At 44.3% G+C, this 70,037-nt stretch overlaps 1 protein-coding gene across 1 annotated transcript; it reads right to left on the reverse strand.

The window, feature by feature from the left end:
• Positions 1-25,685: 25,685 nt before the first annotated feature.
• Positions 25,686-56,842, reverse strand: LOC119180666 (adaptor protein complex 1, mu subunit). Its single transcript, XM_037431785.2, has 10 exons — positions 56,656-56,842; positions 56,341-56,395; positions 53,161-53,317; positions 50,017-50,084; positions 49,340-49,742; positions 37,935-38,077; positions 36,441-36,512; positions 33,451-33,609; positions 31,157-31,282; positions 25,686-25,823 (listed from the first exon to the last, which is right to left on the reverse strand). Exons 2-10 carry the CDS (start codon positions 56,380-56,382, stop codon positions 25,725-25,727), a joined length of 1,269 nt encoding a protein of 422 aa, XP_037287682.1. The 5' UTR covers positions 56,383-56,395; positions 56,656-56,842; the 3' UTR covers positions 25,686-25,724.
• Positions 56,843-70,037: the final 13,195 nt, after the last annotated feature.

A 70,037-nucleotide genomic window follows, 5' to 3' on the forward strand; every position in this document is an offset into this window, starting at 1 on the left:
TAGTTATGCTGCACCCTTCCCTTCGGTGAATAGGTCGGCAAAACTTGCGGGGCTCACTCATACTCACTCAGGCAACATATTGCGAACTCCCCGCTCACTCGGACTGATACTCACCGAAATTTTCCATTGCCGAACTCACTCGGACTCACAGTGACGAAAATGTTCTTCAGGGCTAACTCTGACCAATACTCACAAAAGTATTACTCGCCCGGACTCACTCAGACTCAAGTCTCAATCTGAGTCTGAGTGAGTCCCAGTGAGTCGACTCATGAGTGATTTAGCCGACATAAGTTCTTTGTAACCCACACCTTCACATCAGCTCTCCTCACTTTTGCTTTTCTCAATATACTATACAACGCTATGCAGCAGTTTACCATTTCCCTTCCTACTTTCCTTTCTCCTCACCTTTCCCATCTTCCTGATGTGCTGTACTGTACAAAGCTGTGCAAGTTTTTACCCTCTCGCATCCTCTTTTAATTTCCCCTCACCTATATTTGCCCTCTCCCTGATTAACCAAACTATGCAAAGTTAAGCAACCATTTACCGTCTCCCTTCCTGTTTCCTTTTTTTTCTCACCCTCACTTCCATTTGCCGTCTCCCTAGTATTACTATATTACACAAAGCTATGCGATTATCTACCCCCTCCCCTCCTCATTCCTTTTATCCTCACTCCCCCTTCCCTTTCCATCTACTTGATACACTTACTACACAAAGCTAAGCAATGATTTGCACTCTCCCCTCCTCGCCTCTTCACTGTGCACCCCCACTTCCCTTTGCCATGCGACACTATGCATGTATATGCGATTCACGGCCATTGGCATACTTGAGCATCGTGAGGCCACCGCGGGCCTGCGATCGTCGTCACGCTGGAAGTAAGGCACGCGTTCTGAAAAGAAAAATGGCGCAAGGACTCATCACACGCGCGTCACGTAACTTATTCCCCCGTGCTGTTTCTCCCTGCTTAACTTATAATGTGCTCGTCGGGTCCACAGAAACAACAGCTACAGCGTACGGCAAATCTCCAATTTCGCTCGACCTTAAAGGACCCCGAAAGTTGTTGCGGAGGTCAATTTGTGAGAAAATTAAATGTTTTAATGAAATCATTCGATAGTTAAACGAAAAAAAGAAAACGTTCCAGGGGCCCTTTAGGAATCTATTTTTTTGGGAATCACTTCCTGCATGCAGTTGCCATGTGTTGATACATGACCATGAAAGAAGACTAGAGATAAGCGTCCACATTTTAGCCATTTTAGAGATCAATATCGGTATCGATATGTTATGCAGTCCTGTTGCAAAATTTTCTTCAATAGTGACTCATATATTGTATATGTCAAGGGAACTTCAAATACAGCTGCTGACATACTGTGCGACCAATCCTCCCACCACCTTTGCCCTGGTGCACCTATACCTCTTTTACTGGCCTGGTACTTGCAGGAGTAGTTTTTCGTGAATTCGGCCCGCTAGCGGAGATGAGTTCAAGAACTCTAGCATGAGCGAAACATGAGCGAAACTCTTCTATTCACTAATCTCTAAGTATTAGTATACTTCGAACTTAAACCTTATCATACCTTGTTCGCGCAGTTAATACGCCGCGTCGCTTCGTGCGACTCGACTGGCAGACCTCGTGCGACCAGCCCAAGGCCATCAGAGGCGTGGTTCTGTGCGGCGTCGCCTTCGATCGTATGCTACTGTCGTCGCTGAACGGTTCCGCTGTTGCAATCGACAAGCCGGCACGACTCGCTACCGTGTGCCCGTGAGTTCCTCCAACGGTGTTTTTTTTTTTTGCAAAAACAGCATTGAATAAAAGTATCCATGGTCTCGAATATCCAACCATCACTTAATATATACAGTGCCGGATAAGAACTCATCTAGCTTACACTGGAGCGTTAATAGTAAAAAAAAAATTATGGCATATTCACGGGGTGAATGATGATGAATGGGCGAAGCTCCGGAGGGATTCATCGGTAAACTGTGAATCTTCCGTGTAATTCGCCCAGTCGATCATCATGTAAAGACGTGAGAAACGCTGTGTGTGTATATACACAAATCAACTTTTATTTGTTCTTAGACGATGGATGGCTTGCGATGTCCCTTGCCTCGCGCGCTCGCACATCGGGATTCTGTCTGCGAGCGCGCGCTGCTGCCGCCTTGCGCTCTCTCCGCTGTGCAGCCTTATCCATCCGGCGACTCCGAGCGCGCGCCAACAGCGAACAGATTTTATTACAACGCTCTCCCTAGCGTACGTCGCCGCACTAAATCGAACGATTGCCTTCAACCAATGACACGCGCCATATGTGACATCATTCCTATTTTATAAGATCTCGCGTCTTTCATCAACTACAAGTACCGCTTTCTAGTTTATAACATCTTGCATCTTTTCATCATCAGCTACAAGTACCACCATCTAGTACACACTACAAGAACTAAACGAGAGGTGGCTACATACAAGAGACGGTACCGCCATCTAGTGAACACTGCAATAACTAAACTAGAGGTGGCTACATGGATGGATGGATGGATGCTATGAGCGTCCCCTTTATAACGGGGTGGTGACAAGTATACCACCAGGCTCGACAAAAAAAAAAAAAAACCTTTTTTCCTTTTTTTATGTTGGCCTAATGCCTCTACTTCGATAAATTCTATCTTAATGGAAAAAAGGTAAATTTTCAGCTTAAGTTCTCTGCCATTTACGGCACACTGTCCATATTTTATTTTTCCAATATTTATTTTTGTCCTTTCTCTCTAATTTTCTGCCACCAATACTCTAACCGTCTCTTACTTATTTCAATCGCGGGTGTGTTCAGCTTTCCATTGTTGTCCCTAAAACCCAAGGCTTCCTGTAGGCTCGTGCCCAAACGTACACCTGGGTGGATATCTCCACATTCAATCAGAACATGCTCCGCCGTTTCCTTATCTTTCCCGCAGCATGTGCATTGTTCTTCTTCTTTACTGAATCTTGCTTTATAACTACGCGTTCTAAGGCAACCCGATCTCGCTTCAAACAGTAAAGCGCTTCCCCTTGAATTATCGTAAAATGCCTCCCTCCTTATTTCATTTTTGCCCTTTCGGTAGTTACTCAAAGCCGGTTTTTTCTCCATAGCTGCCATCCAGTAAATCCTCTCCGCCTCCCTGACTTTTCCCTTAACGCTCTTTGTTGACATATGGCTTACAATACCAGCCGTATACTTACTAGTGAGTCTTCTAGTTCTTTTTCTCCACTGTGTGTCCACGCTCTTCCTATACAAATAACGGAACACCTTCTCTGCCCATCTACTCTCCTTCATATTTCTTAGCCTTTCTTCGAACCTTATTTTGCTCTGCGCTTCCCTCGCCTCAAAACCTGCCCACCCCATATCGCCCTTTACAGCCTCGTTTGTCGTCTTCCCGTGAGCACCCAACGCGAGGCGTCCCACAGTCCTTTGATTTACATCCATTCCCGATTGCACCTCTGCCCTCATGCACACCACTGAGTTCCCAAAAGTAAGCCCTGGAACCATTACACCCTTCCACAGACCTCGAAGCACCTCATACCTATTGTATCCCCACAACGCTCTGTGCTTCATTATTGCCGCATTCCTCTTTCCTTTTGCTGTCGAGGCTTTTTCCTGTACCTCCATGTATCTATCACTCTCATTTACCCATACTCCAGGGTACTTGTATTCACTTACCCTCGGTATTTCTTGGCCTTGTATGGACACCGTCTGATCACAGGGATCATTGAATACCATCAATCCACACTTCGTTACACTGAATCCTAGTCCAAGAGCTTCACCTTCCCTTCCGCATATATTCGCCAGCTGCTGTATATCATCTCGACTGTCCGCAAATAAGACGATATCGTCCGCATAAAATAAACCTGGAAGCTTCTGCTCAATCATCATGCCGCCCTGTTTGTGTGACAGATTAAAACCAATGTTGCTACCTTCTAGCGCTTTTTCCATACTCACCATGTACAGCATGAATAACAGCGGGGACAAAGGACATCCCTGTCTCAGACCCCTGCTAACCTCAACGTTCTCTTTGCTACGCATTCCTTCCCACTCTATGCAAACTGTATTTTCTCGGTATATCTCCCTCAAAAGCTGTCTACAGTCGTCGCCCATGCCCATTCCTTTCAATATATCCCACAAAATTTCCTGATTAACGTTGTCGTATGCCCCAGTGATGTCTAGAAAAGCCACGTACAAGGGCCTATTCTCTATTTTAGATATTTCTATACACTGAGTGAGAACAAACAGGTTATCGTCTAACCGCCTGTCGACTCGAAATCCGTTCTGAAGTTCTCCCAAAATATCGTTATGTTCGGCCCATGTTTCTATTTTCATTTTTACTGCTTGCATCGCCATCCTGTATAGTACCGATGTAATGGTTAGTGGTCTATACGAGCGAATCTTGTCCTTTTCTCCCTTGCCTTTATAGATTAGGTTCATTCTACTTTGTCGACAACTGTCCGGTATTTGTCCGTCCTTTAAGCTTTTTTCTACTGCTTTTAACAATGCTTCTTTAGTGTTATGTCCTAGTTCGTTAATGAGGCTAACGGGAATTCCATCTAAACCCGCGGCAGTGCGCTTTGGAATTTTTCCTTCGGCCTTTTTCCAGTTGAAATTATCAAGTACTAGCTCTTCCTCTGTTGCTTTCTCCGCCACACTTTTACTCACCGGGGAGATCCCCTGGACGCTCTTTTGAAACGAATCGGCTGTTACCTTTTGGATGTAACCTAGCGCTTCATACCCTTCCAATTGATTTCCTCCTTCATCTAGAATATGTTGTTGCGTTGTGACAGACTTCCTACCTAGCGCCTTTATGTGGCTCCAAAAAATCCTAGGCGCGGCCTCCTTTTTTTCGTGTATCTCTGTCATCCAGCGTTCACTTTCACCTTTAATTTTTGCCTCTACCAATTTCTGTACAAGTGATTTTTTCTCTAAATATATTTCCCATATTTTTTTGACTTCGTCCTGCGGCCGCTTCTCCTTTTTTGCCTTTCTATGCTCCCGTGATGCTTCGCGTCGCTTCTCGATCGCCTCCCGGATTTCCTTGTTCCACCAACTTTTTGGCTTCCTTTTTCCTTTCCAGCAAACAGTTTTCTTCTCTTTCCCTATCTCCTTCGTCATTAGATGTAACAGCTCACTATACTCCCAGTCCTTGCCTGGTATTTCGCCTACTTCTTCCTCGACTCTTGCGGCTATATTTATTATTTGTTTGTCATTTAAATACGAGCTGCCAGACTTTGATTCTATGCTCATATTTTCAGTTTCGTATCCCATTTGTAATGTTATTCGTTTATGATCACTACCCAAGCTGTTGATGCCTTCCTCGTCTATCCTCATTTCTGTCAGTTTGTGGTAAATTCCTTCAGTCATGAGACAATAATCAATACTTGATTGCTTGTTTCCGACTTCCCATGTGATCTGGCCGTCACATTTAGGCCCCGTGTTAACTATCTCCAGACTATGTTGCTCGCAAAGATCTAGTAATAACTTCCCATTGGTGTCTGAATATCCGTCAAGGTCATGTATGTGGGCATTCATGTCCCCTAGAAGAATGATTTCGGCCCCATTACCAAATTCCTTAATATCCGCACTCATGCAATCCACTATCTCCTGATTCTTTTCTCTGCAGTTATTCCCCGTCCACAAGTAGGCTACCCCTAGCCACGTTTCCTTTCCACCTACTGTGCCCAGAACCCAGAGGTGCTCTGAACACGTCTGTTTCACTCTAACCCATTTGGCTCCGCGGTGAATTAGCATTCCTACACCCCCACCTTTCCTTTCCGATATGGTCCTGTTACACCCTTCCCAAACATAATTTTTAATATGTGGTGGCTCTTCCAAGTCTCTAAGGTGTGTTTCTGTAACCGCATACACGCCTATCTGTTCTTTGTTTAACTGCTCCTCAATCTCTAACCATTTTGCCTTCTTTCTGCCACCCTGCATGTTTATGTAACTAATTGCAACACGCGCCTTTTTCCTTTTTCTTTTACCTTTTTTCTGGTTTTTCGCAATTCTACCTGTCAAAGCGTCCTCCTGGTTGTTTTCCCTGTTACGAGCTACCCCGGACTCCGAAGGGCCCGTGAGCCCCCCAAAAAAGCTACTGCGCGTCCTGCCAGTCGCCAGCCCACCTCGTGTCCAAGCCTCTTATCGAAATGAATCTTGTCTCTTTGGAATCCACCCCACCTGTGCACTTCCCTGTTTAAATCCACTACCTCGAAACCCTTCTCTCGACTACATACAGGGGACGGTACCGCCATCTAGTGAACACTGCAATAACTAAACTAGAGGTGGCTACATACAAGCTACAGGGGACGCACAGCCCACGCCCTAAGGAGCTTCGCCCCTAAAAGGCAGCGCAGCGGCTCGACATCTACAGACATATTTGATGTTTCTAAACAGCGGTAGACACCGTCGACATACAGAGCCGCTTGTAGCAACGTCCAACCTAAAGCTCGCCACCGCCCTTTATGATCACGTGACAAGTGGCACATCAGCTGCAAAGCTGCCTTCGAGCACAGCGCAACGGGAGCCTCCCGGGCTGGTGGCGAGGGTGTCAACGCCTCACCCAGCGGTATTCACACGACAAGGAATAGCCACGTTGGTGCCACTTTGCAGTGCGGTGGCCACGCCCCATAGTGCATGCCTACCTGGGCGGTTGTGGACGTCACCCTCGCAAGTTGCATGTGACATGTGATTGGACAGTGCAGTCTGCATCCATTCCCTGATCTAGGGATCTTGGGAGAACGTACCCTTCATAATGAGCCACAGAGCTCATTCGAGAGGGCTCGCCATGCTCAGATTGGGAATAGATTCTCTGTTAAGTTCAACTTCCTCCAGTCACTACAGCCTTCCTCTGGAGTCGACGGAGCCCCGTGAGGCCGGTCGCAACAGGGGTGTCAGGAAACTTCGACGGCTGCGATGAAAGCTTTATGCAAATTCAACCCTCCTCTTTCCTCACCGTCCTCTCCCCTTGGGGAGATAGCGAAAGCGGAGTATGAAAGTCCGCTCATGACAATCCTGGCACCAGAGTAGACCACCAAATAACCTTTTCTTCTTATTTACATGTGCTAAATAATGAATATGGCTTAACTGTGATAGAAATTTAGTGGATACTTAAGGCAGACTTTTTGTTCCTGCACTGCCGGCGTCGCCATCATGCCCAGCACCAACTCTAGGTACGTGACATCGCTTCAAACATCGTATGTTCCATGTATGAGTGCAGGTCTGCGGGAGGCGTCCACGGTCGTGGCTCAAGCAGAGATGAAAAGTGACGGCCGTCTCCATGGCCGGAAGGGGGCATGATCGGGTGCCCGAAAGCAGTTGCCTGGCCAAGTCATGAAAATGCGTACTTCAACCAGCTGGGCATTGTCGTGCTCTTCGTGTCTTCAAAAAAGCACAAAAGAAGAACACAATTTTTCGCGCATTAGTAAAGCCTAATTTCACTATCCTGAAAACACCACTCTCACCACGACCCGATGCTCTGTAAGCGAGAAACCGCAGGAAAAGAAAGGCAGGACGGGCCGCCACCTTGAGGTTCCCACACCAAACACCATTACGTCTCAAATTTTGAAAGCGTCTTCTGCGTCCTAGGTACCTTTCATCGATGAAATCGAAGAACATTGTTATCTGCGGTGCCATAGCCATAGTGTACGAAACTTCCAAAATTTCATCCAGTGATTGCCGCGAAAGTACGAAAAGAAGATTTTTAAATTTTTGACGTCACGCGTGCAGATCTAGGCGGAAAATTTAAAAGTTAAACTTCAACCTTGATTTTCTCCGCTAATAATGATCTCATAATTATGAAACATACGATATTAAAGTTCTCAATGCACAGTTTTTCAATCCTAACCGAGGGATTGTTTTCACGTAGTGTCAGTAGAAGGGTACACCTTTCTAGTTGTTGTGCCCTCATCACAAAGTATGTGTTGAAGCAAAACACTGTTCGAATTTCAGCGTTCTGCTGAACTACGTCAGGTTTGGAAAGGCGCGAGCTGTGTGCTAGCCTTGCTTGGTAGAACACTTCAGTTGATTGCTACTGCATTGACGGTTTTACCTTCAACGCGAAGCAATCACTTATTAACAGAATTTCGCAACCAAATAGCAAACGCTATTTAGATTCTCTGGCGGCAGCAAATGCATATGTCCAAGTGCATTGTATATATTTTAACATGAAAAATTAGTATCGAAGCTATTTCGCATTCTCTTCCTTTACCATTTGTGATCGATCGTTTCTGCACAATGGTAACATTCTTTCTTTCTATTTTTCTAGGCTAGAGCAAGAAATGACCCACTGTCTACGTTCGGCTGCCGAGGACGACGGCTGCTCGGATGACCGTGTCCTCAAGTTCGAGATATCGGGGCTTCGAAAACACCTGCTATCGGAGTTTGCTGGAAAGTGCGGCGCCGAGGCTTCTGTTGCTAATGTGTCCCAGGGGTACCCTGCAGGTAAGTATGAACGAAGCAGTGGCATTACTGGTGGTATGAATAATAATAATAATAATAATAATAATAATAATCACTTGAACTATAACAAGAAACCCGCTTCTTTTATACACATACAAAGAGAAAAGAAAAAAAGGCTTGTCTTTATATACAAACTTCTCTGTTACTACGTAAGCGAGAGGCGGTTACAGCGATGGGGTAACATCGTTCGAAAATCTTTTTTACGCAATATTTAAATGAGTGCCTATACTAATTCTTCAAATGTTGGTTCGCCGTCCATGAAAGTATAAAAGCAGAAATAGGCAAAGGTGTGAATTACGTGATTAATGAACATCGCTAGCACGGGACGAAGAAATAAATCTACACTTTCGCCGCCAGGGGGAGGCAGCGCCATGTTGCTGCTCTGCAATAAAGCACCTCCTGAATCGTGTTATTTTCATGGCAACAGCTTGTGACGTCAAGCGAAGAAGGGCAAGCAGATGGAAAGGACGGACGAAAATAACATCCACAGGACGAGCGCGAACTAACAACGTTCACAACTCGACACTTAACGCGCTGCACAAATACAAAGGACGTGCGAGAAATACGCACAGGTATCCCAGGACGAGGGCAAACAAGTGTCACTGTTGTAGCTCACTGTGCTTGAACAGCGCGCTTCTTTCGCGAAGGGTGCTGCTACAGCGGGTGAAGTGACCTTGGTGTGCTCTGTAACCTAAACGCAATCTTTCCGATGAAAGCACACGACGAACAAATTGCCCCATGACAAAAGAATCGACAGTGCCCCGTATGGCAAGAAACAGGTTGACGCGCCTCCGTTAGGGTGGCTAGAATAGCCACCCTACCTCCGTGCCAACCGGTTGTGCCCTCACGATCTCCGACGTCAGCGCTTGACGCCGACAAGAGCTCTCGCAAGTGGTGCCCCATCCTCGGACTCCTGTGACCGTGTTTCAATCTTTCCTATTTCTCCTATCCCCTTGATATGTCCTCGCTCGCTGGCTTAGCGCATTTCATTTTCTCTATACCTTTACTTCAATCCTTTTCCTCCCTCCTCACCCCCTCCTTTGTGAGCTACTGTTGAGGTGTCGCCCCGTGATGCAGACAGTTACGGGGCTCACTTTTCTCTTCTTTGCCCTCTCTCGGAATCACTTCAGCCAACGCATCGGAACGAGTGGGGCGTCGCTGGTAAGGCAAGGGATACGCTGTCATTCTCCCGATACAGCCGTACCGCCAGCGGTCAATGGTGTATGTACACAGCTCACAGTTGGTACACTGAAAGACGTGCATCTTTGCAGGCTGAACGGTCAGTGCTGCGGAGTGAAAAGTCGCCCGTTCGATTCTGCGTGTCGTAAAATATTCTCATCAATTTTTCTTCGCGACGGGCGCGCGCGCGTGGGGGGGGGGGGAGGGGGAGTGTGAGTGTATATACACACACACGCATATACACTGGTCATGATGGCGAAGCCGATGGCAAAACGTAGCCGAGGATGTATATATGTTGCTATGGCAATAAAACATGCATGGGGACTCCGTCCATTCTCGTCTTTCTTTTTTTCGTCCCCTGTTCGCGCTGGTGCTTCCCTTTTCGGGATTGACCCAGTTTCGAAAGCGTAAAAGTGTCTATAAATCTAGAGATTTCTTCGCGTAAATAGCTAAGAATATGGGCTATTTTTCCTTGACATCTATTTGTGCTACGAACAGAGATATTTGTAATAATATTTAATTTGCGTCACCGTCAACATGATCGCGAATGCACAAAAATACCCTCTTTGCGAAAAGCCTGTCGTCATCCGGTGACGCTTGTCGAGTTTTGTTTTGTTAAAAAAATATTCGAAAATAAACCGTCATTTCATGATATGTCATTGGCCGGGTCGTGATGTATAAAAACTATCAGGACGATCGGAGGTTTCAAATTTACCACGTTTTCTTATCTTTTGTGAAATCGACCAATAGTAGCAGTAGTTTGTAGTAATAGTAGTGTTAGTGTTATACTTTAGTGTCTCATCACTTCCACACCTCCAGGTCACTCTCCCCCGCCCTCACTTTCCACCTCCACGAAGTGAATCATGATGAGAGAGAGAGACAAAACTTCATTTTTTCCCTTGCTGGGATCAAGGGAGGTGGGGGCCTGGAGACTATCCCCACCAGAGCCCCCTTCCTCATGTGCCAGTTGCTCAGGCAAGACCTTAGGTCCTGGCGGCGCCTTCGGTCAGCCGGACTGCCCACAGTTTGTCATCCGGGCAGCCGCCGTGCAGCAGTCTCCCACTACTCTGGTGTAGTTATCCTAAATGTAGGATTAGCGCTTTCGACAGCGTGTGTCGCTGTGGGGCATGCCGAGATAATGAGGCCGACAGTTGGCGCGAGCCACCCTGCAAGATTTTCATTGGTGTATATAAACTTTTGGGTATATGTGACTACAAGGCGTGGACGTCGGGAATAATTCTTGCTTGTAATAGTCGTCATGCCGACGAATGGTGCTTGTTTAACGACTTGTCAGGTGGTGAATACTTCAATCTTGCCCTAGGCTATAAGAATTTCTCCTTACGCGACCATTATGTATTTTGTGTGTTCGCACCACGACTCGACTTCTTTGTCCTCAGCGTCCTGAGCTTGTAGGGACGGTAGCTTCCCTGATTATGGGCGTCGCGCCCGATGTGTTATTTCTCGGGCAGCGTCGTGTCTCCGTTGCCGGCAAGGCCCGAATCACCCGGAGCCCAGAATGAACTGACTTGGCGGCGAGAATGTGTAGGCGTGCTTTCTTGTCGGCGGTTCGCTTGAGATGAGATTAGGCCCCTGGTGAAGTTGCGGATAGTTGTCTTGCTGTCACTAACGATTCAAGAGGCGGTAGTCGTCGCGTAGACTAAACTGGTGGCAGCTTCTTCGACCCCTTTGGGTTATGGGGTAAGGAACTGCTGGGGCAGTAAGCGTCCCCTTTCAGATGGTTGGGGGGGGGGGGGTACGACCACCCCACTCCCCCCTTAGCGCAAGGCTACGGCCTATGTCCACTGGTGTCGCTTGATTCGCCATACACATAAACCCCGAACAATCTAATCATCATCACCTGACCCATGGCCGTGTGTCGCAAACACTCGGCTGGAATCGCTCAGGGAGGCAGTGGGTGTCAAAACCTGCTTTCGGTGGGCAGGGAGGCCCCTTAGTGTACCTGTGCACTCAAAATCGGTGCACAGGTCGGGTCAGAAACCCAATCTGCAGTGAGGTTATACTCAGTGTGGATTTGGTGGCTTTGAGCCTTCCATCGCTGCCCACTTTATTTTCTTTAGTGCAACTGCATAGAATGCGTTGGAAACTTCCCGCTGTTTGTGACATGTCTGTCATACTTTTCTCGACCTTCACACCAACTCGGTTCACGGGTATGTCCATGGGATGGTAGGTAATCGAAATGCGTCGACCGACGTATCATTAGAAGTAAAAATAAAGAAACGAGTCATTCGATTTCTCTGGCTTTTCTGATAATTTTCTACGTTATGACTCAATGAACAGCAAAAGAGTGGATATTTGGGGTGGTTGTATTCCATTTTTGAAAGAAATATACTTTCTTAGTGCGCAAAAAACTTTGCCAGAAACGTTTATTTCTGAAAGGTTTCCTACGCACACGGATATCACACTTCTTACAAAAATGCAAAACCGAATAGCCCTAAATGACATTCTATTTCCAAGTATAAAATTTCTTTTAAAAAAATCGATAGGTGTCGTGGGGTGACGACAGCCATTTTGAATCAAAGGAGTGTGTTTCTGTAAATTCACAACTACGCTAACATGATGCAAGCTGAATATTACAAACGTCTTTCTTGCTATGACAAAGTAGTAGGAAAACAGTGAATTTCATGCTCTCGAATTCCGTGCTATATATGTATTCCAAAAAAAATTGCCCGCAGCTTCCCTCGGGGGAACACTGAGGAGGATGCGGAGCATATAATTGGTTGGGAACGTTCACGATCTGGCCCTTGATTCCGTACTGTCCGTTGCCGTGAGTTAAGCGTCGTATACTCATGAACGGGAGTCGAGGAGCGATGAGTCGTTCTTCAACCGCGTTCAACTCGGGTAGATGTTCGGGTCGGGGTGGGTAGCGGTAGCCGTAACTCACGCTAGCCGAGGGAACTCGACCGGCAATCAACGACTGCTTGCACGTAGCACACACGACGTAGTCGGCATAGTCGGTGCCCTTTCCAAACGTATCGCAAAGAACCGACAACGCTTTGGAGTTGTTCTGAATGTTGCCAATCCGAGTTAAGTTGTTATCGAACCAACGACGATCACACACCTTGCAGGTGTGGCCGAAGCTTCAGTCGAGGAAGCCGCGCTTGAAGCGAGCGCTGGGCGTGGCATACTGCTTGGCGCGCCACGCCGCTACCTCGGCGCGCTTGCGCTCGCGGGCAGCATCGGGATCGGCCTCTCGTCGCCGACGCTTGCACTCGGCTTCCCGTTTTCGAAAGTCTGGGTCCTCTTGTCGACGCTTACGTTTCAAAGCGGCCGAATCCGGTGCTGCTGCTCGACGCTGACGTCTCTCAGCGGCTTCACGTTCTCTAAGTTGAGCATCTTCCGCTCGACGCCGACGTTTACGTTCGGCGTCGCGAGCTCTTCTCCGCGCTGCCTTGTCTTCGGACGACGACTTGGTTGTGGTTCCGCCAACACTTTGGCCGGCGCTGGTCGAAGGGACGTCGATCATTGCGACCTCGGACGTCGACGCGCCGTACAAACCAACCGACGAGCGGCAACTGAGCGAGCGAGCACCGACCTTGAGTATATATACAGCGCGACGGCGCATGCACTGTCAGCTGTCGAATGTTCGAGAAGGGGGAGAAGCGCAACGGCGCATGCGCGCGCGTCAGCTGCCGATGTTCTCGAAGCGCGACGGCGCATGCGCGCGCGTCAGCTGCCGATGTTCTCGAAGCGTGACGGCGCATGCGCGCTACATTATACAGCTAGCGAATGTTCGTGAAGAGGAGAAGCGCACGCGGTGTGTAGAGGAGGAAGGGTGCACAGATGGCGAAAGAAGGAGGAGGAAGCTTGCGGACGGCGCCGCACTACAAGCCTCGAGTATTAGATGCTCCGCATCTAAAAAAATCCAAAAATGCCGCGTTTTTGCAACTTACTAGGTTTCAGGACGCCATTGCTGCTTCTCTCCACGTGTTACTTAGTTCATAATTACAGCTCTTCTGGTCCTTTATGTGGGCCATTCATGTGGGCCATAATTATCCGACTCGATCTCACCGGACTACAAAGACAAACATTCAATTATTTTTATCAGATAAAAAATAAAATTTTCCAACTTTGTGTTTTCTGATTGTTGTCGTTACTCTATATATGTACCTTAATGACATCTCTTGTTATAAGAAAATAAACAACATGCCTTTTTCTTTCTTCTCTCAGGCTTTTAAATAACAACAATGATCTATTTTCGGTGAGAATTGTTTTGCAAAGAAAAGGAATGCACGGATGAACTCTGCTTAAGTTTAGTTTGCTGACTTCGCATCCATGTTTGATATCCCTCAGTCCAATAGCAGCTCCTCCCGTTGTACCCTCCTTTTCTTTCATCTGCATCGATGGAAGGAAATTTATATGCTAGATGTTCATGACCGCATTTTGTCAATACATATGTCATTCACGCTGTACCGAAATTGAAAGGTTGGTATGGACGTCTCGTCAGGAAAGACAACAAACTTCTAGGGAGGAATGACCAAAATGTCTGGTTTTGTTGGCCCAATATTCCATATTCTCAAACCATATGTAGTTATCCGATTTTAAAACGTGAGGATCACGCGTAGCCAAGTAGCAATCACGTCTTGTTTTAATTGCATTTGGTCTGCATTGGCAAACACGTCAAGAACGGATGTTTTCCACAGGCACATGAGTCTCCACTAATTTCTCTTCTATCTCCAAAAGCACTCGGTTGCACATGAATGTTCATGAATCAGCTGAATATTCTTTTTACATGCCTAGTAACTGTGAGAGCAGTCCGATTGCTCACTGTATTGAGCCGCCGTGTGCGGTACCAACCCACACAACAGACGTTACTCGAATTGCACTATGGTGCGGATGTCGGGCCACTCGATCAGCCACAGAACCCTTGTGGCGGTATACGGAGTGAGCGTCGGACAGAGACAGGCGAGGTAAGGTGTGTCAAGTAACCCATGTAATCTACGCCCCAGATATTTGTTGCAGAATGGAAAATTTGAGCAATGCTTTGCGTGGCGGTTGTCCTCAGATTGCATTGTGATGCTCGCGATTCCGCACTTTCCTCATTTCTAGTCTTCGTTTGCACATGCTTGGTATATATCAAGCCAAGCAAGGAGTCTGGTATAGTGTAGCAAGGGGGTGGGGAAGGAAGAGAGGGTAAAGCGTAGCATATTGTAGTGTGTACAATAGGAATGGGGACGAAATAAGATGAAGGTCAAGGAGGACGGGATGGAGAGGAAAAGTTCCAGCTCCGCTGTTTCGCCGTCCTCTCAAGACTAATTCGTAGCAGTCTCAGTTATATCTAATGATTTTCATGAATCTTCGAAAAGTCAGTTCTATACCGTATGTTCTTGGAAAAGAAAAAGGAATTTCACCTGGTTTTCATGGCACAACAAAAGTAACAATTAAGCTCCTTGAGACTTCGTATAACATCTTTGGTAGTGCCCCAACATGCAGGCTTCTTTTAGTGTAAAAATAACATTTGACAATAAAATTCCAGAGTTTGATGGTGTGTGAAGAATATGCAAGACATTATAAGCTCAGTAAAATAACATTGTTCCAAGCGTTGTCCCTAAATGATTAGTAGTGTGGAAAGAAAGAGGTTGAAAATTGTTATTGCGTTCAATTGTCAAGAAAGCACTCACTTGTAAGCGTCGCTGCATATTCACTGCTTCTGCCTTGACCATAACCTCACATTTATCCAAATGTAACGTGGAACGTTCAAGCTGCAGTGCAGTCCTCCAAAAACGTTAAGGGCTGACCACACGCAGCCATTGCAGTGTGGGGCTTTTTGAAGCGGCGTCATGCCCTCTCCATATAAAGAGAGTGAGCGTGCAGCTTCGCGTAGCTACACGCCCTCTATCTATATAGGGAGAGGGCACGATGCCCGCTCACTCTCTTCATATAGAAAGGGCACGACGCCGCATCAAGAAGCCACATACTGCAATGGCTGCGTGTGGTCAGGTCTTTATGTTTACGAGAGGAACAGCAAGATGGACGCGTTTCCAAAATATCACTTGCGAACAACTCCTCGGTCCAGTATTCGTATGCGTTTCCGTAGAAGTAACATGACTACTGCACTCCTATCGCCACTTTCATTATTCTGAATTTAATTTTACAGCCTGCAAGCTCAAGGAATTCACCAGGGAATGGGAATCTTGCGACGAGAAGATGCAAGATTACTACGCTATTCCTTCGTACCGAGCCATCAATATGACAGCGCGTATCGGTGACAAATCGCGGAACAGATTGTGCGAGTGAGTGTCCTTTGTTGTTGTTGTTGTTTTTGTTACAAAACCGCTTCGCTCCCGGCTCCTTACGATGTCTATGCAGGATTACGTATATTACGTAGTCGCTGTGCACGGACCAACATGAGCATTGAAGAACGATCTTACAAGCATGCTGATCTGTTTGGCCTGTTGAAAAAGTTTCCCAACAATGAACGAATATACATAGTTATTCTCTCCAACCTGTCGGTATTAGCAAGTTTCATCGTCTAAAGGGGGCGCACTGGGTGGTTCATAATGGCTCCCACAGAGAGTATCGGGGTCACGGTCGGAGTGGCTGAGCACATGTGCGGCCTGCACTGCAGTGCTTTTTTTTTTTATTCTTCGCGATGACTTTACCCTATTTGCAGTCGCATATTATGTGCCACTTAGACACTTCAGAAACTCGGATACGATGCCTCGTTGAAGGCGAAGAGGTCCTGAATGCCAAACACACCACTTGTTGTGGCATGAAGGCCTGTAGGTGAAATTTCTGATGCATTTTTATTTTAAATTACAGCTTCGCCGCAAAAGCAACACAATGAACGCAATAGCAACAAATGGGAAGGTCACGTGCTGAATGGCAAGCAGATCAAAACGTGCCCGGCATTTCTCATGCACAAATGATGCACGAAATGTATTCACAGGTATAGATGCATGCTAATAAGCGTCTCAGTTATTGTTACTTCAATGTGTCTGAAAAGCGCGCCCTTTTTGCAAACAGAGGCTGTGCAACGACTGCAGTAGCCTTTGTGCACCCGGTAACTACAACAGAAACGGTCTAGTGAAAGCCCAACGACAGCCAAGACATACATGCACATGTTATGAGCGCCGCTATCCCACCGCTACTCCAGTACTCTTTGAAAAAATTACGCTGGCGGCCACGGGGTGGCATGACAGTCTACGGAACTTGCGAATAGATTAACTAAGTCGTTTTAACAACTCAGTTCATTGTATATCTACTCCTGACTAGAAAGATGCAGTTTCGATCCTGACCACGACGGTCGTATTTCGATAGAGATGAAATGCTTAGTGCCCGTATGGTACTGCGTGGTGTTCGTATAGTGTCGGTGCAGTTTAAGAATCCCATGTGGTCAAAATTGCATAGACCGTTTCACTGCGGCGTGCCTGATAGACCAGGTCACTTAGGGTGGTAAAAACCCGTAACCCAAACAACCATTTGGTGTGCCACAGTATAGTATAGCGCATTGTTATGGGACTATAGGCTGATTACCCAAAGGGCATGGGCTTGATCCTGGCCGTCGCGGTCGCATTTATATGGAGGCGACATATGCCGAGGCTCGTGTTTTGTTCAATGTCAATGCACCTCAAGAAGCACCAGACGGTGGAAATATTCCGAGCCCTCTACCACGGCGTCTTTAATACTAATCATATCTTCGTTTCATTTGGAACGTAATATAATATTGCAATAGCAATTATATAAACACACTAGGCTGGATTTTGCCGCCAGCGTCACCGTCATTCATTGTATAAATATATGTATCTATTGTTCTGCGGAAAACACGCTGCCGCCAAAGATGGAAACACTGGCGTGGCGCCGAGGGCGATTTTGGTACCGGCGCAGAGGTCTAGCCCTACCCTTCATCTGGAGCGTCCATGCCTAGAGGCTTGTTACAGCCTCAAAATTGGATAGCACTACCACTTTCATTGAAATGATAGTCAAAAAAACAAACCAATCGCGTTCTTGCTATTGGTCCGTAGGTTGCATCCGAATTGCACTTTTAGAACATGATTCAGTGGAACAAGCATGTGAAAAAAAGCCAGATCGTCTATGAAGGTCGCGTCACCTTTAGTGGTGCGCTAAATTCTAGTGGCCCAGTGTACTGTGCATCTAATGTTTCTCATAGGCTTTTCTGTATGCTTCTTGCTTTTAGCAAGACAACTCAGTGCTCTCCCATAGTTGAATACAAAGTACTGGAAATTGTTAAACATTTTTCTAAACACACAGGACAAGCAGTGTACACCCCGACGGGTAGGCTTTAAGCTTTCCCATAGTGGAGTACCTATAGTACTCTAAATCGTTACCCACTTTTTCTAAACACACAGGACGGCTTTCAGCTCTTTCATAGTAGAGTACCAAATACTCTAAATCGTTAATCATTTCTTCTAAACACCAATCTTGGTTCAGTACTTCATCGAAGACCCACTTTTTCTAAACGCACCTTACCGAAGAGATAGTATCGCACGGTGATGAAGCTTTTATAAGAAGGTGGCATACATGTTTTTTTTATTTTTTTAAATGCGGAATCATTGATTTGATTGATATGTGGGGTTTAACGTCCCAAAACCACTATATGATTATGAGAGACGCCGTAGTGGAGGGCTCCGGAAATTTAGACCACCTGGGGTTCTTTAACCTGCACCCAAATCTGAGCACACGGGCCTACAACATTTCCGCCTCCATCGGAAATGCAGCCGCCGCAGCCGGGATTCGAACCCGCGCCCTGCGGGTCAGAGCCCGAGTGCCTTAGCCACTAGACCACCGCGGCGGGGCTAAATGCGGAATCAAATCAACTGGCAAGGAAAAAATATCTCGTATCTCGTCGCAAATATGTGATTTTGTTCAAACTTGCATTTATTGTGTTTCCTTTTCTCTTAGTTTCCATTAGTGATCCGTAATCTGAAAGTATTACAGTGTTGTAAGTGGCATCATGTCTATGTTCTCTTATTTGTACGTGCCAATTAAGTGACTTTGATACACCAGACATTTGTGCCCACACGTAGTGCTCTCACTAGTATGCAATAAGCACCCCCTTTCCGTTGCGTGGTACTTCGCTTTAATGTCCGTTAACCAGTAAATCGGGACGGCCACTGCTCTCCCATCGTTCGAGTACAAAGTGCTAAAATCACCAAATCCTTTTTTTATAACACGTTGTCATCTATCTGAAATACTCAATATCGCCAAAAATTTTTTTTTTTCTAAACACGTTCTTGTCTATCTGGAACTGCGGCAGCTTTTGCTCTCCCATAGTAGAGTACGAATCACTCTAAAGCGTTAAACACTTTTTAAATCTGGAGCACTTCTTATTCGTGCGATATCGCGCTTCGGCGGCGGCAGAGGCACCGTTCACACCCTTACTGCGCATGCTCGTGTCTCGTGTCGGCTCAGGAAGACACCCGCAGAACTGGCGCTCCCCTCCCCCTCTCTCGCCTCGCAAGGCCGACGCAGGCAGCGTCTTTTAGTAAAAAAAAAATCACAGCATATCCACGGCGTTAGTTGTGATGAGTGGGGCGAAGTGTCAGTCTGTACTTTCGTCTCTATGTGTGTCTGTCTGTCTATGCTGTTAGTCTGTCCGTCCATCTGTCCGTCATTCCGGCCGGCCATCCAGCTGTCTGTCTGTCAGCCCGGCCGTTCTTACATCCAATCCATCTGTCTATCTGTTGGTGTGTCTGTGGATTCGTCCGCCCATCCGTCGTGCGTCTATTCGTGTGCCGTCTATCCATCCGTGCATTCGTGTCTCAGAGTCTCACATAACTCATCAACCCATCATCATCCATACGACTGTCCCGGCATGTCCTACCCCCCTGGGTCGTGTGAGGGGGAAGTTTTGTTCATGCCCCACCAACGATTCACCACGTACGGCGATGATCCAGGAGACTGAGAAAGGCACTCCTTCCTCGCGCACCTAGGCATAACCCACGCAGCAGCCAATCGATGAGTAGCGGTACGGCGCCATCAAAAATATCCTCATCAAGTGCAGTTTGTGTGTACTTCCATGAGACAGCGCGGTCTATTATACTGTTCGAGAGATACTGCCTTCCTTCTTCAATGCAGAGCATTTATTGGTGAACCTCGGCGACTTTGAGCGTGTCTATCTGTCTGGCCGCTTATGTTTGGGTGCACTCGAGGTCACCCCCTTAACTTGGTGTGAAAGAAATTTAGCATGGGAGGGTAAGATGGTTGACGAATATGATGCACTGGTCAAGACATAAATAATGTCCCAATCCCTTTGCGTACGCCGTCAAATATTTCTGACCTGACAGTGGCACATACCCATGGGCGGGTAGATGACGCTGGTATGCGGGTATGTGCCACAGGTGATAGACACTAAGTATCTACCCAGGAATGACGAGAACACACATGGACAATCTTAACGCACGAGCGTTAAAAAATACTCCACATCGGCAACGTCGACCCGTCAAATGCAAAGAATAAATGTCAGGGTCCCAGCTGGAATTGAACCCAAGAATTCTGCTTGACAATACCCCGCTGTTGTGGTCTAGGGGCTAAGGTACTCGGCTGCCGACCCGCAGGTCGTGGGATCAAATTTTGGCTGCGGCGTCTGCATTTTCAATGAAGGCAAAAATGTTGTAGGCCCGTGTGCTCAGATTTGGGCGCACGTTAAGAACCTCAGGTGGTCGAAACTTCCGGAGCCATTCACTACGACGTCTCTCGTAATCGTATGGTGGTTTTCAGATGTCAAACCTCACATATCGATCAATCAATCTGCGTGGCAATGAAACATTTTACCACAGAGCTACGCCAGGTCTTGGAACTACTTTTCAAATAGACTCTAATCTTTGTGAAATGTCACTAATAATTGCAGTACAGCCTACCCAATTTTATAAACATTACACACGTACTCCTTTAACACCCGCCATGTTAAGTTAACGTCATTTGTGGTTAGTTGCCATGCGCAGAAATCGATTTATGTAGCAGTGTCCAGGCCCAGCATCCTCACAAGCATCAGCGCTTCATATCAGCTTGTGGTGCCGCTAATACGCATGTTGCAGTTGTCATTGTTGCGCAAGTGTAAACAACTGGTTATATAAATATCTGCAACTCTTTAACACATCTCTGTGCGTCCAACATTTGTACATATATTTCGCATCATTTTGCGACATGTAGCTCAATAAAAAAAATTGCAACATGGTCCCCTTCCCTTCTGCCTTCCCTATGCATCAACTCTCTAAGCATGCTTCGCATAACGTCGATACCATGCTACGTGGGATCTGCCGAATATTTTTTCTCGTCTCTTCTTCTCTTCGTTACGCCTGACGCAGGAGAAGGTTAAACTGAGGGGAGCTTCGCCCCCCCAAAACAACTGCTCGCGCTGCACAACCCCCCGTATATGTAGGCACTGGATCACGTGTTTGTAATTCAGTCAAGCGCATCCTTACTTGGCTTTCACTTGACATTGAAAGTAGCGCTTCTCCTTCATTAAATAAGTAAGAATAATAGAGACCAAATAGCAATTAATTATTCCCAAACCATATCCAATTACGCAACAAGCATGCGATACCCCCACCACTCTGCAACGCATTTACTCAAGTAAATGCACTGCAAAGTGGTGGGGGTATTTACGAACCACCATAGCATTTGCCACATTGTGCTGTCTCGGCAGGACCCCATCGATGATGGTGGCTTTATGATGAACATGTTTTGCTATCGGCCACAAAACCGATAACCGCTGTGAGTGCTTATGGCTGTGAGAACCGGTGCGAGGGAAGCGTGTCGTTCGTATGCGAAACGTCAGGAAGCACTAGAAACATTGTGCGCACAGACATGCGAGCGGGTTTTGTCACGTGGTATTTTTTGTATTTCTCGGGCATTTGCAATTAGCAGAAAAACACTAATACATAACAGATATAAAGTTAAAAACTGTCTAATCGGGAATTTTACAAATCGATCTACAACTTTCTCATTGAAATTTTTATTTATCTTTGTTTCTTGAAAAGTTAGTCAATTAAACATATTTAATTAAACAATATTTGAGAATACAAAATATAGTCTGGCTTCAGGCAACGGTGAGTAACATGCATTTGGTCGCGTCGTAATTATGTGTTCCGGCATATTTTTAAACTCTGGCTGAAATTACTTGGGACATCCTGAATAAAAATCACAGCACATCCACAAAGTGAATGATAATGAGTGGGGTCAAGCATCCATCCGTCTGTACGTCCGCCTGTTCGTGCATGCGTCCATCCATGCGTACCCTGTGCGAACGTCCGTCCATCCATCCGCCCAAAATGCTGGTGAACAGTTGTACAAATAAATCTGTGAATACACTTCCTATGAAAAGAAATTGACTTTAGTTGATATAATGTCTCCACAGTGAGCTTGCCAGTCACCGGTCGTGCCTTGCCCGTTCGGCCACCAGGCATCACTGCCCAGGTCTGGAGCACCAGGCGGCAACCATCGGCAACAGGCTGTTCGACCGGCTTGAAGTCACCTTCTGCTCAGGTTACGGACGACGCAAGCTGCGGTTCGTCACAGTTCTTGCCATCGCATTAGTCTGGATGGCTCAACGATTCGTATAGATTGACGATAGGCCTCCTAGCCATTGATTGCTGCTCCTTGTGGAATAGAAAAAAAATTTCACGACGAGCAGAGGTAACGATTTTGTTTGATTTACGTGATAAGATGTCGTATTCATTGTGCTTGTACAAAGAATTACAATGACTTGAAATTACTTTTTGAAACTGTAGTTATGCCTCAACTGTATTGTGAACGACAGCATAGAAATTTTAAAATATTAACAAGCATTTTATGAAGACACTGGCCAAACAAAAGGATGATATACAAGTGTTATATGCTCTGTATTGTACGAAGAATCTTCAAGCAATATACTGCTTCTAATCTACTATATATGTAACTTGTATAAGTTACCCTAATTATATTGTTTGCTAATGTATATTATTTGCTCTTTATCAGTGTACACAAATATATATAAACTGTACATTTGCAGTATAGAATTACTGTATGTTGATCTTCTCTTCTTTTCATTTTAAGTGGATCCACCCCAATAAAAACCCCATTTGGGAACGACAGTATAGAAACAAAATAAATAAGTAGTACTACATTAAAGTGAAAGAAGTGATAGAAATTATCTCCAATATATAACACAGTAAATAGGGTACACTTAATAGGGTTTTATCAAATAAATAACTTTAATAGGCACAGTAATTAACAAATATAACCAACAACCTGCTCGGTGTGACTTATTACGAAAATAAAGCTTTTTGTCATTTGCATCATTGCCTTGTCAAAATATTCTCTGTATTTTATTGTGTTTGAAATTCATTCACAACGTCAGCTTCAGTGCATTATCTGTAGGCTTGTGTGAATATATGAATACTTTCAATATTGGAATGAATATTATGGTATTCAAAATTACTTCGATTCGGATTCAGATTGTTGAAAATTTCAGAGTATTCGGAATGAACGAATAGATGCATATTATTCCGCATGTAACCCTCTGCAAACATGGTTTCACTGCAGTAGAGTGGTGCAAAGCTGTGAAAGTATCTATCAAAATGTGCAAAAAAATTCGCATGCGACTCTTGTAAAGGTAGTTTCATCAGATTGAAGAGGTGCTTATGAACATATTACGCTCGCATCGATTCGCCGTTTTTTTTAGTTGAAGAGCTTGTTATACGAGCTTTTATGCTTAATTTTAAAAACATACCCGCAGGCAGAAGTAGCTTGTGAGCACGCAATCAGTCCACCCGACTGACGCCACAACACCGGCCTAGATTTAAAACAACTTATTTTGCAGGTTATCCCTTGCACTTTACAGAAAGTCAAATTTTGCTACTATTTGATGTTATGTTTCCAAAGTAGCTTGTGAGCACGCAATCAGTCCACCCGACTGACGCCACAACACCGGCCTAATTTTAAAACAACATATTTTACAGGTTATCCCTTGCACTCTACCGAGAGTCAAATTCTGCTACTATTTGAAGTTATGTTTTTATTTTTAAACAAAAAGAACAAGTTATGGAAGTGCCTTTTTACTTTCTGGAAGACACTTTGCAGCAGGACAAGTGCTGCTTTGGAGCAGCCATAGGTGTTTTCAAAGCAGAAAAAATGCTGGTATAGAAGCTACTGGTGCTTTAGGAGCAGATATAAAATTTTCCACACATTAGTTGGAGTTCAGAGCACTGTTGAAGCATATCATAAATATTGATATTTCTTATAGAAAGTATTTAACAGACAACAATCAATGTGAACATTGTGCAGCAAACAATGACAGGTTATCAAAAAGGTGCTGTGAAAGGAACTACAATTTAATATACTAGTATTTGTGGCAGAAATTGAATGAACCTGGAAAAGCTGAGCACCACATTTTAGAATCACAGTCCTATATAAGTATTACCAAAGAAGCAGTAGATAATTGGTATGAGATAAAAGCAATCCTGCTCATTTTCATATTTCAACATGTTTAGCTGAGAAAAAAATAGCCAAGTGAGCTGTATGCTTAATAAGCCAATTCTTGTCACACATATGAGATCAGAGCTGATAATACAGCACACTATTTGCTAAGTGAGATGATAGTACACAGATTATTTTAGTTTTTTAGGACTTTTCAGTTAGTCAGACAGTAAAAGTTCGATATTCTCATTCGCTCAGTGTCATGTCATAGCAGGCTTGGAGCATTACTAACATATATCGCTGTTCGGAGCAGCATGAAGCAGCAATTATCTTATAGAGCAGTATGGAGCACTTGGAGCAGCACTTCAATCCCTGAGAATCGCACTTGCACAGACCTTGTATTAATATTTAAAATGAAATGTGCAGGTTAATGGGTCATGACAAATCTGCTCCTTCTCCTTCATAATATTTGACGTATACTATTAAAACTCGATTTGGAATTACCTGACCAAAATTACTATTTGCTTCGAACCCGAATTTCACTATTCACACAAGCCTAATCACCTGTGCTCAAAGTGAGTTTTGGCTACTTGTACTTCTACACTGAAACCTCGATATAATGAGCCCAGGTGTAAAACCAAATATTGGTTTTAATGAAGTAAATGAAAAATATTCTTGCTCTAAATATAGTGCTAGGAATAAACCTCTACAACAAATTTTCGGATGTAACAAACTTATTTTAGTGTAAGATGCGACTTTGTTATAATGAGGCTAGAGAGAATGTGGAATGAGAAGCGCAGCTTTAGACTACCTTTCAAACATTTATCTGACATCAAGGGTAATGTGCGTCTCAACAGTGAACATTCACAGCCCTTCCACCACGGTGATAAAAGCTAACGAAGCAGTGGTTATGGTTCGTCGAGTAGTATAGTAAAGACTGCTACAGTGAACTTAGTCATTGTCATTGTTGGTCATATTGAGCAAATAAAGACATACAATCCGACTGTTTCTGTTTTGCATGATGCAATTTGTCTAGTCTACAGCAATTTCAAAATGAAATCCTGTAGCACATGGGAAACTCATTTGTTTCAAAAGTACCACAACGGCGTGACACTCAGTCTTTGAGGATCACTCACAGCACGTTACTGTCAGTCGTGGCTCAACGACTTCAGTCCTGATTTGACTTCACCTAATGCGACAAAAGGGGTGTTCAGAATAGAAATTCAACTTTTAACCTATTGTGCACAACACAATTCGGCTGAGGAACATTTATGAGTTCATATAGCCTGCTATATATCATCGAGATAGTAATGACTGTATTAGATAAACATACGAAGGTAGATTTTAAGTGCTTCAATTACACGCTGTTGAACAGAAGTGAGTGAAATTCGCAAAGATTTCATGGGAGCAATACATGTTTCCATGCAGAGCTTATCTGCCAGAATGCTCAGATGAGTTACTGCAACAAGCAACAAGTTTTATCGGTGAACTCTTCATTGCTTAAATGAATTACAGATGGAACGTTTGGGATGGAATGACCCGTATTTATACTGCAATAGATAAAGTAAAAAGATGAAATGTAATGATGTCATCTCAAAAATACAAGTTGCACACCACAAGGGCACTTGCGAACGTACGTGAATAAGTGAGTTATAGATTACACCTCATAGAACACTGTGCAAGGTACACTGACTGCCATTTATTGTCTACCAATGTTCAGTTTGTGCGAAGCTGGTAGTCTCCATTTTGCGTGATGTAGCGGACCCAGGGCAGCGCCTGGTAGCCACTCTTCTCGATAATCTTCAGGTAGCGGACCTGCATGAAAGACGAGAAGTGGTCATGTTCCTGCATTTTATCCAGTCTGAGGCGTAACACATATAGAATGTGGAACATGGGTTTCACCATGCGAAACATTTCCTAGGACGACACATTCAGTGAGTGAAGAGGCAAAACCAGAAGCACAGAACAGGTATTGGACTATATGAGAACTTCCAATTAGAAATTAAACATGAGCCATGGTGAAGCATAGCAATATAATTAAACGACGAGCCATGGTAGAACTCTACAACTATAAACACCTTCATCCTGATTTGTGTCCTTGCAAGTACAGTGGAACCCCGATTATACAACTTTTAGGGGGGCCACGCAAAACCGTCGTATAACCCAGGTGTCGTATAATCGAAAAACTGAGATTATAGACCGCGACACTCAGCCTTGCCCGAAAAATGGGTACAGGCTGCTTGACTACCCACGGCACGACCTTCTACCTTTGTAATGAGGGTAGATTCAATTAGAGTTTCCCGTGGTAGCTAATGGCAGCAATAATTAGTTGAAGGAGGTCTGAGCAAATATTTATTCTCAGCATTAAAAACAAATCCAACGCGCTTCTTTCTACCGACAAACAGAGCCCGAAAATTGCCTGCGTGTGAAAATGAAAGCAAAACCGTGCTGCCGTGATCCTGCCATCAGAAGAGTCAGATGCAGTGCCGTCGCTATGGCATAATGGGGACGGACAATGAGTTTATGTATGATGTGTTCGTGCATGACTGAGCTGTGCATGTTGTAATTTGTTTCCTCGTGAAGTGCAACTAGTGGTGTCCCGCTGTTGTTATGAACATTGACGTCAAGTGAACGTAATTTTGCATGCCAAACGCAGCTGCGTCGTCTCTTTATGCGTGCGCAAACCAGCAACTGCAAGTGTGACAGAGGCAGGAGATCAGCCGTATGTCGACCTGGAAATGTTTACACGGACCGAAAATGTGAAAATGTCAGCTTTTTGGTCAGCTGAACCTACTCTATCTGGATGGAGCTTGACTAAGTAAGGAGCCCGGATACATATGCACGCGATTCAGGCATATGTAGACGTGCATGAACTTCCGGGAGAATAAATTTTTCATTCGATGAAGATGACTCTACTTTTCCTGTAGTCCTCCTTGGGGTACACAAGCTTATATTTTGTACTCGTGAATATTTACATGTGATTCCAGTAAAAGTGGTATTTTCTTTCTGTTGGAATCTGAAAGTTTTAAGATGCGGAGTCGCCGTAAAAATGCATCGTATAACCAAGCTTTTTATTACATTGTTTCTATGGGATTTTGCCGGGACCAAAAACCAATTCATCGTAAAATGCGGGTCATCGCGAAACCTCAGGAGGTATAATCGAAGTTCCACTGTAGTGTTTTTTCACTGTGTAGGTTCACCGATGAAAAATTGAAAGTTGAAAAATTGAATCACACCTAGCATTTATAAATAACAATAAAAGCACCAATGAAATACAAGGTACCTTGCATACACAAAACACACTTACTTCTAGGTACTTCACCTCTTAATGGTCATTTGAGGACACATTCAAACCTCCGTATATTGTTTCGAAATATGATAATCTACTGGTTATAATGACCACATTCTAGTGCATTTCCTATGCAGTGAATAAGAAAAATGCAGCAGCAAGCATGAAGCTTCGTGGCTGGCTTTCACATGGCAACATATTCTGATGCCTCGGAAGTCGAAGTCGAAACGACCCGCAGCTGTGGAGGAGGTGAAATCAGCGAGGTCAGAACATCTAGGATTGCCTCATTGCATTGCCAAGGCAAAATTCTACCAAAGCTAGCTAAATGTGCGTCGATTAAAGCATACCACAGCCTAACAACACATCTATAACAATTTTACAGTTCCTAAAGCATTGCTTGGAGCAACTACTAAAGCACAGCCGTTAGATCTGCGCTTAAAATTCAGAAGGCAACTGGCTATTCATAAATAAGAGGGTTCACTCATTGCGAAGGTCAAGTGACTACTGAAAGAATCTCTCCATACATGTTCCTTTTTTTCAAGACAGTTGTATTCTGTTTCATATTTTTTAAAGGCCACATGAATGAGTCTGAGTGGCCCGAGTTGTGTTTGTATCAATTAACTTTATTTTTATTGTGATAGCGAAATAGCAAATATAAGGACACGGTCGACTGATTTTTGACATCGCCGTCATGTCCCGCATATGTTTAAGTGTACACACGCACACGCACGCACACACACGCGTACACACACACACACACAGAGAGAAGGGACAAAGAAAAATAAAGCAGAAGAAAAATTTCATGCACCCACTGGAGATTTGAACCAGCAACTTGTCACTTTCGCTCTGCAGCACACTACATCTAGGCCACGCCGCTCATGCTGTCCTTCTCACTAACGGCGACCTATATTTATACACCATTTGCCCCTGGCTTTCTGTCTATGGGATTAAAGAAGCAATGTTGAACGAAGCATGCACTTTGTTTGGACAAGCCATACATGCTTTCCCTAAACATTTACGTGTCCGATGGCTTAATCAGTGGAGGGATGGGTTAACTGAAGCACACACAGTTGGATGAAAGGGGCATCCCAAAGTATCTCTGGCTCCACTTTCACTCCGAAGCAACAGAAAAAATTATTCACATCAAGTTCAAGACGATTCGGGAACTTGCTGGTCCTATCGTGCCTGTGAATTCGATTCCCATCCAAATGTGCAATGCCACTATAATAAAAACCATAGAAAATAAAACAGAAATAAAACAGAAATAATGTAATAAAAACCATAGAAAGAGAAAGGAAGAAACAAAAGAGAAATTCTGAGATAACCAGATAGCTGCGTTTCCGTCATCAAACCACTGGAAACTATGACTTGAAGCACTCTTTGCTGTACACAACAGTACTTGTTCTTGTTCACCTATTGTCCGCGGCGCATACCACTATGGGGGATTGGTCAGGAATTGAGTGGTGTTAAAAATTATTGTTCAGATTCAGAATAATGGAGATATTTTAATAGAAAGATTACTGATGACCTAGAAATTTGTGGTGCGATATTAAACAATGCCATTCTTCGTCATTCTTCAAGATGCGTGGCATTCGCAACACACTTTCAAAGAGTTTCGTGCAATTTTTTGATGCTGTGATTTCTTTGTTTCATTTTGTTCATTTTTTTTCTTATTCCACATAATAGCGGTTATGAATACCGGTTGTGGGGGCGGGCAGCTAAGGCGCCAAAAAACAGCTGTGGTGATCTCGGAACAGCTTCGGCTGTAAAATCTTCGGCCAGGTAATGTAGCTGGGGCAGACATATCGACAAGTTGTCTTCTCTCCTGCATTTGCTGCCTTGAGGAAGGCAAGATGCCTTATTAAAACTGGTTCCAGTGACCGCGCCTGTATAAGAATTTGTCCTCTCAGCAAAAAATGCCATGCCTGCGTGGAAGGTACAGCACAGTCACAGCAAAAGCTAGAAGAGCAACCTTTAAAAGTCTTTTCGAAACACTCATAGGGTAGTTACTGCAAGCACACTTGCTTGGTACCCACTAGGGCATTATCAATAAATTTATTTGGGTAGTAGGCTGTGATTCACTATGCTATTTTTCGTCATTCTTCTGAGGAGCATGGTATCCGCTGAACACTTGCTGCGAATTTTGTGCCAATTGTTCATGCAGTGGCTGATGACGATGAGGAATTATGCCTAAAGTGGGTATGTGCCACAGTTAATAGGTGATCAAAAACAAGTTTTTGTAATGGGTTGGAGCATTGATCGACCACCTCATTATTCTATTCGCATTGTGCGACGACTGGTTGTTCTTTCGCTGTTTTAAAACACTTTGTAAGTCGTATTAACACAATTTCTCTCCCGACATCAAGCCTGCCTAAGGCAAGTTTAGTGGTAGAATATGTGCTTAAGTGGTAGAATACCTAAGGCAAGCTCAGTGATAATATATGTGGGGGTGCTGACACCCCCTGTAAAGTTGTTTGCCCTGCGTGGCGCACGTGTCTCGCCCTAAAGCCGCATTTCAGGTTACAACTGCCGGGCAATACGTGGTGTTTCGTACGCGAGCAGTGAGCACCACAATCATCATCATGGTTGGTAGAGTGGTAGCGCCGGCAGTGACACCTGGCAGGAGGCAAGCCTTGGTGGCGAGTGAGAGTTGAGCCAGTCAATTCTGCGTGTGGCGGTTGCCGTGGAAGGTCGTCTATAGCGTGGGTCTCCGGTGCTCGCCACCGTGGGCTGCGCGCGTAGGGGGCCCTCGTGGTAAGTCAAGCGTTGGCAATGCCGCCTCGGGTGTTATTGTGTTTGTCACGTTATTGTGTGTTTGTCATTTTATTGTGTCTGTCATGAAATGTATGGTAATATGGTGTAAGGATGTATCGATTCGGCAGATGATATCGTCGTGTAAATTAGTTAAATAAATGTGTGTGGTTTGGTTTGAACCAACCGTGTCTACTGTGTTCGTTCACTCCAAGAGCATGACGTGGCGCTGGCCAATTCGAGACCCCACAAATACTGGGCTGGAACCCAGCAGACCTGGGTTCGAGCCCCGCTGTGTCATTGGTGCTAGGTCAAGCCAGCCTAAGGCAAGTTTGACAACAATTTACAAGCACCGGTGTAAAGGCCATTTCACATGACACAAAAAGTAGCGATTTTCAGTGCGCGAATTCGCTCGCAGCGAAAAACAAAAGGCAGTTCGCCCACGCCGCAGCGAGCTCTCACCATGTTGGAAATTTTCGCCCTGGTCGCAACGGCGGGAGCGATTTTCGGTCGGGACCCCGAGAAATAGGGCCGGGCCGGCTAAGCCGTCGAAATAGCGTCGACATTTTTAGTAATGGCCAATGCTGTGCATTTAAAAATTAATTTAGAATAAAAAGTGTTCTTAAACATCGAAACACGCGGGCCCTTCGTTACCATTTACAGAAACTAAATGATATAATAATGCACGTGTGATGCACAAATCATTACATAACGTTCGAAAAATTCTGCGGTGTCTGCCAGAAAGAAGGGTGGCAAGAACTCGCCGCTCCAGTCGCAGAGCAAAAATCACGGACCGTTCGTGGTCCATGTGAAACGAAACCGCCATTAGCAGCGGCTGCAAACAGAGCGAATGGAGCGAACAGAAAGATTTTTTTTGCTGCAATCGCGGCATGTGAAACAGCCTTAACGAAGTGATAGAATAATGGGTTGGCACCCCGCGGACCCTGGTTTACGCCCCACTGTGCCATTGATGCAAATTTTTTTTCTAATTTCCCGCGATGTGGTTACGGACACCGGCGGCGGCAGTGGCGGACAACTGCGCGTGACCCAAGTTGTGATCTCATAACAGCTTTCACTGTACAAATTGACGAAAACGGTGCATGCTAACCTGTATACCGGAAGTTGTGAAGTAGGGTATCTCGAACTTGACTTGGATTGGCGCTCGTCCTTCCGTCTCTTCGCTCTCAACGCTGGGCAGGCCAAAATGCGCCCGCATGAGGTACTCCTTGCCACCCTGCGCAAAAGCAGCGAGGCCATCTGCTTTAGTGGTGCTGTCATCCCTTCGAGTAGATTTTCAGCTGCAGTGATCAACTTATCCTATTTACTCACAAAAAGAAAGCACTTTTTTCCCCGAAATTTCGGAGCAAAGTTGCGGTGCCTTTATTATGTGGGGCAAATTATACTAAAACTTTTTGAGGATTAAAAAAATAAAATGCGGTAATGAGAAAAAAAAAAGTTAGGTCGCTTAGCTTTTAGCAATTGACAAACGTGTACTCTGTTTGGAAACAGCTTCTTTGTTGCACATCATTCATCTTCGATGGTTGATGATGCTATCTACTCCAAGCTATCCCCGTGCCGCCGGCGCACTAAATAAAACCGTTTTTTCTCACAATCAATTAACTGTAACAGTGGCATCTAGTGTTATCTGGAGGGCGCCCATAAGCATGCACTACGACGCACTTTGCCAACTTCGTGGCAACATCGCTCGACAACCACACCACTGCCGTTGACATTGCACCAAGCTACCACCGAAGCATCCAAAATAAGCCGTTTATGACAAGATTAATGACAATATACGGCTGCCGTCTAGCTGTCCATATGGGAAGTTACTGTAGAAAAGGTAGCTTATATCTTGCATTCCTTGAAGTATGCACGCATAACAGGCATGAAGAGCAAATTGCAACCAAGACGAGAATCTGGTGGGGCGGGGGGAGGGGGTGTGCTACTATGTTGCGAAATCATCACGATCTTTTTTGGGCGACAAGCAATTTTTTCTGGTTTTCCAGAAACCTTAGAAACGATGGCGGCGAATGGTCCTTCGAAACAGTCATGGCGACCTCAAATCCTGCCATCATCGCTCGAAAATCACATGCATGTGGGTGGGCCTTAAAGTGCAGTATTTGTAGGAAGTGACCGTAGGTTAGCGCGGACAGTTTCGTGACATTCGCTTGCTGTGTGCTTTCCCCTGCGATGTCTTTACACTCACACCCTCTTTGGCACACGCTTTGGTGAACCCAGCTTTAGCACATGCATAATAAAAAAAGGCAGGGGACAAGCTGCGTGCAGATAGAAAGAACAATACAGCGCACGGCAGGGGGCAAAGAAAGGGAGAAAACGAGCCATGGGGGCCAAATGGAGTCGGCATAATTATAAAAAAGTCAAAAAAGGTCCAATAGGCAAAGAGGTGCCAGGAGTCAATTAGCGGGACTGCAGCGGACGAATGTAGAGGGTGCGTTAATTATGCGGGAGAAAAAAAATACAGATTTTGGCTGTAATTGGGAGTTGGCGTTTATTACGGGAGTGCGTTCATTCAGTGATATTAATAAACTTTGCTCCGCCCTGCCTTCGTTTGTATAACTTATTCGCTAATCTATTCCAGGAAAAGTGGTAATGATAAAGTTAGAAAATAACATTGCTATGGGCTAAATTATTCTATGATTATTTTTTTGGTGAGTGCATTTTCACAGCCCACTCTTGAATACAGTCGAGTAAACATCTTCTCATAAATTTTGTCAGTGCACTATGCTGTTTTTCCAACGGTCAGTGTTAACCTGAAACATTAGTGTTTGACCAACCAAGACACTATAAAGCAAAGGGCAAGTTCATAATATTTCAAAAATAATCCACACAAAACATACAAAGTATTCAAAGCTGTGAATTATACACAAGTCTTGCCCTGCAAGTTGGCCTCCTAGCACTATCTCTCGGGAAATGCAAGAAACAATCTTATGGCAATACACGGAGTTATTTATTTAAATTTTTTTTCTATGTGGGGAGGTGTGAATTAAGGGTGGGGGCGGGTTATACAAGCAAAAATACAACATATAAACATACTCAAGTATGTTTGCGTTGTTTCTATAGATATGCATCATTACTTAACGTTGTTGCCATTTTTATTTTATGTTTGCATTGTTTCCACAACTAAGAATAATTACTTAACAGTGACTTATTGCCATTTTTGCAGTCATTTTTACTATACATCTGCATTGTTTTTGTAACAATGAATGATTATTAAATGCTGCTTTGTTGCCATTTTTTGAACTGCACATATAGTTTTCTGACACGAGGCCCCTTTTTGCATTGTGCTATGAGACCTTCTCCTGTATACCCTGGTATCAATTAGTTAAACCCATGGTACGAAAAAAATTTTTTTCATTGAGTGATTAAAAAATGGGTGCATACGGGAAAGGACTTGATGCTCCAGACGACAGCATTCTGCTCGGGTGCATATTTTACATTGCCGACGGTTGTCTTGAACTTGGGCGTGTCTGCGTCGTGCGGCACCGGGATCACGATCTCCACGTTGTTGGCAGTGGACCGGCGCTTGAACTGACTCTTGGCCTGCACAGCCATCGCAAGCACAGTTGTCAGCGACAGCTGCCGCAAACAGCGCAAAAATACCCACTTCATTGTGAAGCAAGAACAAATTCAGGCAGAACTAAATCAGGTTGCTGTCTGTGTGTACTCTGTATAGGGGAGAGTAGCTATCGCTGCATTCAGATTCAATTAGGACAGTCTTGCTGCAGTGATGGATACATGAGCTTGGGAACTGTCCCGGGAGCATAAAAAAGTGCCTTTTGTAGCAGGTTTGGAGCATCAAAAAAGACATTTCTAAACAGCCTTGGAGCAAGTTTTCGAGTAAGTTTAGAGCAGTCACAAAGAGCGCTCAATGTACATGTAGCACCACTTCGCCGCCCTTGTGAAGAGATGTTTGTCCAATGCTAGTTTTTGCAAGTATTAAGCTGATTTGTTCAATACCCTTATTCAGCTACGCAACCACATTTGTTCAGTGATTTCTGTTCCTTTTTATATAGTTATATGGCTGCATTCGTGCGATGCCTGGCAAAATAATGCTTTATTAGATGCGAAGCGGCTCTTTTACTACACTGCGTAACGCTGCCCCTTCAAATGAATGCGCCGTATGCCGCAGGTGTTGGCACGGTGCCAAGTAGGTCACGCCACTGCTGTGTGTTAATGTTATGCTCTCCTTGCAATGCGCCGACGTCACTTTATCTCTCGCCTGCCGCACGCTCGCCGCGGCACCTGCAGCTGCCGCCTCCTTTGTTCGTTCGCTACACTGCCGACTCATCAGTTCACACACAATAAACCTGACGCGCGTTTAATGTACACATTGAAACATGTCTGTATGTGTCACCTACTAGACCTACGCCAGCCATCGCTTCAAACGAATCTTGCAGCACTCACCGCAGCACCCGCGTTAGCACGGTTGAACCTGTGATGCCACCCGTGAGCAACGCTGCTGCTTTGCATCCCATCCGGGTTTGCTTCAAAGAGATGGTCTGATGTTTCTTACTTTCAATTTTAGGCGATTTACCTACAACAAACTAGGAAAGAAGTTCTTGTGCTATATTCTGACCTTTGGAATAAGTAGAGTTTTGTACCATCAGCTCTAGCGGGTACATTACGGGGTCGCCATTCATATGCCAAACTTGAACCAATTTGTTGTGTGACAGAATAACAGGCCCCTCAAAATGGCAATAATTAGGCGATCTAATGGTGGCATTCAGCAAAACACGGCAGGCGCTTAGCTGATTTTCTTTATCATACGCCAGTTTCAGTACGTGTTAAGCTAAACATAGTTTTGTGTTTGCTAGTCACGGGGTCGTGAGCATCGAAATAAACGCACCCCATTATGCAGCACTAATGCAGACAATGTATACAGTGTGTATTGAAAGGTATGACTAGTTAAGCCTACCTTCTCATAAGCAACGATTAATTGAAAGATCCCAAGTGAAAATGCAAAATTACAATTCAAAAGCAAAATAAATAAACAGGCACGTGAAATGTTCAAAATGCTTTGTTCAATACACGTGCCTATGAGAGGTTGACTTCACATGCTATCCTCCACAGCTGATCGCAAAATTTATTAAAGCAAAACCATAGCTGTTTCAATGAAAGCAAGAACAGGATATTTCAGACATGTTCTTGGGTATAGGACTTGATGGCTGTCAAACCTTGCAGCTTAATTCGGGTACAGGGGTGCATTATGGCGCTGATAAATGAGTTTGGTGCAACAAGGTGGTTCTTAGCAGGGCAGCGCAGGTAAACAAGTTTTGCACACAATAGTGCAAGTGGCACATCAGTTCTACCCCTGTTGCCGTTGTAACAACAAAGTGCCAACATTAGGCAACGTTTACCAATATTCAATAGTCGAGATACAACATTAACCAACACTAGACAATTATAGTGAAATTTTACTAGCAATAGCTACAGCAGGTAGTAAATGGGTGAATATTGTAGGTGAATACACCACTGCTCGCTGTTCCCTGCTCATCATTCGCAAATCGTGGATGGTACGCAAAGATCTGCTCTCACATGCTTATCGAAATGCTCTGTGCATGCATTTCAATAATTTCACATGTCTGTACATAGTTGCATAAATTCTAGAGAATTTATAGCAATCTGCACATACTTTGTCAAACTATATGGACATGATACAGACCTGATGGTATGGCATATGGAACATTTCAATAGAGATCTTAAAGTTGTGAGCTTTGTAGAGTGCTACTTAATGGATACCACTAGGCTCACAACAATTACGAATGATGGCATCTGGTTGGTATGTTATTAATACAAAAATGCAAGGCATCTACACATCTTATAGATTGCTGAGTGTGGCATTGTGTCTAAGGTGCATTTCACAAGAGTGTGTTCGATTCGCCCCAATTCACACCACTCACACAAAACAGCAAAACAAGCACATTCCTGCAACTGGTGACTGTGCAGTCCATTAAATATTCACCTGCTATGTCATCACGACAGGAAACATAGCAAGAAGAATAAAGAAAACTAAGGGTCCTTGTAGAAGCACTGCACAATAGAATTTTTCAGTGTGGCAGCAGTGCCAAAACACACAGCCTAGCGAATAAAAAAAAGGCAATGTTAGGACAGGTCAATACAAAATGAGTGGGCCTACTACGGTCGCACCAGAGGAGGGTAGAGTGTGCTGCTGTTTTCTGCGTGCCCTTAACGGCCAGTCTCGGCTACCTCGAGACAGGCCAGTGTGAGCAACGCAGCTCCCTCTGGTCAGTGGACAGTGCCTGTGGCTGCAACCGCAGTGAGCCAATAGAGAATACGGTCAAGAAAAACTTAAACTTTATCTTCTGCATGAGCAAAAAAATATCAGAAGGCGAAAGAAATGCCGTACCAACCTTGACCATGTACTCCACTCTGCTATGGGCATGGCGTTCGATGACAGACTCGATCCAGATGAGGGGTTTCACCTGCGCGTTGATACGGAAGAACAAGGAAGGCAGGCTTGGCATCTGGCAAACTGATATCGTGCGAAGAAATGACAAACGCAAGCAATGAATCGCTTTAGAGGATATAATTCAGCACTATTAGATTACGCACCTTGTTTCTTGATTTGTTTTTTTTTGCACACGCACAATTTCATATCAGAGAAGCTGACACTGTACAATTCAGTTGCAATTTATATTAAAGCAATTTTTTTTATGAGGGCAACACTGCGCCCCAAGAGAGGAACTGCCTAAATACGTGCCACAGCAGCATAGAATCGACAAGCAAAAGTTGGCATTGCTTGTCATTTCTCGCATCCTTTTCCCTTCTGGCTTACCAAGCATGTTCTTTTAAAACGACAATGAATTAAGCAAAATATTTTAATACCGTGCAGTGAGCCACAAGCCACACTTCAGTGGAGGACTCTTGATTACATATTTGAGCCCAAGAGGGTTTTTGTTCATGTGCAGTCGTGAGGGTTTTTTCACCACGGCATTTCCATAAAACTTATTGGGGATAATTTCAGCGCCACTGGCAATTGCAATATTGGATGTTGGAAGATCGCAGTTCAGCCAACATGGGAATGACGGTGATCGCAAGAATTTGTCCTAATTTCGTCCACTTGGTTTCAAACAACCCCGTGTATGAGCAGACTCATCTTTTTCAAAAAGATATGGCATTATCTACAAAACAATTTTGAGACAGTGCACATTTGTGAACAGACTAATTAGGTGCCTATCTATGTTTGGGAGCGGAGCTGAATGGAGGCGAAACGCTTGAGGTTCGTGTACCTAGATTCAGGCACACATTGAAGAAAACCAAATGGCCGAAAATTTTAGAGCCCTCTACTACGGTATCCCTCATAATCTCATCATTATTTTGGGACATAAAACACCATCAATCATTATTACCTTTTTATGTTCAGGTACCCACATATCTATGAAAGCTTAAAAAAGAAAATTTGGTAAAACCCACATGCCTATGGAAGCTTAAAACTGAAAAAGTGCGCTAAAATGTTGAAAAACGGCTGTAGCCGCAAGCATGATTGGACAAATTAAAAAGGTAACCATAATTCCTACAGCCACCTGAATGATCGCGGCACCAGATGTCTCTGTAGTAACTTATGCAGTAAACTTCGAGGCATAAGCATTCCACTCCAGTAAAAAAAGAATTTGCTATGGCAAGGAATTGAACCACTGACCTGTTCCTCAGCAACCGAAACCAACAGCCACAGAGCTTTTACAATGAGTGAGGTAACACTTGTATACCCTACTAAACAGACAATCTACCAATCTGTATAAACTTGATGATCTATGAACTTGATCTCTATGGCTTGATAATCTATGAAGCTTGATCCTTTGATCTCCTGCTGAAGGCCCATTGAAGGAATAGCCAAAATGACTTACATGGGTGTTGAGCCGGTACGACATGAGCTCGAACTCGCCGTCTGGTGGAATGAAGGAGATGGTGCGGTCGTTCTCAAAGCGGGACAGTCGCACACACTGGTGGAACTTGACGTCCTCCAGCTCTACCGACTTGCTTTTGCCCCCTGCGTGCAGGACAGTAATACCGTCATTAGCGGTCTCACCAATTATTAGCCACATGCAAGTAAGGGTGAGCGCTCATCTGAGTTATCAGCACCAATCGACGATTCTTCTGTTATGATGTGGACAGCATGACGTTCAATGAGTTAGGTGAGTATTGCCGACGTCAGAGAAGATTTGTGGGGCACGCACGATACCCCGACTGTCACCCTGCAAGACTAGTCTTCATCACACCTCTCGCTCTGTTGCTGGGCTGCTCTAAAGATGGATTTGACTGATTACACCAGGAGTGCTTTTTTTCTTTTTTTTGAGAGGGACAGCTCAAAGCACCCCCATCGTTTATTTCTTCACTGCCCTCAGGTCCCCCTATTTTAAAAGAGCATTTTCAGCGTCGCTGAAGCTTGAGCGTAGAAAGTCCCAAGCGCTGCCCTTAGATAGGCACTTCGGTACTTAGGTAGGCACTTGGAACTAACGCGAAATCGTTCTGAATAAACAATGCTGGCATTAATTATAAGATGCATTGGAGCACTTATGATTGAATTTTTGCATTACCAGGGGCAAAGCTACAAATTACTGAAAAAAAAAATGGCAGATCCCACGTACAGTGAGAATCGATGATATGCGAAGCACAAATGAGGAAAGTTGATATGTCACTTTAATATCAGCACAACGTTACGAGGTGGAGGTAAATTGTGCCGTACATGACTTCCGTGTCATGATTATCATGTTTGGATGTTTATTTACGTCTCGTGATACCAAATTTAGTATATGTCAAGCTACTTCGTCAACCATTGATGTCACGTAACACCAAATTTGGTATATGTGGAGCTAGCGAAACTGCCGCGAGCGCATCATGAGGGGCCCAATATACTCCAACGTAACGTTGACACACACGCATGCTGGGCACAGCGACGCTATGTGAGCAAAACGCAAGCACTCTATAGTCTGACGCCAGACGTGAGCAGCATACGTCGACGTGACCCGACGGCAACAGGCACGAAATGCAACATGCTGCATTTCGCACCAATGCATTAGCCAGACAGCACTGCGTCTGCCTCTTTTCATGACGAAGGGACGCCAGACGCACTGAAATGCGCATGCATCAAAGCAACACAGTGGGGCGTGCACCTGCGAGTATATGGCAGGACCGGCGCCTGGCGTGGCAACGCCGGCGTGACGCGACAAAACGAACCCCGGAGCGCACGTGCGCTGGGTCACAATGAAATGTATTGGCGCCTTGACTGTGGCATGTAGTCATGTTCTTACATGACATGCATCTCATGATTATCATGCTTGCACCAGTTACATATCTTGGTCATCCACTGATGTCACTAGTACCAAATTTGGCATATGTGAAGCTAGCAAAACAGCCCCTAGCCCATAATGAGTGTGGCGTGTAGTCATGTTGTTACATGACACGCATGTAATGAATATCATGTTTCGATGTGTCATTAACCTATGTCGTCCGTTCGCATCATGTAATACCGAATTTGGCACATGTGAAGTTATGGAAATGGCCGCGAGCGCATCATGATTGAGGCATCTAGTCATGTTACATGACACGCATGTCATGATTTTTATTTTAGGGTTTGTCGCTTGTGTTCACCGTGCTATCATGTCATACCATACCAGTTTTGCAACATTTCATGAGAACAAAACCAGTGCAAAAGCAGCAGGACCATGAAATGTAAACCAGTGCAAAAGCAGCAGGACCATGAAATGTAAATCATGACAAGTAAATCAGGCGCACAGCCAGCTTTGCAAGCTAGTTCCGGCGCCGGAGTTTGGACGTGCTTGCATGATCTGCGATGGGCTGTGGCTTGACTCTACTTCGTCTAATCGAAGAGACGATATAGAATCATCCAAGCAGGCCACGTTAAGCCCCTAAGATTGACCAGTTTCACTGTTTCCCTTTAACACAACTAGTGTGGGCTAGGCAGCTGTGCCAGGTGGGCTAGGCAGCTGTGCCACGTCGCAGCACACTTACCGCTTCGCCCTGGTCATGCAGGTATCCCTGGCAATGGTCCTGCACGTACTGCCTCCCGCCCTGGTGAATCCTTCGTTGGATTTTTCTTGGAATGGAACGCTGCCACCTTGCGAAAGCGAGGCAGGTGCTCGCCAATACGCAATCATCGCGGCTGCACCACTGCTGGCAACAACACTACCGGACCCCCAACCCTCACTTCAACCTGGACAGCACCATCGCAGCCAACATCATCGCTCCCCCAGCTATAAAAGAGCAACGCCCGTCGGCAGCACTTCATGGGCTAGGCAGCTGTGCCACGTCGCAGCACACTTACCGCTTCGCCCTGGTCATGCAGGTTAGTGGGTACAATAGCCTATTTGCTAAAAAGACAAGTAACTACTACTTGGTGCAGCTGCCGAGCCCACAGTGCCTTTGTGAAATCATCCTTGAGTGCGCCCATACCACCTCCTCTCTACTGTTATTATTGTCCGGTGATGTCGAGACTAGTCCTGGCCCAGAAATGCAAGAAATCCTCACCGAACTACAAAAAATTTCCGCTGGGCAAGCTACACTTCTCACTGAGGTGCAAGAACTTAAAAACCAGCTATCGACAACCAACCAAACCGTAACTGACCTAAGTAAACGCATGACTGAAGTAGAAAACCAATACCAGAACCTGTCACCTCTACATGCAGATCTTGAAGTGATTCGTACGGACGCAACTGAAACGAACCATTTGGTCTCCAAACTGGAGGCTAAATTAGACGACGCAGAAAACCGCTCACGACGTAATAACTTAATATTCTACAACCTTCCCGATCCTAACCCAGCCGAAACAAATGCAGAAGCAGAAGGGCTTATTATCAGACACTGCCGTGAACACCTCCAAGTAGTCATCGACCCAAAAGAAATAGATCACGCACATCGCCTCGGACGCCATGCCACTAATCGCAACCGCCCTATTATAGCAAAGTTCACCTTCCATAAAACCAAAGAGGCCGTACTTACAAATGCACCCATGCTGAGAGAAACCGACTTCAGCATCGGCGAAGACTTCTCCCAGTCTGTCCGAACCGCTCGCAGACACTTAGTTAATTTCGCGAAAGCAAAATCAGCAAAGTTTCAGATACGTTATAAAACCTTTTATATGGGCTCAAAACGTTACATTTTCGACAATGCTTCACAAACTGTAAAAGAAATCGCATAGCAAATCCCTCGAACGAAGAAAGTAACGAACCGCCCCCGAAATCTAGCACAAAACAATCTTTCCTTATCTGTAATCTTTACTAACATACGCAGCTTTCTACCGAAACGAGAAAAAGTATCTAGCCTTGTGACGTCATCCAATGCCAATCTTGTTGTATTAACAGAAACGAGGCTTACCGATGACGTGACATACACTGAAGTTCCTGCAGATCTTCCTAACTTTCACTTATACCAAAAAGATCGCGAATGCACTCGCGGAGGAGGCGTACTGATCGCCGTCGGCCCGGAATTATCATGTTCCGTAATCAACATAGCATCTGACATAGAAATCTTACGGCTACATTGCCGGGCTTCACCCCACACAATACTGCTTGGTGTCTGCTATAGACCACCGAATGCAAATCCAGACTCCGCAAACAAATTTAACGATATACTAAATGCGCTCACCAAAGCCCACCCGAATGCCCATATTTTGCTGTTTGGTGACTTTAACCTTCTTAATATTAACTGGCAAACCGGAACAACCGCACAAGGAAACCAGAAAGACACGAGAGAATTTCTAGATGCTTGTTTCAACTTTAACTTACCACAACTTGTTTCAGAGCCAACACGTGTTGCCGCCAATTCCGCAAACATCCTTGATCTCATTCTAACCGCCCATCCTTCTAGCTTATCGTCGATTACCTATCTCGATGAAATTAGCGACCATAAAGTTATCCATGCAGATTTCGCATTTTCCCCAGAGCGCCGTGAAATGCTAAACAAAACAATATGTTTATATGATAAAGGTAACTATCAAGAAATTAACAACGAACTCAGTAGCTTCTTCCCAGATTTTGTAGCCAACTTCCGTAGCCGATCAGTCAATGAAAATTGGATAGTTCTTAAACAAAAACTTATTGAACTAAAAAATAAGTTTATTCCGAAGACCACATTTCGTGCCACGCAACAAAAGCCCTGGTATACTAAAACATTAAACCGACTTAGCAACAAGAAAAAACGCCTTTTCCGCCAGGCAAAATCTAAAGGAACGCCATGCGCATAGGATAAATACTACTCCGCCGAAAATGACTATCTTACAGCAATTCGCAACGCCAAGCACGCATTTTTTAACACGAACCTACCCAACATGCTAAGTGATAACGTAAAAAAATTTTGGCAGACCGTCAATCCAAAACCATCTCGCACTATCTCCCTTACTAACGAATCCGGTGAAGTGACCACAAATGCCGAGTGTGCTCATATTTTTAACATTGCATTCTCGTCGGTGTTCACCAGAGAACCTAGTATGCCTTCCATTCCCACAACCACCCTGATAGGTTCCAGCATGCCTGCGCTAGCACTTTCCGCAGACGGCATTTCTTCCCTAATAAAAAACATTAAACTTTCCTCGCCATGTGGCATTGACGAAATTAATTCTAAACTGTTAAAGAACATTACCGATACAATTGTACCATACTTGCACCTCATATTCTCACAGTCACTCAGCACCGGCGACCTTCCGAATGACTGGAAAATTGGTAAGGTCGTTCCAGTCTACAAAGCAGGCGACAGCAACTCCCCACTCAATTATCGTCCCATTTCATTAACAAGCATCCCATGCAAAATCATGGAACATGTCATATATTCTCATGTTATCAACTTCCTCGATTCCAATAGTTTCTTTCACACCTGTCAGCATGGCTTCTGCAAGGGACTTTCCTGTGAAACACAATTAGCACTCTTTCTTCACGACGTACAAACAAATCTTGACACCAACTTTCAGACTGACGCCATTTTCCTTGACTACGCAAAAGCATTTGATACAGTTCCACACAACAAACTAATACAGAAGTTATCCGGGCTAAATCTTGACCCTAACGTGTTAAGATGGATTAAATCTTTTTTAGCTAATCGTTCACAATTCGTGCACGTAAATAATGAATCCTCTGAACCTCTCGAAGTAACGTCAGGAGTACCGCAAGGGTGCGTCCTTGGCCCCTTGCTATTTCTAATCTACATTAATGACCTACCACTAACTGTGTCTTACAAAATCCACATGTTCGCCGACAATTGCGTGATCTACCATACAATAACTGATGCTTCCGATCAACTAACCCTACAACACGATCTGAACAACATTCAAGAATGGTGTGACAATTCGCTTCTCAAACTTAACCCCAACAAGTGTAAGGTTGTCTCATTCACTCGCCGCAAAAATCCTTTCCTATTCCCATACCAAATCACTAACGCCCCTCTAGAAATAGTACAGTGTTTCAAATATCTAGGTGTCACACTGTCCGCCGATCTAACTTGGAATGCGCATGTCACAAACATTATCTCATCTGCAAACAAAATATTGAAATTCGTGAAACGTCATCTGCGTTGCGCACCTCAACACGTAAAACTTCTCGCATACACATCCCTCATCAGGCCAAAACTGGAATACGCCTCTGTTATATAGAATCCACCTCAAATTTACCTAATCAATGACCTTGAATCAATTCAAAATCGCTCAGTCCGATTCATACATTCGTCATATTCTTATGACATCAGTGTTTCATCCTTAAAAGCCCAATCTGGATTGCAGCCACTTGCCCTTCGACGCCGCATAGCCACCCTTTCCCTGTTTCATAAGCTGTTTCATTCGCCCCTCAACCATCCTCCATACGTCATTCCTCCGACGTACACTTCGCACCGCACCAGCCACCCCCTCCAAGTCTCCCGTTACCGCACTAGGACTGCTACCTTCTCCGCATCCTTCTTTCCGCGTGCTGTGATGGACTGGAACGGCCTCCCAAACCACGTCGTCACAATCACCTGCCCATCAACTTTCGCTAAAAATGTAACAACTCATCTCTGTCAGTGAAACTTTATGGCAATGTATATACCCACACCTATGTAGCAATATTTTATACTTTGAATGTAGCAAAAGTTTTATATCCTGTATACCAACCCCTTATGTGGCAAATGTTTTTTATATCCTGTACATCCACCCCTTATGTAATACCCCCTTGTGGGGTCTTTAAGGAAATAAAATATGATGATGATGATGTAGTCTTCTCCCTCTTTCTTTCAAGATGGGTTTCGTGGACCCCCGAAAATCCCTTCGTGCAGTCCAGGTTCCATAGAGCCCCGTTTTAGAGCCATTGCCTTAGGGGCAGTTGGCGACTGTAGCTTTCCACGAGTGATTCCTACTTTTCGACTTAGAACAAAGTTATTATATCATGGGTACATTGTTGCATTAGAAATGGAAGCTGCTAAGGGGCATTTTCCTTGTGATGAGATAGCTGCCAGCAGCCTTTGTTGTGTCTGCGCTCTCATTCAAGTGTTTGTAATTCATCATCATCATCATCATCATCATCAGCCTGACTACGTCCACTGCAGGACAAAGGCCTCTCCCATGTTCCGCCAGTTAACCCGGTCCTGTGCTTGCTGCTGCCAATTTATACCCGCAAACTTCTTAATCTCATCTGCCCACCTAACCTTCTGTCTCCCCCTAACCCGCTTCCCTTCTCTGGGAATCCAGTCAGTTGCCCTTAATGACCAGCGGTTATCCTGTCTACGCGCTACATGCCCTGCCCATGTCCATTTCTTCTTCTTGATTTCAGCTATGATATCCTTAACCCCCGTTTGTTCCCTAATCCACTCTGCTCTCTTCTTGTCTCTTAAGGTTACACCTACCATTTTTCTTTCCATTGCTCGCTGCGTCGTCCTCAATTTAAGCTGAACCCTCTTTGTAAGTCTCCAGGTTTCTGCTCTGTAGCTAAGTACCGGCAAGATACAGCTGTTATATACCTTCCTCTTGAGGGATAGTGGCAAACTACCTGTCATAATTTGAGAGTGCTTGCCAAATGTGCTCCACCCCATTCTTATTCTTCTAGTTACTTCAATCTCGTGGTTCGGCTCTGCGGTTATTACCTGCCCTAAGTAGACATAGTCTTTTACAACTTCAAGTGCACTATTACCTATCTCGAAGCGCTGCTCCTTGCCGAGGTTGTTGTACATTACTTTCGTTTTCTGCAGATTAATTTTAAGACCCACCTTTCTGCTCTCCTTGTCTAACTCCGTAATCATGAGTTGCAATTCGTCCCCCGAGTTACTCAGCAATGCAATGTCATCGGCGAAGCGCAGGTTACTAAGGTATTCTCCATTGACTCTTATCCCTAACTGTTCCCATTCTAGGCTTCTGAAAACCTCCTGTAAGCACGCGGTAAATAGCATTGGGGAAATTGTGTCCCCCTGCCTTACACCCTTCTTGATTGGTATTCTGTTGCTTTCTTTATGAAGCACTATGGTAGCAGTTGATCCCCTGTAGATTTCTTCCAGAATGTTTATATATACTTCATCTACGCCCTGATTCCGCAGTGTTTGCATGACGGCTGATATTTCTACTGAATCAAACGCCTTCTCGTAATCTATGAAGGCTATGTATAGGGGTTGGTTATACTCTGAGCATTTCTCTATTACCTGATTGATAGTATGAATGTGGTCAATTGTTGAGTAGTCTGTTCGAAATCCTGCTTGTTCTTTTGGTTGATTGAATTCTAATGTTTTCTTTACTCTGTTAGCAATTACCTTTGTAAATAGCTTGTATACTACAGAGAGCAAGCTGATCGGCCTGTAATTCTTCAAGTCCTTGTCATCTCCTTTCTTATGTATTAAGATGATGTTAGCGTTCTTCCAAGACTCTGGTACTCTTCCCGTCAGGAGACACCTCGTAAACAGGGTGGCTAGTTTTTCTAACACAATCTGTCCTCCATCTTTCAGCAGATCTGATGTTACCTGATCCTCACCAGCAGCTTTGCCCCTTTGCATGCTCTCCAAAGCTTTCCTGACTTCTTCTATCATTACTGGTGGGGTGTAATCTGGGTTACTGCTATTTCTTATAGTATTAAGGTCGTGGTAGTCACGGCTACTGTACTGATCTCTGTAAAACTCCTCTGCTATTTTAACTATCCTATCCATATTGGTAGTTATTTTGCCTTCTTTGTCCCTTAGTGCATACATCCGACTTTTGCCTATCCCAAGTTTCCTCTTCAATGCTTTGACACTTCCTCCGTTTTTCAGAGCGTGTTCAATTCTCTCCATGTTATACCTTCTTACATCGCATACCTTACGTCTATTAATCAACTTCGAAAGCTCTGCCAGTTCTATTTTGTGTGTTGTACTTGACACTTTCATGATTTGACGCTTCTTAATTAGGTTCTTCGTTTCCTGGGAAAGCTTGCCAGTGTCCTGTCTAACTACCCTGCCTCCAACTTCCACTGCACACTCCGTAATGATACTCGTCAGATTATCATTCATTGTATCGACGCTAAGGTTGGTTTCCTCACTAAGAGCCGAGTACCTGTTCTGCAGCGACACTCTGAATTCCTGTACTTTCCCTCTCAGTGCTAGCTGATTGATTGGCTTCTTGCGTATCAGTTTCTGTCGTTCCTTCTTCAAGTCTAGGCGAATTCGAGACCGTACTATTCTATGGTCACTGCATCGTACCTTGCCAATCACTTCCACATCCTGCACGATTGTAGGGTGTGCACTCATTATAAAGTCTATTTCGTTCTTATTTTCGCCATTAGGGCTCCTCCATGTCCACTTGCGGTTTTCTCGTTTTCGGTAGAAGGTATTCAAAATCCGTAAATTATTGCGTTCTGCGAATTCTACTAGTAGCTCTCCTCTGGCGTTTCTAGTACCGAGGCCATAATCTCCTACTGCCTGGTCTCCAGCCTGCTTCTTCCCTACTTTTGCATTAAAGTCGCCCATTACTATAGTATACTGTGTTTTTACCTTACTCATTGCCAATTCCACGTCTTCATAGAAGCTTTCAACTGAAGCGTCATCATGGCTGGATGTAGGCGCGTAAGCCTGTACTACCTTCATCTTGTATCTTTTATTTAGTTTAATTACGATACCTACCACCCTTTCATTAATGCTATAGTATTCCTCTATGTTGCCAGCTATGTTTCTGTGAATAAGGAACCCCACTCCCAGTTCTCTTCTGTCTGCCAAGCCCCTGTAGCAAAGGACGTGCCCATTCTGTAGCACCGTATAGGCCTCATCTGTCCTCCTAACCTCACTGAGCCCTATTATATCCCATTTAACACCCTCTAGCTCCTCGAATAGTACAGCTAGACTTCCCTCACTAGATAAGGTTCTAGCATTAAACGTTGCCAAGTTCAGGTTCCAATGGCGTTCAGGTTCCTGGTTTGTAATTAGATGACAGCAAACAATTTCTGACACACTTTTGTGCTTGCCACTTGCAATAAAACGAGTGTAAAAAGAACGCTGGCTAAAGAACAAGGGTTTATTGGACACGAAATGAGATAGCTTTACGAGAAGTATCATGTATGGAGTGCCACTATATATTGATGGAAGGCAGCCATATTTTGTACAGCGTTAGTGGAGTAGCAGAAAGTATTTTTTCATACTTCCTGTGTAGTCCAATGAATAAAGTTGGTGATTTATAGTAGTCAACAAAATACCTTTCCTTTCTAAACAAGCCTTACAGCAATTGTTATTGTTCTTAAAAATATCTTTAAACACATCAGTTCATTAAAAAAGAGCCAATAATGGATCATTATCCCCAAAAAATAGTATTTCTAGTCATTAAGCCTTTCATGCACAAACTTTGCCACAGAACCAAACATATCATCTGACACGAACAGGGGAACAAAAAAATCTTCACAGTTTTTCATGTCATAGATCCAGCATACTGTACGGTACTGTAGGGAGCATAAAAACTAATCATTTTATGATCATTTTATTTTATGGACACATAGCGTTGCCCACAAAGAGGACAAAAAGAGGATGTCTCCGGCTCGCCATTCATGTGCAGGTACAGTGAAACAGTGAAAGAGAAGACCAAAACATACAAAAACTCACATGGACCCTCATGAGTGTGCCTAAGACAATTCAAAGCGAAATCCATGATGATTGGAGCATGAGTACACTTTCATGGCCAGCGTTTTTATTAATGCTGCAGGCTGATCATGATGATGAATTACAGCTCAGCTCTTAGAAATGAGATGCTACCTTTCAGCCACCCATTCATAACGCAGTTAACATGGTGCAATGCCCGTTACAATTTTACACTTGTGCAACACAATACAGTTAAACCCTTTTACAACAGGCATGCTCCGGGCAGAGATTCTTGACTCTTATATGAGGTGTCTTTTATAAGCAGGGTACAACGTATACATTGTCTCATCAACCCGTATTTTACTGTTGGCACACTGGTGTCTTTTATACCCATTTGTCTCTTACATCAGTGTCTCTTATAAAAAAGTTCGACTGTAATTCATCTGCTAATGCGACTTCGTGCCCGACACTACGCCTGTATTAGATCTTTCTCTAATTCTAAAGTGGTTTCAAGCGTTCTCGTGGCTGTGCTGTAGAACACTTGACTGCCATGCGTAAAACCCGAGTTTGATTCCGGTTCAAATCTTCATTTTTATAATGAAATTTTTATTGAGGTCATGTGAGTTTTTGTACCCCATGCTACACTTTTCAAGGCAAGTGTCTGATGAGGAGGTTAAGGCTTTCATATTTTACATGCCTCCAGTGACAGGATACACAGATGCTGCTCTGATGCTTTATTACAGCCTGAAGAAATGGGACAGCGAATAAAGATGGGCTGGATCACATATGGCAAGCCCTCTCAAACAACAACCATTCGAACTAACGGAACTTAAACATGGAGGTTACCAAGAAAACTATGGAACAACCTAAGAGACTGAACGACAGCAGAATCGCCAGCAAAAAGACAGAGGTAACAGGTATTTTCTAGCTGCGGCCAAGCGAGAACAATCCACATGAATTAGCCAAGTAATGCATAAGAACTACAAGCGGTTGTTGGCCTGAACAATGAAACTGATACTGAGGAATGGGCAAGAGCGAAGAATGGCAGCGGGTTAGATAAAAGGAGAAAACACGTATTGAAGTTTGCAGCGGTAAAATAGAATCAGGTCATGCAAGATAGGGCATACGTGGGATTATTGGATGCGGCCTTCCTTCGGCAGTAAACACAAAATAAGCTAATAATGATGACAAGGACAAACCTTCTTTTGAGAAATCACCCACAGTTTCAGAAGAAGGTGTATTGGCTTTTGAAACTCACGGCCAGTGCTCTCAAAGAGGACCTTATCGTTGAGACCCAGTCGAAGCTCCGGCATGCCCGAGAGGTAGACGCGCATCTTGATACAGCCCACAATCTCGCTGCGCAGCACACTGCCGCCGGCGTTGGCGAGCAGGTTGACCGACTCAATGACGTCGAGGAAAACCTCGTTCTTGCGGTAGCGGACGCCCTCGGACCGCCAGGAAACCGCGTTGGTGACGGCCATTGGGAGCCGCGGCTGCAGCTCCATCTTGTGGCTCTCCTGGGTGATGAACTCCTGCAGGATTTTGCCGTCCGTGGTCTGCGGGTAGCCAAAGTCCATCAGCTCGTCCAGCAGCTCGTAGATGATGACAAAGTTGTCCCGGATGCTCTCTTCCTCCAGCTCCTTGAAGTACTCGCTGAACACCTGCACGCATCATGTATGTCAAAAGTTTAAGTTAGACACTGGTGTAGCCAGAAAAAGTTGGGGGGGGTCAACCCATCTCTCTAAATTTTTCAGTTTTGGCGATTTATGATGATGATAGTTTTCTGTTCACTCTGCACGGATTGATGGTAAGTTTAAACAGCTCTGGCGTTTAAGAAATTTCAGTCTTACAGCATGCAGAAGTTGACATGTTGTAACTGCACTCTTTGCATAAGTAGTAAAGGAATAAGTGAATTAATAAGGAATTTTCACTTACAGTAACTATCTTATGAAGGAATGCGAATATGAGAGCAACGTTGGCGTTCTTCTTTGAAGTCGCTACCACTGAAAAGGCAGCAAGTCAAGGGTTACACACATAGTTTTTTAGATGTAGGGCACCTTCAAACAAGAATTCAGGGATTTCATGGGATCTCACAAGCATCTAGACATGTTTTATGGAAAGTAAATGGGCCATACGTGCCACAAGTACACATACCATCCAACATTTCACGATGCCTGATACATTACCTGCCTGAGACGAATTCACTAGACATTTGCAAGCCTGCAGCTTTCACAGGACCAAGAACTTCGCTGTCTTAACAAAATATGCTACACAGTATCCTATTGCGCATGTTAGATAACTGGCGGCAGCCACGCTTCCTGCTGGCACTTGTTACTCCGTATCATAAAGCTTAGAGATACCAAACAAAAACATTTATATTTCTCAAGGTGACTACAATGGCTAGATAGAAGCAGAATCGGTTTTCTTGGTTGGAAGTTTATGCAAAACCAAAGCATCCAAAAACCGTTGTGCAACATATCAAAAGAGAAACAATATAGTAGTACTCCTGCCTACAAACCCCTTGTGCAAAGCAATATCGAAAAACTAAAAGAACACCACTATCATCAAATATTTTCTCTTAGGCTCATTACAGGGCCAAGGCCCCTCCAGAAAATACCATCTGGGTTGCTTCGTCCTGTCGTCAATTTATCCAATGCTAGATACCCGGAAAACTCCTAAATCATGACACTCTTCACTCTGACCACAAATCTCCATTGTGCAATAACTCACACCATAAAATTAACTGACACCAGCTAATTAGTGGTAACGAGTTGAAATTATGCAACAAAAATTAGCAGAGGCTTAGCTCAGCCATGCCAGGATTTACATTACGTGAGCTACGGACAGTCGAATGAACGAATGGCAAGTGAGCTCGTGCGAGTCACGCGCTAGCCCTCTAGCAACACACGTTTCTCCAGGAGCTTCCAGGCCTTCTCCGGCGTGCCAGTTGCGCGCCGTGAGATGTCACTGCTCCTCGTGGATGCGCAGCTGGGCTCTCGATAAGCCATGCAAAACTGCTCCATTTTGCCCAGTGTAGCTTATGCTACAAAAAAAGGGACTTGCTCACTATGCCTGACTAATCCTACCATAAGGGCTCTCACTGACTGTTATCTGCTTCACTCAGACAGTGTTTCAGGAGTTATCAGAGAGAAACGATGGAAGAACCATTTACAAGCATTTCTTGCACTGTATGCAGCTAAGAACACAACAAAACCACTGAATGCTTTCAAAAGCACTTCCCTATCCCTTGCTAAACCAGACATCTTCCAGTGAAAATAAAGATAACTACTGTTATGATTTTTTTTACTGAAATAATTATGAAAGATTTTATTTGTTCCATGCTTTGCTTAGTTGTCCAAGTCTGTTCTTTAACAGTAACACAATGCTAGACAACACTTGCATTCACACTAACTATGGTAAGAAAACATCTATATTCTCTACCATTCATGTTTGGAGTAGTTTGCCGGTTGAACACAAATTTTTGCTCTCATTTTCACTTTTCAGAACATCAATAAAATCTTTCCTTTTAACTTCTCATTGCTCACCTTAGTTATGGTATACGATTTTTTTCCCACTTGTCCTCGTTTGTTTTATGTGTTTATATCAGTTTTCTATGTGAAAATTGACATTTTTTTCTTTTTCTTTTCATTTATTTTGTGCACATTTCCTACTTTATTTCCTATTATTTCTGTGTGTCTTATTTGACTTTGCATTGCATTGCTTTTTACACTATATATTGCAATGCGTTTTTCGTTTCATTGTATTATTTAATTTTTATTTGAACTATTCTAGCATGTTGCTGCTTGTTTTGTCTTGTATGAGATTGTTATTGCCACCTGCTAATCTTCTGCCAATTTTTTTCACTTTTGTCGTGGTTTTACCTGAGGGTCCCGTTTTCAGTATTTATACTCTCGGGTTCTCATCTGTATACAAGTGTTACGTACATGATGCCTATGTACCTAATAAAACTGAAACTGAAGCAAGTCGTCAGAAAATAACTCTTGTCTAACTTAATATTAAATAGCACTGCCTGTATACTTGCGAGTATACAGGCAGTGCTATTAAAAATTAAAGCAATTATTTAATTGACAACATTTCACACTAGTGCACCAGAGAAGCTGTCAGGGCGGTAAGGCACCCTATTTTGTTGCTATAACATGAACAGCCTGGGAGTCAGCACACAGACGGAAACGGCGCACACAAGCGCTACTTGCATTCGGTTTGCCTCTCCTGCTGTTCGCGCTCAATATGAATTATTTCCCAGCTGAATTAACAGCCACAGTTGCTGGAACATGAATACATGTTCAAATATTCGAGAATTCAAACAATTATTAATAAATATTTGTCTTGCTCCGGACGCAGATATCTTGTAGAAATTTGTTAAAAGATGCACCGTAAAAATTACTCGATTGTGTTGCAATATTGAATATAGTATTGCTGCTACTATAACTAATTAATTCTCTCGTGAATTATTGCTTTTCTTGCACTTACACTTCTTTATACTGTGATTGCATTAGTACATCATGTTATTGCTGTCATTACTTATATTATTGTAGCTGGTGATTACATGCTTGCTATAATAATGATTATGTTCCTGTTTATTTATTATGTTACCAAGATGATTTGTTGTTTCTAGATCTGTAGCTTCTGCTGCCCCAGTATGGTGAGGACTTGTCAGGAGGCTTAAGTCCTCATTCTGCCTTACCTGACGGGCAAACCCTGTAATTGTGTATGCCCAAAATAAAAAAATATATATTTACAGTGCAAAACTGAGAGATGCTGCAGGTGGGATGTACAGATCAAACAGATTGGACCAATGTACTTTACGAGAATTTCATGCAAAAGCCCACATTTGATACAGGAAATCGAGAAATGGCCCCCCGCGATTTAGCAATAAAATTTAGCGCTCGTCCTCTGCTGAATGTGTTCTATGTCCCACACCAAACTAACACTCATCAGTTCAGTCAGACGGGATTAATCTCGTTCTGTCTATTTTGTTCGTTTATTTGCATGCCTGCCTCCAACTTCAATTCACGAACAATATGAACCTCAGGGGTGGCGTGCGTCAATAAAGGATACGGTAGAGGTTGTTGTGCTTGATGTACATGAAGGCAATGTCCGAGTGCCGAAGGATGGGCGTCACACATCCTTCCTCCTCCTTCTCCATGAGCAGGGTCATGAACTTGTCGATGCATGTCATATCTATGTCTCCACGGTAGTTGCGCGATATCAGCACCTGCACAGGCAACAGCCCGACGAAAGTGGTCGTTGTTAGCCAAGACAATCAGAAGTTCACACCCGCTGCGGTCAATTGGATTCACAACAACAAGCACAATATAAATTTGTAGGATTCACTGCAATAAAGTAACAAACAAAGGTGAAATTATATGAAAGGTGGCAGATGAAAACATGATTGCGTAACTACCATGAACAGTGTAAATTATTATTATTTACAGCAAACAGTTGGCATGCTGAATTAGTTGCTTAACATTGATGGTAAATAGATAACGAAGTGCCTAAAAACTATGTTATATACAGCGCTTTAAAGTTGCTGTTCAGCATCATTTTGGGTCCTGAAAAGTGTTATGATTCGGCCAACATCTTAAGTGCAATCGTGCATCGAATAGTGGTGAAATAATTGTGTGTGTGTGTGAGAGCAGGAGGACAGATTTATGCCACTTTGATGAAAAAAGGTAGCTCAACTTGTTCTATTACAAGGAATCGGTCTCGAATATGTTGAACTGAACTTGTTTAAATAAAGCTGATCCCTAAAGATGTGAAACATTCCATTACACATGTGCCGTCTATCTCAAAGCAGCAGCATGCAATAGACAAGCATTGGGAAAATTGCTATTCTGTGCATATATGCTAGCATTTCTGGCCTAATAGGAAAAGTAGCCAACTGCTGTTCTGGAAAACCGTAGTCTGACGCCAAATATAGAGAATGTAATGATGGTTGAACATGCCCAGGGTTGGCAAGAGAATAACCTGCCCAGAAAGGTGCAGGACAACAGGCAAAGAAAGTGTTTACTTATGGAGTACAGTGCAAAAAAAAAAAAAAAACGAGGAATAGGAAAAGAAAGAAGTTGCCATTATTTGCTTTCTTCTGAGTCGTTCTCTTTTGTGTTGTTCCTTATTTGTGACATGACATACAAACCTACCAGCTCAAGCTTGTGTTTTTGTTACAAAGCGTCTGCCCTATACGCCAAACGCCTTCAAATGTAGCATACGAAACAATAAGCTAGATGAGTTGCCTTAAGTGTAAAAAAAAAATGGTGTATCACATCATGGTATAATACAGGCATCTGCAATGAAACAGATTTAAATGTTGAATATAACAAACATTGTAAGTCTGTATTCAAGTATGAATACTTCATTTTAAGTCTGCAGTTACAGCTGCTGAATGCAAACAGTATTTTCTAGTAAACAAATGGAAGCTTGTGTTAGAAAAGAGGTTCACCTATTTCAACCCCCCCCCCCCCCCTGTGTTTCTTTGAATGAAAACGAAAGAGTGAATGAAGGGTTCTAAATCAGCTTCAACAAACAGAGTTGATAATGTACATACTCAACACTATTAGCAGACCAATTTAAGCACTCTAGCTGACGCATTAAATTTCTTACACTGACTAAAGCATGTGCATCATTATATACAGCTGTTCACTGCAAAGCGGAGTTTTCACCTGCCCTGTTTTGGTATGTGGCATTGTTTTGAAACGTTGCTCAAGAGACAGATATGACTGGCTGCTGGGCATTTGCAATGAAAGGAATAACCTCAACAGCCACTTTGCGACCACACTTGGCGGAGGAAGAACAAACAAGTCAAACATGGATGGCAGTCTTCAACATCTACGCTGTGCTGGCAGAGCATCATGAAAGCCGTAGCTTACTGCCAACCACTCGGCAAAGCCGAGAAGTAAAAGACGCTGCTTGAAAGGAAAGTAGCCTCTAAATGCTTATACCTACCAAAATACCAAATGCTGATACTACTGCAGTGCAAAACAACTTCATCCACTTGTAGGTGATGTTTTCATTATTTTGAAAAACCGTTCAAGGGACCCTTCAACATCCTAAATGATCATGTCAGCTATAATAAAATCTGATGAAGAGGAATAGAAATAATGTTGACTACCTCCTTGAAATGCACAAAAATGCTTAGTACACAAGCATTGTAACATTTATCTGCATGAGCGAAGGGCCATAGTTGTAGGTTATCAACAACTACAACCTCACTTTCAGCAACAAGAGTACAGTATTCGTGAAGTATGGATAATTAATTCCAAATACTTTGTGCATCAAAACCACAACATGATTATGAGGCGTAACACAGGCTAGAGATCCATCGATTTTTTTCCACTGTGTGCTTATAGCACATTAAAGCTTACATTTCATACACATCAAAATGTGGTTTCTGCAGCTCAGGTTCAAACCTGTGTCCCCCTGTTAAACAGTACAACTTGCTTCGTAGTTCACCACGGCAGATGTGAAGACAGATGCAGATTTCTGTGAACACTGATCCCAACTATTTTTCAGGTATGTTATGCTGTCCGGTAAGTTTGCTGACAGTATGTGAACGAGCTGCAAATTGTTCTCTAACTTACGGTTCGTCAGTGTTATTCCAAAAACTTGACATTCTGATCAACTATGCTACACAGAAGGTGCGTGCCTCCGACACATATGTGAAAATGGGCAAGAAATGCCTAAGATAATATTAAGGTTTCATTTTGACGAGGCTATCACAGATAGGAGAAACTAATTCATAAGCCAATCTACTTCACTGCCGAAAGGTAAAATACTTCAAGCGATCATCAAATGTTTCTTAACCGAGAAATCGTTTCATCCGGTAGTGTTATTCTTAACAAGCTTACACAGGCTAGCAGTGCGGTACGAATCAGTCACTTTCTTTCGTTTTCCGGTCTACGCGGTTCCGAGCTGCAGTCTTGCAACGAACGGGCGCCAGCTGACCCTGTACCAGCCCGCCTAAACTCGGTTTCGATCTCGCGTGTAGCTCCTTCGAGCATACGTCAGCGAGACCACGCCCACTGCAAACACCGAAAGTTCGACGCCACGGCCGTGTCAATCACATATCGTACAGCTACACCGCGGCAGTAACTAGAGCAGTCGGCTCGCGATGTCGATGATAAAGGCTGAAGCACCGCGTGTGCCGCGCTTCCTGCGCTGCCGTGGCGATCGCGAGAGTCTAATACGAAAGCTCGGCACCGAAGAAGAAACGCCGTTGACAATATGCAAGCTGTTACCTACCTTGCCTTTCAGGTCCAGTATGTAAATGGCTGAAGCAGACATGGTGCCGGATTATCTGAAAAGACATAACCAGGAAATACATGCGATGTAGCACGAGAAGCCGAGAGGCAGTACGCAACTCCGCGTAACGCGAAAGCGAACAGCCTGCTGACGCGACTGCAACCGCTAGAAGTTCAAGCCGAATCGCGAAAGCGCTGTTATGACACCTTCGCATGCAATCAGAGTGCCGTGATTAGCGAGAGTGACAGCAAATCGCGGCGTCGTTGTGCGGATACGGGCAGCATCATAAAAACGACCACAGGAATCGCTACATACCGCTGGCGGTGACCGTGAAGAAGCAATCGAGTGGTCCCCTAGGTCGCAGGGCCTTCACGGGAAAGCCGCCGGGAATGCGTCGCGTTTCTCAAACCGCATTCATGGCAGAAAAACACGACGTGGAGCCGACGGCACGCTCAAAACTGGGCATCTAATGAAAATCCCACGGATTCCGACAGCCGCTGCCAAAGGAGTCCGGCAAATAGCGCTGAAAGCCACTTGACTTGAGCGGCTTGGCTTGGCTTCAAACTTTACGTGTTTCGTTTTCATTGTTATAGACTTTTTTAAATCGTTTAGAAAAAAAATTACCTAACACTTATACATCAAAACAAGTACTTTAAATGAGTCTAATTTAGTTAAAGAGCATTAAAATGGATAACGTTAAAAATACGATCTCTCATTTTTGTATTTGTTCATAAGTGACATAAAAAAACAATAAAAATTATAACAAACTCAACATTTTTTTGTGTTTTATCAATTGTTAAGGTTTTATAATTTTTTTTTACAATTGTTTACTATGGAGGATTGGGGCGCCACATTTACACCACAGCGCTTGCGATCACACGCAATGCTGAGAGTGACTGTACTAACTGGAGTTTCGACACTACGTCCTTCTCGTGTGTGTCGCGCGAACAGTAAAAAACGGCAGGGATGTGAAACAGCTGATGCACCGTTGAGGTGGATGCCTTGTCGGAAGCGAAAAAAAAGGGACATTACTTTTGCTCTTCTCATGAAAGAAGGTGCGCACGACACGGCACAGTGGCGAGTCGTCGCAATCTCGCGCCAGCGTTCGGCCCACGCCTCCTCAGCGCGAGGTTTTTTGCGCGCAAACAAACAGAAAAAGAACGTAACAATAAAAGCCAAATGCTCGCCCGAGGTCTTGGAGGGGATAGCGGCGCTAGCCAGCCCACGAGGGTGTGGGTCGTAGTCGAGGCGACTTGCTGCGGCATGCCGCTAGCGCGCGCAGCTCGCCGTTTCATTTTTTCTTTTCCGCTCCCTGCGAACGTTCGGGCCGAGTTTATTTAAATGACCGCATAGCAGCGGCCCGAAGGCGAGGTCCGCAGCTAGCCAGCGGGCGTTTGCGGCGACAAGAGTCGACGCAAGAAAAGCCATCAACACGCGCCTCCGTCATCAGCCGGGCGAAGTATTTTATCCGTCCACGACGGGGAGTCCCCGAGAGGCGGCCACGACAAGCGCTGCAGCTTCACCGAGCATGACCAAGTTTGGAGGATCCACCCGGCGTCGTCGCTCGTAAATTGTGGTCAGTGCATGCAATTTTTTTTGCCCGCACTAATCTCTCCACGTTTGCGCTCACGCTGCAATCTGAGCTTGCGGATCGTCTATTCGCACGGCGAGTACTTTTCGTGCGGCTACATGTGTGATACAGAAGGCTAGCGTCGCGCCGTGCCCTCTTCATCGCGCTTTGACTGCCCTTCGCGGCGTGAACGTGTGCTATCCATCTCACGCGATGTCGACGCTTCGGCGGCGAGATTAGGCTGGATTGATGGTCGCACTCGTGCATCGTGGGGGCGCCAAAAGAAAATGAAAGCCGGCTGCTCCACATAGGCGAGTCGGGCGGTGAAGCGATCCTCTACTGCGCCTCCGCGCGCACTGTGTGTTGGCGTACGGTTAACCGGCCGATCGAGTGCCTCTTTCGCTCTCGCTTGCCATCTCTCATCCACATTTTTTTTTTTTTTCTATCGTAGCATCACGCTCGGTCGGTTACGGGCGTACTGAGCGTTCGCCTAGCTAGCGTCAGCGCAGTTAAGTGCGGATATATTCCAGTCCGAGCGCGCGCTCTAGTATAATAACGTGCACTGGCGTGTATCAACTCGAGCCGGTAAATGAGTACCACCGAGGCTGCCTATTGTGTTGTCTGCTGAGATTATATGGCAGCGTCGGTGCAGTATGTCCCCCGCAATACTACGAACTGCGCAATTGTACGATGCGCGCGTGTATATTTGGGGTCATACCGTAACCTCGTGCGCGATTTCATCGATAGTTTTCGCTTCAATGTGGGGTGGATATCAAAGAACACATATCGTAGTAGCGCGTATATTATTGCTGTAATGACGGAACGACGTTTAGAATGTTTAATTCGGAGTAAAATGTCTATTGGACAACCTCAGGTAATGTTGACGGAACGTACGCTGAACTATACATCAATGTTACTAGAATGTGATAGTGAAATTTTGAACCAACATTTCATGATTATGGTAAGGTTTCATGACCATAGTACGCTGTTGTCGGTGATGCTTTAGGTTTCGCACTTTTTCATCAATAAAAATTACGACGTTGTCATGAGCTTGGTCAATCAGGTCGCAATTCAAAAAAAGTTGCTGCAGCACAAACATGCTAAATAAAAGTCAGAAGAGATGATCATCTCGCAGAATTAGCTAGATTATGCGTAGCTTAATTATGTGTACCGCATACTTAATACATTTACATTACTGCAATGAATCAGAGATATCTCCACGACAGTTCAATGGACTATAATGCGAAACAGAGCGACTCGTGTGAAACACCACTTTTTTTTCATTTTATCTACGTGGTCGTTAGGCAAAGCCATACTTTGGGAAACCGTGAACAAAATATGTAACAGATCTTAAGACACCGCTCTATTGACAAGCAGCTGTGACCATAAAGCTGCATTGAAGATTCAGTTAGAAAAGCGGCTGAGAAGCACGCCGCGGTTGGGTTTGCAATAGAAAACTCAAATTACCGTATGTGCTCCAATATTAGCCGCAGGTTCCACACCACCAAGATTTTGGTTGAGATATCGTGGGAGCGGCCATTACACGGAGAAAGAGACACAGCAGTCTTTTTAAAAATGTTTTGGCAGTTATTGGCCCTGCTAAGGTGCGATACTGGCCTTTACTGAAAGAAGCGAGAAAGAAAGAAAGCAGCTCACTTTTTTTTTTCTTGCTTCGAAGCGTACGTTGATACATTTGATGCGACGGCTAAAAGAAGGAGGAGGAGGAATAAATGAGGAAGGACAGGGAGGTTAGCCAGAGGCTAAAAGAAAGGTTGACTTATTGATATGTAGCGTTTAACGTCCCAAAACTATTATATGATTATGAGAGACGCCTTAGTGGAGGGCTCCAGAAATTTCGACCACCTGGGGTTCTTCAACGTGCACCTAAATCTGAGCACACGGGCCTACAATATTTCCGCATCTGAAAGAAAAATTAATTCTCTCGCTTCATGAAGCTCCGGACACTAAAGAAAAGAATGATGATTTCTCTCGTATTCGCGAATCACTCTTTCGCCATACCGAAAACACCACGCTATGCTACGAGAAGACCCTTTGTTTGTTTGTTTTATTTTATTTACAAGTACCTAACACGCTCCAAGTAGGAGTATTATGTGAGGGGGACTACACAATACTTTTTTTATCAAGAAACACGAAAAAAAACAAATAAACCCGAAAGCCAAGTATGCAAATGCTAAGCGTGAGCAATAACATGCACAAATAACATGAAATTTGTGTTATGCATAATTAAATTTCTTCTACAATGAATGAACACCAATACAAAACGTATGTTTAGGAAAGACAGTCGTAAATAGTATTTTATTCCTAAATTCCACGTGATCGCGAATGCACACAACATCATCAGGAAGATCATTCCAATTAGCAATGGCACGCGCTATCGCAGATGCCTCAAAGGCTTGGGTGTAGCCGAAAAGACGAGAACAACTGTGTTGACTGTGAGATGTGGTGGTGGTCTAGTGGCTAAGGTACTCGGCTGCTGACCCGCAGGTCGCGGGTTCGATTCCCGGCTGCGGCGGCTGCATTTCCGATGGAGGCGGAAATGTTGTAGGCCCGTGTACTCAGATTTGGGTGCACGTTAAAGAACCCCAGGTGGTCAAAATTTCCGGAGCCCTCCACTACGGCGTCTCTCATAATCAAATGGTGGTTTTGGGACGTTAAACCCCACAAATCAATCAATCAGATGTGCGATGGGGTTTCGATAGTGGCAGGGTATTCATGTGCGTGCTGTAGATGACTTTATGAAATAAACACAACATGGGCTATCTTCCTGCGCAATGCCAGGGATGATAAGGACAACGAAGTCTTCGTGTTTGTTACACTGGATACCTGGTCGAACCAATTGAGGAGCTAGGTTTAAAAATAAACGTGGAACTAATTTATCTTTCGGAGGGATTACATTAGGTTATAGCCACAGGGAGGTTTTCTCTGCTGTGTTCGAGTATACATAAGGGCAACAAAGAGATTACCCTGTTAGCCTATTGTTATTATTTACGGCTACGAGACTACCTGAATGCCTGACTGAACACACTTGATGATCCTGCCGCCCGGTTCTTGGCCGATCCCCCTTTGTGGGCGAGTGCCAGCAAAGCTGAAGGTTCATCATCATCATCATCAATAGCGATTGTGGTTGCGCGCTATAAAACGTGAGCGCTGTTTTGCACAGATTCTAGTAAGACAATGAGATAGGCTTGATGAGGTGACTCTATGCATACTCTAGTTGTGGGCGAAGAAATGTTTGATACGCTAGTTTACGTGTAATTGATGGCGCCATATGAAGGTTACGTTTCAGATATCCTATATAGTGTGTGTGACGCTGTGGCTGTGATGTGTGTTGAACAGGATAGATTTAGAGTAGAGTTAATGCCAAGGTACTTGTAATGGTCCGTTGCCATTATAGGTTTATTGTTAAAAGATTGCGTGTAGATCGAGTTTGATTGCTTTCGGCTGAACATCATTACTTTGCATTTATCAGTGTTAACTGTCACCAGCAACTCTGAGCACCAAATTGTGATGAAGTCGAGATCCTGTTGCAGTGCCAGATGATCTGCGGGAGTATAATTTTGCGGTATATGATGCAATCATCGGGGAACAGTTGGATGTTTGACGTGATATAAGATGGGAGGTCATTGAAGTATATGAGGAATAATAATGGACCCAGGACGCTGCCCTGAGGATATACAGAAGTATACCGTCAGATAGTGGAGATGAGGTGTTACTGACCCATGCAAACTGTTTACGTGACGACATAAAGTTTCGGAACTAAGATATGATCAGAGCATCAAGATTTAGCGAAGACAGTTTAGTAATTAAATGACAACGCTTTGGAAAAATTGACATAAATGCAGTCTGTCTGTGTGTTACCATCCATATTAGAATGAAGATCTTCAGTGAATTCTAGTAGCTGGATTTCACAAGACAGCCCTTTCCTAAAGCCATGCTTTTGAGGAAATAAGTAATGGTTATCTTCTAAATGATGGACAATATTAGATTCAATGATATGTTCAAGCCTTTACAAGGAATGATCGTGAGGGATATGGGGCGATAGTTTTTTGCATCACTTTTACTTCCTGATTTGAAGATGGGTAACACCTTACCAATTTTTCGATCATGCGGAAGTGTACCAGTGTACTATAATAGATCGAAGATTTGATAACAAATAAACTGCAAGGCATAATGGCCATTTTTAGAACTTTAGTGTTGATACTATCAATACCATAGCTTGTGGATATCTTAAGTTTTTTTTTTTCTATTACGGATGCGATACCTTCAACTATTAATTCATTGTGGTTCATGCACCTATAATTGACGTCGGCAATAACAGAAATCACTGAACAGTCTTTTTTTGTGAATATTGGTGTAAAATAATCGTTAAAGACCTCAGCGCATTTTTCTTCCTTTATGGAATAACCGTTTCCGTCTTGGAGTGATAAGTTATTCAGACGAGAAGGCGTGGAAATCGCTTGCCAGAATGTGTTTGGATTGTTTTCCATCAGGGGCTTTAAGTCATTTGAAAAAAAAAATGTTCTTAGCTTTGCGAACGATGCAACAATAAGCGCTTTCAGACAATTTCTGCTTCGTCCAATGTGCGGGAGTGTTAAGTCGCCTAGCTGTTTTGAAAAGGCGTTTATCTTTATTTTCTAAAGTAACGAAGCGATAAAACGCGCGAAAGGAAAACGCGGGTGGCGTCGCCTCGAGTTCGCGCACTATTCGCTATGACGTCATTGATTTTTACGGCATCTATTAGGGCTTACGTACGCAGTTCCTAGTCAGTAAAAAAAAAATGGCAGCATATCCACGGAGTGAATGATGCAGAGTGGGGCGAAGCATCTGTCCGTCCATTCGTTCTTGCTTCCGTCCGTCCATGCGTCCCTCTGTGTGACCGTCCGTGCGTCTGTTCGTGCGTCCGCACGTCCATCTGTGCGTCCGTCCCTGCGTTCGTCCATGTATCCACCCCTGCGTCCGTCCATGCGTCCATCCGTCGGTGCAGCCATCCGTAAGTCCGTCCATGCGTGTGTCCGTTCGTCCGCCTATTCAACATTCCAAGTACCACCACCTCGCATCTTTTCGTTATATATTCCGCATATGCACCGCCATCCAGCGGACATTCGAAGGACTAAACGAGAGTTGGCACATGCATACTTTCTTACGGCTTGCGCTTCGTGTCTATAGTTCCCACCTTTGACCACCTCGAGTTCATGGTATATATTAGTTCAGTGTATTCATGGCACTGCGACACAACGCTCGCTAAACCTTTCTAGAACCAAGAAGGTTACGCCCAGCGAGTATAACGTAACAACCCTTTCTTGTCAGACTAGTGCTCAATGTACATGCGAATGGCTGCTAAGGCGGAATGAGAGACAGGAGAATTCGGCTTTTAGTTAACGCGCACGCTGCGAATTTTTTTATTGTTCAACAACGCGCAGAAGAAATCTCTCACCGGCACCACCTTGGATGTCAAAATGTAAGACTGGTTACACACTATGACTACTACTACGACTACGGAGGACAAACGGGTGCCGCTTTAAGGAGCTTCGCCCCTAAAAATGAAGTACATTGTCTTCTGAAGGTGCTGGGACTGACTCTTGTTTCTGACACTTTACTTGTCAAGTGTTAGAAAATTCTTGGAGCACTGTGGCCAAATTACGAAAAGGTACACTTTGAAATCCGTGACCTTACAATTGAAGGTTTTCGGCGGAAAAGTTAAAGGTGAAAGTTTTTATATTGATTTTGTTATCCACCAATAAAGCTGTTGTGTTGAAATAAAATACGTTAGAGTTTTTGACGTATACCTTGTCTGTATTCAATAATTTATTCTTTCACTTATTTTAGTGTCCCGGTAAACGATCTAACCAGGATGTTTTTGTCTCATGTGATGTATTGCTTTCCCGTGGAACGTCTACGTCTAAATTTTGTAGCCTTTGTTTCTCATATCCGTCATTTACTCTACCAACGAGTCTCTTTAGTCTCTGCGAACATGCTTTCCTTAGCTCAGGAAATGCACCTCTACTAACTTGATCATCCGAGCGCACCGAGCAGCATCGTTGTGCACATTTTTTTTTTTCGTTGGCTTCGAAGATCCGACCAACTGGTCGTAAATTCTGAGGAAATAAAAAACAGAAAAGAAAACTTCGTAATTCTTGCACCGCGCTACAGCTAACACTGGTAACCTTTTCAAAAAAAAAGTGCCGCCATATCCACGAAGTGAATGATGATGAGTGGGCGAAGCTCCGGAGGTAAACCTGGTAAACCATGAATCCTCTGTATATTTTGCCCACTCGATTTTATTACACCGCTCCCCCTAGCGTACGTCGCCGCACTAAATCGAACGATTGCCTTCAACCAATGACACGCGCCATATGTGACATCATTCCTATTTCATAAGATCTCGCGTCTTTCATCAACTACAAGTACCGCTTTCTAGTTTATAACATCTTGCATCTTTTCATCATCAGCTACAAGTACCACCATCTAGTAAACACTACAAGAACTAAACGAGAGGTGGCTACATGGATGGATGGATGGATGCTATGAGCGTCCCCTTTATAACGGGGTGGTGACAAGTATGCCACCAGGCTCGACAAAAAAAAAAAAAATCTTTTTTCTTTTTTTATGTTGGCCTAATGCCTCTACTTCGATAAATTCTATCTTAATGGAAAAAAGGTAAATTTTCAGCTTAAGTTCTCTGCCATTTACGGCACACTGTCCATATTTTATTTTTCCAATATTTATTTTTGTCCTTTCTCTCTAATTTTCTGCCACCAATACTCTAACCGTCTCTTACCTATTTCAATCGCGGGTGTGTTCAGCTTTCCATTGTTGTCCCTAAAACCCAAGGCTTCCTGTAGGCTCGTGCCCAGACGTACACCTGGGTGGATATCTCCACATTCAATCAGAACATGCTCCGCCGTTTCCTTATCTTTCCCGCAGCATGTGCATTGTTCTTCTTCTTTACTGAATCTTGCTTTATAACTACGCGTTCTAAGGCAACCCGATCTCGCTTCAAACAGTAAAGCGCTTCCCCTTGAATTATCGTAAAATGCCTCCCTCCTTATTTCATTTTTGCCCTTTCGGTAGTTACTCAAAGCCGGTTTTTTCTCCATAGCTGCCATTCAGTAAATCCTCTCCGCCTCCCTGACTTTTCCCTTAACGCTCTTTGTTGACATATGGCTTACAATACCAGCCGTATATTTACTAGTGAGTCTTCTAGTTCTTTTTCTCCACTGTGTGTCCACGCTCTTCCTATACAAATAACGGAACACCTTCTCTGCCCATCTACCCTCCTTCATATTTCTTAGCCTTTCTTCGAACCTTATTTTGCTCTGCGCTTCCCTCGCCTCAAGACCTGCCCACCCCATATCGCCCTTTACAGCCTCGTTTGTCGTCTTCCCGTGAGCACCCAACGCGAGGCGTCCCACAGTCCTTTGATTTACATCCATTCCCGATTGCACCTCTGCCCTCATGCACACCACTGAGTTCCCAAAAGTAAGCCCTGGAACCATTACACCCTTCCACAGACCTCGAAGCACTACATACCTATTGTATCCCCACAACGCTCTGTGCTTCATTATTGCCGCATTCCTCTTTCCTTTTGCTGCCGAGGCTTTTTCCTGTACCTCCATGTATCTATCACTCTCATTTACCCATACTCCAAGGTACTTGTATTCACTTACCCTCGGTATTTCTTGGCCTTGTATGGACACCGTCTGATCACAGGGATCATTGAATACCATCAATCCACACTTCGTTACACTGAATCCTAGTCCAAGAGCTTCACCTTCCCTTCCGCATATATTCGCCAGCTGCTGTATATCATCTCGACTGTCCGCAAATAAGACGATATCGTCCGCATAAAATGAACCTGGAAGCTTCTGCTCAATCATCATGCCGCCCTGTTTGTGTGACAGATTAAAACCAATGTTGCTACCTTCTAGCGCTTTTTCCATGCTCACCATGTACAGCATGAATAACAGCGGGGACAAAGGACATCCCTGTCTCAGACCCCTGCTAACCTCAACGTTCTCTTTGCTACGCATTCCTTCCCACTCTATGCAAACTGTATTTTCTCGGTATATCTCCCTCAAAAGCTGTATACAGTCGTCGCCCATGCCCATTCCTGTCAATATATCCCACAAAATTTCCTGATTAACGTTGTCGTATGCCCCAGTGATGTCTAGAAAAGCCACGTACAAGGGCCTATTCTCTATTTTAGATATTTCTATACACTGAGTGAGAACAAACAGGTTATCGTCTAACCGCCTGTCGACTCGAAATCCGTTCTGAAGTTCTCCCAAAATATCGTTATGTTCGGCCCATGTTTCTATTTTCATTTTTACTGCTTGCATCGCCATCCTGTATAGTACCGATGTAATGGTTAGTGGTCTATACGAGCGAATCTTGTCCTTTTCTCCCTTGCCTTTATAGATTAAGTTCATTCTACTTTGTCGCCAACTGTCCGGTATTTGTCCGTCCTTTAAGCTTTTTTCTACTGCTTTTAACAATGCTTCTTTAGTGTTATGTCCTAGTTCGTTAATGAGGCTAACGGGAATCCCATCTAAACCCGCGGCAGTGCGCTTTGGAATTTTTCCTTCGGCCTTTTTCCAGTTGAAATTATCAAGTACTAGCTCTTCCTCTGTTGCTTTCTCCGCCACACTTTTACTCACCGGGGAGATCCCCTGGACGCTCTTTTGAAACGAATCGGCTGTTACCTTTTGGATGTAACCTAGCGCTTCGTACCCTTCCAATTGATTTCCTCCTTCATCTAGAATATGTTGTTGCGTTGTGACAGACTTCCTACCTAGCGCCTTTATGTGGCTCCAAAAAATCCTAGGCGCGGCCTCCTTTTTTTCGTGTATCTCTGTCATCCAGCGTTCACTTTCACCTTTAATTTTTGCCTCTACCAATTTCTGTACAAGGGATTTTTTCTCTAAATATATTTCCCATATTTTTTTGACTTCGTCCTGCGGCCGCTTCTCCTTTTTTGCCTTTCTATGCTCCCGTGATGCTTCGCGTCGCTTCTCGATCGCCTCCCGGATTTCCTTGTTCCACCAACTTTTTGGCTTCCTTTTTCCTTTCCAGCAAACAGTTTTCTTCTCTTTCCCTATCTCCTTCGTCATTAGATGTAACAGCTCACTATACTCCCAGTCCTTGCCTGGTATTTCGCCTACTTCTTCCTCGACTCTTGCGGCTATATTTATTATTTGTTTGTCATTTAAATACGAGCTGCCAGACTTTGATTCCATGCTCATATTTTCAGTTTCGTATCCCATTTGTAATGTTATTCGTTTATGATCACTACCCAAGCTGTTAATGCCTTCCTCGTCTATCCTCATTTCTGTCAGTTTGTGATAAATTCCTTCAGTCATGAGACAATAATCAATACTTGATTGCTTGTTTCCGACTTCCCATGTGATCTGGCCGTCACATTTAGGCCCCGTGTTAACTATCTCCAGACTATGTTGCTCGCAAAGATCTAGTAATAACTTCCCATTGGTGTCTGAATATCCGTCAAGGTCATGTATGTGGGCATTCATGTCCCCTAGAAGGATGATTTCGGCCCCATTACCAAATTCCTTAATATCCGCACTCATGCAATCCACTATCTCCTGATTCTTTTCTCTGCAGTTATTCCCCGTCCACAAGTAGGCTACCCCTAGCCACGTTTCCTTTCCACCTACTGTGCCCAGAACCCAGAGGTGCTCTGAACACGTCTGTTTCACTCTAACCCATTTGGCTCCGCGGTGAATTAGCATTCCTACACCCCCACCTTTCCTTTCCGATATGGTCCTGTTACACCCTTCCCAAACATAATTTTTAATATGTACACGAGACGGTACCGCCATCTAGTGAACACTGCAAGAACTAAACTAGAGGTGGCTACATACAGGGGACGGTACCGCCATCTAGTGAACACTGCAAGAACTAAACTAGAGGTGGCTACATACAGGGGACGCACAGCCCACGCCCTAAGGAGCTTCGCCCCTAAAAATCAATGGTGCGGAGTAAACCAGTCTATATAACACCCTTGCATCCTCGAAGCAGAAAACATTTTGACGATCCAAAATAACTTTATCATGGGGGTGGGATGGGGGGTGCCAATGGTGTAAACATCCTTTTCACTGAAAATCTAATCACGTCTGTAGAAAAGGCGTACATTCGCGCCAAACTATGCATACACAACAGAATACTATTGGAAAACGCCAAATGGACAAAGTGCTCGTGCTTCACAACCACACACCTGCCAACTGGTATCATGAGTCACCATTCAGGGCCCGTGGGGATATTCCTTTTTTGCATAATTAAATAATAAGCATTCGCAATATAAGTATACCTATGGCGTGCTTGCAGATAGCACTATAAAACAGACATGTATCTCTAAAACTGCATGCCCGATATTCAAAGTCTCTTTATTATTAAAAAAAGTTGCAATTCTCAGCCGCCACTACGCCGTTGGGCCACGGATGTTACAATACCCCAAAACGCCTTACCTTGATCTCGTAACGGCTGTTTTTTTTTTCAGGGGAAGGGGCGGTGCTTATTTATGCAAGCAACCTTACACCTCCACTTCGGCAAATTCTTGTGAGGCAAAAAGGTGTTTTACCTGTTTGAAATCCCTTAAGCGTGCCAAATGGTTGATAGTGTGCGACCTATACACGCGCACACATGTTGTTGGATAGATATATTCAACAAAGTTGTGGGTACTGTTTTTATACGCGTAAGGCCATTGCGCGAGTATATGAGGTGTTCTGCCTCGCTCCATCATTTCCGTAGAAACTCGGAGATCCGCAGCCATAATGAGCGTCATCGAGGTCGACCAGGACCTGTTGAGCTACGGTGAGATTTGCGGCGGCGAAAGCAATAGCTTCAGTGCATGGAGGGAAGTTTCAACGACGAAGCACGTGAGGCGGTTGCCTCCACATAAAAAAATGTGGGAGTTAACGAAGCTTTCTTCCTCACAAATTCTTACGAATCTACTCCAACGATCCAACATCCTCAAGCAATTTTCCACGTCAATCCGAGTCCTCATAGGCATAATCAAGAACAGCTCAAGGCACTGCTCCGGCAATATACAGTGACTGCTACACGTCGTCATCGAGAATTCGACACCCTCTATCTTCGTTGGTGTGCGTGTGCGTGTGTGCGTCCGTCTTTGTGTGTGTGTGTGCGTGCGTGCGTGTGTGTGTGTGTTTGCGCGTGTGTGTGCGTGCGTGCGTATGTGTGTGTGCGTGTATGTGTGTGTTCGTGCGTGTGTGTGTGAGTGCGTGTGCTTGTGTGTGCGCGCGTGTGTGTGTGAGTGCGTGTGTGCGCGTGCGTGTGTGTGTGCGTGTGTGTGTGTTCGTGCGTGTGTGTGTGAGTGCGTGTGCGTGTGTGTGCGCGTGTGTGAGTGTGTGTGTGCGCGTGCGTGTGTGTGTGCGTGTGTGTGTGTTCGTGCGTGTGTGTGTTCGTGCGTGTGTGTGCGTGCGTGTGTGTACGTGTGTGTGTGTGTGCGTGCGTGAGTGCGCGTGCGTGTCTGTGCGTGTGTGTGTGCGTGCGCGTGTGTGTTTGTTTGTGTGTCTGTGTGTGTGCGTGTGTTTGTGTGTGTGTGCGTGCGTGTGTGTGTGTGTGTGTGTGTGTGTGTGTGTGTGTGTGTGTGTGTGTGTGTGTGTGTGTGTGTGTGTGTGTGTGTGTGTGTGTGTGTGTGTGTGTGTGTGTGTGTGTGAGGGTGTGCGTGCTGCACACATTCTGAGGAAGACAATTCGAACGACTAGTCTGCCCTCAGATTATTAAATAACATATAAAATTCATATGCGTCCATTTGAAATGAAAAAAAAAAATAACTTGCACGCTCTAGCAGAAGAACAAATTGTTCTGGCCAGTTTCGACTGCACTGTTGTCACTTGAAGCTTCTGTGCTGAGACACTCGAGCGGGAGTATATGCAGTGGTGTATATAGAAATTCGTAACCGAGTCAAATCTATTTATGTGATACATCAACCGCTAGTCATTTTCAGGTGACGTCCTCCTAACGTATTGATTTTTGGCTTTTCGATAAATTGTGCAAGATTGTTTTGGCTAATATTGAGGTTCGTTAAAAATAAGTCGTCTTCATTGTAGCTAACACTGTAATTTGTAAT

This window comes from Rhipicephalus microplus, unplaced genomic scaffold (genome assembly GCF_043290135.1).
Source record: "Rhipicephalus microplus isolate Deutch F79 unplaced genomic scaffold, USDA_Rmic scaffold_24, whole genome shotgun sequence".
Classification (NCBI taxonomy): Eukaryota; Metazoa; Arthropoda; class Arachnida; order Ixodida; family Ixodidae; genus Rhipicephalus; species Rhipicephalus microplus.

Coding starts and splice junctions, on each gene's coding strand:
- LOC119180666 (XM_037431785.2), bottom strand. CDS start 56,382: ATGTCTGCTTCAGCCATTTACATACTGGACCTGAAAGGCAAG. Junction 36,513..37,934: donor CGTACCGGCTCAACACCCAT/GTAAGTCATTTT, acceptor ATCAACGCGCAG/GTGAAACCCCTCATCTGGAT. Junction 31,283..33,450: donor GGAGCATCAAGTCCTTTCCC/GTATGCACCCAT, acceptor GCTTTTGCGCAG/GGTGGCAAGGAGTACCTCAT.